Source organism: Hibiscus syriacus, unplaced genomic scaffold (genome assembly GCF_006381635.1).
Source record: "Hibiscus syriacus cultivar Baekdansim isolate YM2019G1 unplaced genomic scaffold, ASM638163v2 tig00110378_pilon, whole genome shotgun sequence".
Lineage (NCBI taxonomy): Eukaryota > Viridiplantae > Streptophyta > Magnoliopsida > Malvales > Malvaceae > Hibiscus > Hibiscus syriacus.
Genome location: NW_024062712.1, coordinates 712,403 through 784,491, shown reverse-complemented (window position 1 = coordinate 784,491; position 72,089 = coordinate 712,403). Strand labels below are relative to the sequence as shown.

The window sequence follows — 72,089 nt, the reverse complement described above, 5'->3', positions numbered from 1 at the left end:
ATGAACTTAGTGGTTTGTGAAATACTTTTAATTACGTTTCATGTTTTGACTTTATGATATGTGTTGTTATGCTTTTAAAGATAGTTGTAGAGATATGACTATTAATTATGTTTAGGGATAATAATCATTAATAGATGTACTACTTTTGTTCAACTTTGGTTTACTGAGAGACAAGTTTGCATGTGAGATATATGTTGCCCAAATATCTAGCATTATTAATAGTTTAATTGATTAAGTCAATGGGAGTTGATTTATATATGTTAGTTATTGTTAATCATTGCTAGATGCATAAACATTTAGTTCATGACATATTCGTAATAGAAGCTGCCAAATATATTCCCAATCAATTCAATCATTGACCTATTGCTCTCACCAATGCTGCAACACTACATAGTATTTTTATATTTGAATTTTATTTTAGCCACTAGCTTGTTTTTAACTCCTTCAAAGTTAAATATATCTTTTCATAAATTTTCTATAGCATAATTCTCTCTGTGATTTCGACGCTCGAAGCTTTCTAAGCTTCTACTTTATTACTTGATTTACGACACGTGCACTTGCATTTATTGTTGTATCAATTTTGTAGCATTAGAATCCTTGAAAAACATCTCATTATATTGTCCCATCAACTACAACATTTAGATCATCACGACCTTTAACTTTAAGTGGGTAGCATGGATAACAAACGTCAGAATGCCAGGATTTAGATCATCCAATGTTGGTTCAACATGTTCTGAGATAATCCTGTTGCAGTCTTCAATATTATATTAATTCGGCTACACCGAAATGTAACACCTCAAATTTTGGGCTAGTAGTTTCGGGTTTACCTGAGAGGCATATGGATGTCGCAAATTTCATTATTTAAGTCATTGGGCTTAATTGGATTGGAATTGGGCCTAATTAGTCTTAAAAAGGGGGGGTTTAGATAGTTGGAGGATGAGGAAGAACCAAAGGAGCGATTATTCCATGTTGAAAATATGAGGACCCTTTATTTCTTTTCATTTTCTTATTTTCTTCATTTTCTTTATTCTCTCATGCTCTTATTCTCTAAGCTTCATAGATCAAAGTGGAAGGTAAAAAACTTCTTTCCTTACTTCTTTAAAGCAGAAATCCATCCTCAATCCATCCTATAATCTCTTTTGTAGTAAAGGATTCTTGAGTTTCTTGTTTGGCTAAAGAAAGAGATAAATCAACTAAGTTCTAGAGGATTTGAGTGTGGCTAAGTAAGGAGCTTCATTTCAGGATTCAAACATCAAGGTAGTGTATTTCTAATCCTTTGTGGTGTTAAGGCTTTCATAATCATGAAGTTTTATTGAGATTTGGGTTTTAAGCATTATAGGGTTTATACTTGATTTCATTATTAAATGACAAAATTGATGTAAAGAATGTGTTATTATGTCACTTTAAGACCCTAAGTAACTTCCTAAAGCTTTAGTACATGATTAAGATGATTTTTGGGTGTTTTTTAAGCTTAAATAAGACATTTCTGGGTTTGAGTATCGATATTGGATGAAGTATCAATAGATGATTTGGGATGAATATCAGAGATTTCCAGCCGGAAGTATCGATATTGCTGGGGATAGTATCGATATTTCCCCTACAGTATCGATACTAAGGGTATATATTATTCAATATTGGGCCACATTTTCAACAACAGAAGTCATCTTTGGTACTGATACTCATAGGGGTATCAATACTTGACCCCGGGGTATCGATACTACAAGTAAGGTATCGATACTACTTAATTTGGATGGTTAGATTTGATCTATTTAAGGCCTTTAAGAGCTAAATATGATATGTAATGGTAGAACTTAGTCTGTGGGGGACATAAATGGCCAAAGGGCCTAGAAACACTCGTAGGGGTGGGTTAAAACCAGATTAACCATAGTAGGTGTAATGCGTCCAAGTATCTTCAGTTGAGCACGTGGCAAATACCTAGGAATGAAGGACTATTAGAATGTACCAGCGAGAGTTATGACAAAAATAATCAGATTACGAAATAACAGAGTTGTATACTACAAGAATGGCAATGAATGGTGAACGTACAGTTGTCCCTCCAATTCGAGGGTAAATTGAGGGAAAACATACTAAGAACGATTAGAGTGTTGCTGCCCAGTATTGAGCCTGATTCAGATAGTGTGACAAACTACGAACAACAAACACAATAATCATCGTAAAATCCTGAAATGCGTAGAGACTTCTCTAGAGATAGAATGACTAAAACCGCCTTAAGTAACGAATGACCAAAATAGAGCAGTTTGATAAATTAACAACAGTAACAAACCAATAATCCCCCACATAATGTTCTAGATGAGAGAATGAGTGAGATAACAACTAGTAAAGGGTTGACCTCATTTGTGACGAGCTACACTAGTGTGTAGTTAGGCTACCTCAATTGACCTAATAGGGTATTACCAGTGTTGTGCGATATTAGGGCCCTCAATTATGCATGTATAGTTACATTAGTCCAGTATAACAATTATTATTATATCTTGGCTTAACGACTATGTGAGACCGAGCCAATCTTCAAATGAGCGGGAATTGTATCGATGCTTTGTGACACCGGGCTCCTCCTCCATGATCTACCTGATGGCCCATGTTTAGAGGGGTGTTTAGCTATTGAAACTTACTCATTGTAGTTATTTGATTTCAACCAATCTGCAACACTAGAAACCCTAAACCAAAGTCTTATACCATAGAGAAACCTTAGCTAGCTTTGTATGTTTTTGGTTGCCAAAATTTTCAACTAATAGTTATTAAAACTGCTTGAATGATATTTTTTGATTTCCTCTTCCTCGTACAGTGTACGAATCTCAGAGTAATCTTGTTTTTGTGTTGCAGAGAAATTATCGATTCTTCTTCATGTTTGTGTCGTCTACGATCCTTCTTTGTATATATGTTTTTTCATTCTGGGTCTACATTAGAAGGATCATGGCATCAGAGGAGACAACAATTTGGAGATCTATGATTAAAACCCCAGCTTTCGTTGTTTTAATAGTTTACACGTTCATTGTATTGTGGTTTGTTGGTGGTTTGATTGTCTTCTATTTGTATCTAATCAGAACAAATTAGGTAAGAGTCTTCTCTTACATAATTACGCCGCAACAAAGAGTGTTAAAATATCATTACATTAGTTTCTTTGTTAGAATTGTGTAACAGTTGTGGTATCTTGCTTCTGCAGATAACACATAGAATTTCAGATACCGATATGATCGTCGTAAAACCCCTATAATAAAGGAGTGGTTGGGAATTTCACAGAAATATTTTGTTCTAGCATTCCCTCATCCAAGAACAACTTCAGGGCAAATGTACCCAGGGAACCTGTGCTACCAACCCAACCAGGTGGTTTTATGAGTCCAAATATGGGGAATGTTATGGATGACATAAAAATGGGTAGGAAAACTGTGTGGGGTGATATGGGGGCTGGCATCGACCAGTGTGAAGGGCAATTCACGAACGACCGTGTAAATGTTAAGGAGGATGTATAAGGAGAATTGATCCCAAAATTAAAAGTCAATAGATGACACAGGTGATCGTGCCAGGCGGTCGAGTTAGGGTAGAAAAAGTGGCAGCTGGGAAATGTCACCGGAAGTTGTTGTTTTAGCAGCTAGAGTTGGAAATTTAAATCGAGCAGTTGGGAGTAGCAGCAGTAACCTGGCATCCTAGAAGACCCAGACATGACCAATGATGTAATACTGAGAATACAAGAATTTGGAAATCATTGCTAAGGTTGCTTAACTTCCTTCTTGGGTCATTCGTTTTTCGGCGAGGTGTTGAAGGTGTGCGTGCATGTGGTTACCTCAAAGGAAGAACTGGTGTGGTGGTTGTGTAATAGTAAGCTTTGATGTTGTATGTGGAATTTAGTTAGTTTCTAAGTTTGTATTGACCCTGTGGATTGGTTTGTCAAATAGGGTAAATTTGCAAAATATGCACAAAAGTAGGATAATTATGGTATCATCTACATTTGTTTCCTTTGAGAGTCTGGATCTCTGGATTTGTGAATACAATAGTTGCTTCTGCATGTGCATGAACATATTCCTAGAGTAAGTTTAGGTGATATGTAATCTCCAATATTGACCTAGGAGTTATAATTGAATTAGGATAGCCACGTTGACATCAGGAATTGTTTAAATTAGGGTAGGCACATTTAGGGATAGGGTTAAATTTTTTAAAGGTGATGTTCGAGTCAGGTTGGATTCGGGTTTAGGGTGAAAAATACCCGATTCGACCCGAAAAAATATAATTTTACCTTATATACTTAGGAATAATTATAATAATACCCCTCTATATATTATTATTTTTAATTAAATCAATGTTTTTATTGAATAAAAATAATATTTTTGTATTATTTCGGGTCGAGTCAGATCGGTTTCAGATTTTATCTCAAAAAATTTGGTCGGGTGGAGGGTATATATTTTTCAGGTCGGGTCGGTCGGGTGAAGGATGTAAAATTTTTGGGTCGGATCGAATTGGTCGAAACTCGACCCATTCTCACGTTGACCTCAGAAATTATTTACGGATGAAAATTTATTTAATAAATCATTTTAAAAATATTTATCAGTATAAAATCAAAAATAAATTCATGCCACAATTTAAAGAGTTTGAAAGTTAAAATTTAATCTCGTATGAAATTAAGATTACTCTTATAGTCAAATCAATTATTCATATGGATAATATAAAAATATAAACAGAAATATATTGAGTAACAAATCTCAGTGTTGTCTAAATACAAATAAAATTTTAAATGTTTCAGACATGATACAATAACAATACAATAATTAGGCAACAATGAGAACAAATATTCATTATCAGAAAATTATATAGTTTTTCACACCCTTATTTTCGTCATAGACGAACAAAATGTGGAACATTACGAGCGAATCTAGAATAAAAATCAGGATGGGAACTTTACCTTCCAAGGATGAGCCCGAGTTAACCTCCAAAGAGTAACTAATTAGAAATCAAAAACGGAATTGGGATGCCCTCCAAAGAGGATCTCAAAGAAACAAGACAGGGATATTGCCCTCCGTAAGAGATCCCATACAGAAACAGGACGAGGATATTTGTTGGGAAATAAACGAGTAATTTCCCTATAACTAGATTAGTGAGAATGTGAAATAAAAGCAGAAAAATAATACCCAAAATTGATAACGGAGTTCAGCCAATTATGCCTACGTCTTCGGACTACTGTAGATCTTTTACTAAAGGGAGAAAATTTACAGGTGTTTACAAAAATACTTGAGAGAGAGTTAGAATGATTTGGGGATGATTTTGAAGCTAAATGTGCTAGGGCATTTATAGTTGAAGCTTAAGGACTAATATTATAAATACCCTAAAGTGTGCAAAGACTAAATATAATTAACCCTATTACATTTTCAACTAAAATGGCTGCCTAATTTGGACCAATTTAGCCGCTCATGTTGATTCAATTTTTCAACAATTTGGTGCTTGAAAATTTTGGTTTAGCCGCCTATAACCAACCGCCCCATTTGGTCTTGCCAGCCGCCCCATTTGGGGAAAAAACTTTGAATTTTCAACAATCTCCCACTTGAAAATGATTTTAATATGTCTTCACACCTTGATCAATGCAGCAGCATTTCTGGTCTTGTTATTCTAAATCTGCGTCAGCCCTTCTTACTCCTTGAAATCTAACACTCCTCACATTGAACCCTTGCCATTGGAGTTCTTTGCGCCATCACGCATCGACACTTTCTCACGGCAAAGTCTTATGCCTCTTCTTGCCTCCTCCCTTCTAACACGAAGGTTGGAGTTCACTTCCCACCATGTAAATGGGCAGTTTCTCCGTGGTTGCCTTGTCCCTCAACGTCTTGGCTCCCTTCGAATCTTGTCCACTAGTCTTTGAAGGATTGTTCTCATTTGAACATCCTCGACAAGCCCTTGTTTCGACCCTTCTCTTATGATGGTCTCTAAAGCCATGTTCTCTACGCGAACATGTTCGACAAACTCATTGGACATGGACAACTCCTCATGCACTTGGCTTCTACTCGCCTTGGTAGAAATGAACCTTATTGAGCCAACTCTCAACACCTCTTCGATCTTGGGTTCGTCCTCTTCTTTGGACAACTCGATCTTAGGCTCATCCATCACCTTGGATGACTCGGCTCCCTCGGGTAATTTTGCAATACTTCCGGCATCTTAAGTCTGCACCCTATCGTTTGCTCAACTCTTACCCTTGGCTTAGCATCTTTGACACTTGAAATTGTGCCAAGAATGCACTCATCTTCTCCAGACTTGTCATCTGGTTCATCATTGAGTGAATTTTCTCTGCCACTCGAGGATAATATTCCTCATCCTCTGACTTGCCTTCATCACGGAATCTTTTGTCGCTATCCTCTGCTTTCGGCTTTGCTTTGGAAGTCTTGTTCTTCTTGACTCCAAATTCTTTGATGGACTCAGCGGTTGTCAAGGCTTTAGACAACTCCTTGACTTTCCTTCGCTCCAACACTTTCTTCGCCCATGGCTTCAATCCGAACATGAAGGTGAAGAACCCATATTCTTCTGTCAAACTTGGGACTTTGAGCATGAGTCTTCTGAATCGGCTCACATACTCCTTAAGTGTCCCTTTATGCCTGAGATGCCTCAACTTGGACCACGCCTCTATCCTAGCATATTGTGAGCGGACTTGCTCACTTTACACCCTCGGCTTGACGACTTTATCTCTTGCTATCACATCGGGTCCTTTCATGTGCTCGAATGCTTTGACACCTACAGTCTCATCACGTCTCGATCTTGGATTGACTACTTGAGAACTTGTAGTCACACCATCCTTGTCCCTTGATTCGGCTACTTTGAAACACGTAGCCTCACCAAGTCTTTCCCCAGACTTGATTGCTTGAACACTCGCAATCGCATCGGGCTTTCTTTTGGGTTGACTGCCTCAACATCAACATCCTTGCCTTGTCTCGATCCTTGCTTGGCCGCATTGATCCCCTCAATCAGACCAAGTATTTTCCCTGGCTTGGCAGTTTTAACACTTGTGCTCGCGCCAATTCCCGCTACTTCTCATTCTTCCATCCTCTTCGTGATGGTTGCAAGGCGACGCTTCTCGGGACATCCTTTAATCAAATGAGGACCATCACAGAAGTAGCACTTTAACTTTTCTTTGCTCACCTTCTTCTTCGTACCGGACTTAGTATTACTATTCTTTCTCGATGACTTTCCTTAGCTACAAACATTCGATGGCTCACCTTGGCCATTCGAAGAGCTTTCTCTACCATCTCCCTGCTATACCTTTTCTCGGTCTCCCCCATTATTGCCACTATCTCTAGGCATGGGTCTGGACGACACATCGTTACTTGGCTTGTCACTTACAAGCTCAATCAGCTTTCTGGCTACAACTATGGCCTCTGAAAGTCTCTAGGCATCACTTTGCTCTCCCCGAGCATTACCCCTGGTCTAAGTCCTTCTAAAAAGGTCTTGAGCGCACCATCCAATTTCTCAATTTTCATATTCCCTTCGTCTGCAGCCATCGCTCCCACTCGAATCTGGCTTCGTTGGATCGTTTATGACAATTCTTGCGAACCACCGTGTATTAGAGCACCTCCGTCGACAAACTCCTATTGCCGACCAAATTTCACTATTCACAAAATTCACTATTCACTTGAATAGTAACCTCGCAGAAAAATTGACAAAATTCACAACCAAAAGCTCATGATACCAGTTGTTAGGAAATAAACGAGTAATTTTCCCATAACCAGATTAGTGAGAATGCGAAATAAAGCGGGAAAAATAATGCCCGAAATTGATAACGGAGTTCAGCCAATTATGCCTACGTCTCCGGACTGCTGCAGATCTTTTACTAAAGGGAGAAAATTTACAGGTGTTTACAAAAATACTTGAGAGAGAGTTAGAATGATTTGGGGATGATTTTGAAGCTAAATGGGCTAGGGCATTTATAGTTGAAGCTTAAGGACTAATATTATAAATACCCTAAAGTGTGCAAGGACTAAAATATAATTAACCCTATTACATTTTCAACTAAAATGGCTGCCTAATTTGGACCAATTTTAGCCGCTCATGTTGATTCAATTTTCAACAATTTGGTGCTTAAAAATTTTGGTTTAGCCGCCTATAATCAACCGCCCCATTTGGTCTTGCCAGTCGCCCCATTTGGGAGAAAAAACTTTGAATTTCAACAATCTCCCACTTGAAAATTGATTTTATGTCTTCACACCTTGATCAATGCAACAACATTTCTGGTCTTGTTATTCTAAATCTGCGTCAGCCCTTCTTACTCCTTGAAATAACACTCCTCACATTTAACCCTTGCCATTGGAGTTCTTTGCGCCATCACGTATTGACACTTTCTCACGGCAAAGTCTTATGCCTCTTCTTGCCTCCTCCCTTCTAACACGAAGGTTGGAGTTCACTTCCCACCATGTAAATGGGCAGTTTCTCCGTGGTTGCCTTGTCCCTCAACGTCTTGGCTCCCTTCGAATCTTGTCTACTAGTCTTTGAAGGATTGTTCCTCATTTGAACATCCTCGACAAGCCCTTGTTTCGACCCTTCTCTTATGATGGTCTCTAAAGATGTTCTCTACGCGAACATGTTCGACAAACTCATTGGACATGGACAACTCCTTATGCACTTGGCTTGTACTCGCCTTGGTAGAAATGAACCTTATTGAGCCAACTCTCAACACCTCTTCGATCTTGGGTTCGTCCTCTTTTGGACAACTCGATCTTAGGCTCATCCATCACCTTGGATGACTCGTCCCTCGGGTAATTTTGCAATACTTCTGGCATCTTAAGTCTGCACCCTATCGTTTGCTCGACTCTTACCCTTGGCTTAGCATCTTTGACACTTGAAATTGTGCCAAGAATGCACTCATCTTCTCCAGACTTGTCATCTGGTTCATCATTGAGTGAATTTCTCTGCCACTCGAGGACAATATTCCTCATCCTCTGACTTGCCTTCATCACGGAATCTTTTGTCACTATCCTCTGCTTTCGGCTTTGTTTTGGAAGTCTTGTTCTTCTTGACTCCAAATTCTTGATGGACTCAGCGGTTGTCAAGGCTTTAGACAACTCCTTGACTTTCCTTCGTTCCAACACTTTCTTCGCCCATGGCTTCAATCCGAACATGAAGGTGAAGAACCCATATTCTTCTGTCAAACTTGGGACTTTGAGCATGAGTCTTCTGAATCGGCTCACATACTCCTTAAGTGTCCCTTTATGCCTGAGATGCCTCAACTTGGACCACGCCTCTATCCTGGCATATTGTGAACGGACTTGCTCACTTTACACCCTCGCTTGACGACTTTATCTCTTTCACATCGGGTCCTTTCATGTGCTCGACTGCTTTGACACCTGCAGTCATCACGTCTCGATCTTGGATTGACTACTTGAGAACTTGTAGTCGCCCCTTGTCCCTTGATTCGGCTACTTTGGAACACGTAGCCTCACCAAGTCTTTCCCCAGACTTGATTGCTTGAACACTCGTAATCGCATCGGGCTTTCTTTTGGGTTTGACTGCCTCAACATCAACATCCTTGCCTTGTCTCGATCCTTGCTTGGCCGCATTGATCCCCTCATCGAACCAAGTATTTCCCTGGCTTGGCAGCTTTAACACTTGTGCTCGCGCCAATTCCCGCTACTTCTCATTCTTCCATCCTCTTCATGATGGTTGCAAGGCGACGCTTCTCGGGACATCCTTTAATCAAATGAGGACCATCACAGAAGTAGCACTTTAACTTTTCTTTGCTCACCTTCTTCTTCGCACCGGACTTAGTATTATTATTCTTTCTCGATGACTTTCCTTAGCTACAAACATTCGATGGCTCACCTTGGCCATTCGAAGAGCTTTCTCTACCATCTCCCTGCTATACCTTTTCTCGGTCTCCTCCATTATTGCCACTATCTCTAGGCATGGGTCTGGACGACACATCGCTACTTGGCTTGTCACTTACAAGCTCAATCAGCTTTCCGGCTACAACTATGGCCTCTGAAAGTCTCTGGGCATCACTTTGCTCTCCCCCGAGCATTACCCCTGGTCTAAGTCCTTCTAAAAAGGTATTGAGCGCACCATCCAATTTCTCAATTTTCATATTCCCTTCGTCTGCAGCCATCGCTCCCACTCGAATCTGGCTTCGTTTGGATCGTTTATGACAATTCTTGCGAACCACCGTATATTAGAGCACCTCCGTCGACAAACTCCTATTGCCGACCAAATTTCACTATTCACAAAATTCACTATTCACTTGAATAGTAACCTCGCAGAAAAATTGACAAAATTCACAACCAAAAGCTCATGATACCAGTTGTTAGGAAATAAACGAGTAATTTCCCCATAACCAGATTAGTGAGAATGTGAAATAAAAGCGGAAAAATAATGCCCGAAATTGATAACGGAGTTCAGCCAATTATGCCTACGTCTCCGGACTGCTGCAGATCTTTTACTAAAGGGAGAAAATTTACAGGTGTTTACAAAAATACTTGAGAGAGAGTTAGAATGATTTGAGGATAATTTTGAAGCTAAATGGGCTAGGATATTTATAGTTGAAGTTTAAGGATTACTCTTGTAAATACCCTAAAGTGTATAGGGACTAAAATGTAATTAACCCTATTACATTTTCAACTAAAATGACTGCCTAATTTGGACCAATTTTAGCCGCCCATGTTGATTCAATTTTTCAACAATTTGGTGCATGAAAATTTTGGTTTAGCCTCCTATAACCAACCGCCCCATTTGGTCTTGCCAGCCGCCCCATTTGGGAGAAAGAACTTTGAATTTTCAACAATATTTCCCTCTAAAGAGAATCTCATGCAGAAATAGGACGGGGATGTTACCCTCCGTAGAGCAATCCATACAGATGACAAAAATACAACAATTCACACGTTAAAAACAATGCAACAACAACTAGGAATCGAACTTATCACAAATAATCATCGCCATAATACAAATATGCTTACAAATAGCATCATACAAAAAAATAACATAAAATTATTAGAAATAGCATACAGATCAAGGGAACACACCTATGTAGGTTGAAGGATTCTAGCTAAGCCATAAGCTTCTTATAATTAGTAGTACTAAGTTCAACGAAAAGGAACATGCATCTCGAGCCGAACGTGCGAAATCAAATTGAGTTCGAAAGGAAGTAATTTGGATCTACTAGCAAGAGTGCAAAGACACATGATCACTTAGTAATGATTATTCAAAGACACCATAGTTCTACCAATTTGAAATATCACCTTGATGTCAATCCGTGCTCGTATCAATATTTTTCGGAATAAATAATACATAAAAAATGTATAAAATTTATCTGGTGTTAGAATTTCATCTTATGAAATCAGCAAAGAAATTAAAATTAATCTGAATATATAAGAATATAGAACGTCCACATTTAATAATTAAAAATTAATCTATATGAGAAATCGAGCAGTTATCAAAGAATCAAAAGAAATTTTCGGTTTCACCTAGCACACTAAGAACGAGGTAGACATTTACAACCCATTCATATCATTACAACGCATATGGGTTCGTGACACAGAAAGGTAGAAAGGATTTTGATTTTGCAAAATTGGGAATCATGTGGTGATTCTGACAAAAATACAAAGTCATATATTTATTCATCACATTATAACATAAACAATGAATTGAATAAGTAATTGAATCTTTTATTTTGTTTTAAGTTAAAACAGAACAAAGTTTATATCTTGAAATCAACATAAAAGTGAGTTAAATTCGGAAACCAATTGGGTTGAACAACTGAAACTTGAAATCCAGAGAGGCTAAAGTGGAAGATGACTTACCGATACTGAACAGAAAGTACAGGAATGGCGTTGGCAGAAGAGTTCGACGATAGAGATGATGTAGGTTACTGGATGACCAAAAAAATGGGGTTTTGGGCGGATAAAACCAAAACTGCATCCAAGCATGAACAAAAACAAGTGTTTTGAAAATCGGACCGGACCGGCCGGTTCAACCGATTCAACCGGAAATCACTGTCTAGTTCGGTTCAATCTACACCGGTTGAACCGTTACTAGTAAACCGATCGGAACCACTGAACCGTTTGAACCGGATCGGCTAAAAACCGGAAAAACAAGAAAAAAAACTATCAATTTTGTTTTTTTTTTAAAATTAAACCAAATGACGTGAAAAAATTAAACCGCCAATATTGAAACTTGAACTCGAAAAGGCTTGAACTAAAAAAAATGAGAAGATCGATTGAAGCCTAAAATTCGAGCTTGATTGAAGTGAAAGAATAGTTCACTCAATGCTCACCAAAAGCTCCATGATTTTGAATGTCAAATTACCTCTATTATTTATAGAAGTTAGTTGGGATGCTCTTCTATGTTTCTTAGCCATGTGAGATTGTTTTATTTTCATATTTTACTCTTTAGACTTGGGATGCTCTTCTATGTTTCTTAGCCAGGTGAGATTGTTTTTTAAAAAAAATTAAACCAAACAATATCATTTTGTTATGATTTTTTAACCCCAAATTTATTTTTAATTATAGTTATATAATTATATTTATTATTTAATATGTTTTACCTTAAATATTATGTTGTAGTTAATTTGAATTATTGTGTTTCACTTGTTTATGGTTTTTAACTTATATATGTTATGACTTGCTTTGAATATGACTTGTGATATAAAAAATTATTTTTATTAAATATTTTTATTATTTTTATTTAATTTTTTAAATAATTATGACGTCCGATTCTTTCGACCGATCGGACCGATTCGACCGATCGGACCAATTCGACCGATTGAACCAGTGAACCGGTAGCATGACCGGTTCGTTAACTGGTCCGGTTCTAAAAACCATGACAAAAACGATCAAAAATATATTTTGAATATCTTATGGCTAGGGTTAACCACTTAATAAGTCCCTCTACTTTTAGGAACATGCAAATGGACACTTATATTTTATGAACTTAACATTTAACCCATAATTTAGGGTGACAGATGAAATCATCTGCTATCTAAGTTTATATTGCAGCTAAAGTTAACATTTTCAATTCGGTTTATCAAAATTTGTGGGTTCAAACTGTTTTAAATAACCAGGAAAGAGGCTACATGAAAGCCTTAACATCTGGAGTTGGTCGATTCATAAGAACAACAGTTCTTGTAATAATGGCGGTGGTACCACAAAGAAATCAATAGGCAGTCATTGCCAGTTGCCTGTCTATACGAACAACAATTTTTATTGGAAGGTCTCATCCCGAAAACTTTGGGTGCTGAATCAGATTGTTCATCATTTATCTCATCCGAAAACTACTTATCCACTTGTAGTGCCCACTGACAACCAGGGAAAGAAAGCAACTTTTATGTATATATGGTGCACCAGTCACTATACATGTATTATTCTCTCTTTGTAGCTATACCACATAGGACATAAATTAGTCGTCGATTCAGAGCCTACCTACAATAATTCCATCTTTTTTTCTCTCTTTCTTATGATTGTTCAGTGTGGAAACCTAACACAGACCAAATTCCATATCTGAAAGGGAAAGGAATTGAAGACAAAAAAAAGTATAAACTCAGATCCTCCTAATCTTAAACGACATACAACACAGTCTCCCGAGGAAACACATCATTGAACCAATTGGGAAAGTGCACCCACGTTTTATCCTATCTATCCAACTACATTTCTTTACAATATTATTTTTTTTGGATAAGTAATTTCCATTCAAAATCCAAAAGTATGCAGCTACAGCTGCAACAGTACAAACATAAACAAAAAACCTACAGCCCCAAACAGAACAACGAAAGAAAACATAGCCAAAGAAAAACCATAAGACAACATCAAAACAAGGCACCCCTAATCAGGGTTCTCACACTAATCCTCAATCTGCACAAAGCTGCAAATTCACATTATAATGCCTATCCATGCAGCAGCCCTGCAATCTAGTGTTGGAAAAATAGCTTACTGCAAAATGAAAGATTAGTACCGACTGGAAAAATAAATAAGGTAAATAAATGAAGACCAATTAATTTTATTGTGCCGTGTAGTCACAGTCTTAGAAGCAATCACTACTAGAAAAAATTAGGATCCTGCTTAATTAAGAAACTTTATTATCCAGAGAAGACAACTTGACCACTCTGCGAAACCCCCTTAACCTTAGTTCAAGTTTAAGAAACAAAATAAAGGATAAAACAATACATGTAGCAGGTATTGATACTACATCTATACTTGATTTGAGCTTAACAATAATCATCCAGGTTTATTTAGTTGAGAATTTTCACAAACTCAAGTCAACCTACCAACTTGGGTGCAGTAACTCTTTAACAACCATTAGGATAGGAAAGCAGACAGATCATTGAGGAACAATATTATACTTAAAACAAAAAAGAGTCTGAAACAAGAAACAAGTTCACAAGTAATACTCTGCTTTCAGTCTTGGCAGGGTTTTCAAGCAGTATGTTTTTGCTGACAGAAGTAACTCATTACACAACACAAACACCATAATAAGGAAAACACTACACCACAAACCAACACAAATTCCAGTCATACCACAGTTAAATACTTACCAAAGACTTGATGCAAAGAAGGCACTTATAGGTATTACACATGTTGCATATCTACAACACCGAGAACATTTGTTTAGGAAAGAGAACATCGATACTGTAGCTAAGCAGTAATTGAGAATAATAATAGCTATTTTAGATAAAGAATAGCACTTACATTTCAAATGTCATTTTAACAGGAGCTACAACATGTATGGCAAGATTGAGGGAGAGGATAATGCATTACAAAACTAGGCAAAACAATGGAAGATAAAGCTTGCATAGAAAATAATATCTATGCTCTCAAATTTATATTTTACCTCTGTAGGTAAAATACAAATGACAAAAAAAAAATACAATGGATCTTTAGTTTCAGGTCATAAAGAGACCATTAAGTTCTGGAAATGGGGACAATGTAACAAAAAAAACACATTTTATTGTGACGAACTTAATTGGCATTCCTACAGCTAGTTGCATTTGCATATATTGTTGAGACAGGGAGTGTATGTAATATGAAAGATGTGTATATGATACAAGAAATGTTTATGTATGATAGTTGTATTCTTTATTCTACAAGAAATATACTAGTCAATATGATAGTTGTATGACTAATGTGTATGTATGATATGACAAATGTGTATCAGAAAAGTTTGCTTACATTCTTATTGACCAGCACTTCAAGTCCGTTCTCGACTATCTCTTTCATGAACTTACAAACATAATCCACACTCGGTACCTCCCGACTGACGGAGACACTACAAACAATTTACAATAAACGATTAGTCAAAATGAAAGCTACAATTTAAACAACGAATTATCGAAGTCCTCACCAAAACATTGATCTAATTGATGCTAACACTTTTGTTAGATCCACTTTGAGCAGTGTACAATATCATTGCCCTATAAAAATTGATGAAATATATCAAAGAATATACTATAATGTTTCGATAATTTATGTTACTTATGCATTAATAATCTGCTTCAACTGCTAATGGACATTGGTGGGCTCCAAGGAATTATGATAATAACTTGTTGCTTCATATCTATCACCGCCAACACCCAATGTCTTCTATAAAAACCAAAAACCAATTTAAGTTACTAAAATTTTTTGATAATCAAACGAAAAACAAACCCTGGATTATATGGCACTAGGTCGATGTCATTGTCCTTTCTTAGAGACAATCGATCTGCAACGCTTCGACTTGCTTCATCGTTATTTTTGAATTTTGCCTTACGTCCTGATAGCGAGGTTGCAGACCTATATAATTTCTTTAAATAAATGAAAATATAAAGAAATCATTTAAATTAGACATATATAATTTCTTTAAATAAATGAAAATATTACCAAATCAGAGCATCGAATGACTAGATGTCTAGGCCACTTCACTAGGTACCCCACTGCATCTTTAACCTTGTAAATGAACTCATGAGATAAATTTTGAGTATATACAGAACAGTGTATCCCAGAGCCATCATTTTCATATCAACAGACACAAATGTGTGGGTATACTTGATGAGGGCTTGGCTCTGGATTTGATTATACATAGTCTCAACATGGTCATGTATATGAATGTCAAGCATCGAGTTGGATTTGAGGTTTCCAAGATACTCCAAGCAGGAAGCATAATGGTTGCAATAAAAATGAAGCCACAAGTTAAAAGTAAGTGTTTCTCATCAATTGCGAACATGTAAGGAGTCTGAAACGCAGAGTCGCATGACAAAAAATTGTATATTATAATATTAACCACAGAAAATTCACTACATATTACTTAAAGATAGATAATACCTTGAATCAAAATCATTAATAAGCTCCCTTACTTAAGGTACCAACTCCAAGAAATCCTTGAAGTTGATACTGTCAATAACTTTGTTCTGCAAAGTAAAATACATTGCATGACTACAAATCTATCAAACAACAATAAGACATTACCAGAAAATAAAGAAAGGGGACTAGAGAGATTCATGCCTTCAGTTCAGTTCGACCAAAGCTTGCAAGTGCACAAAGAACACCAAAGTAGCAACATCTTAAGGAGAAATGACTTCATTGTCTGAATTCCCCAATTCAGGACCCACTTCCAAGAACTGCACGCATAGAAAGACAATCAATCCAACAATGAAATGGTAATTGCTCAAAATAAACTAATCACAAAATCTCGCCTGTTACATTTCATATTAATAACCAATACAGATGACCAACAGACGGATACCTCTGCAACAAAAAGCATGTACGCAAACTAGGAATTGATCAGGCCAACAAACTTTTAAGGATTGCTCCAGATAAAGGAAGAAGAACTAAATCCTTGAGGTACACAATCATCGCACTGCAATAGCATCAGAACGAACACTACATACTAGTTTTCTTTTGAGTCCATCAAATTAACTCTCTTTAAGTTTTCTACCATAATGTCCTCACCAATCCAACACCATAAAGGATTCCAGGCTTCTTTTGAGGAAAGCAATGCTCCGGGAATGCTTAAAATGAAGATTGTTTACACTAAGTTCATTGAACTTATTGAGCTCAATATCAAGTCACATATATTTTGATCTTATAGGACAAGATTTCAAACCAAATTGTGTGGCTTAAATTGCTTCTGAACTCACGTTCTAGAAAATGACTTAGTAAAGGACCATAAGTAAATACTACACACTTCAGCCATATCTCAAATTCAACATATCAGGAATAAAAGATAGTGCATGTAACGATCCTAAATCATTGTAAGCTGAAAAATTGCAACATTTGAATTTTGCAAGATCAAAAAACAATTTATAAGCTGAAAAACCTTCCGAGCAGCAAACTTGTACTTCTTAGACTCAAAATGAGGCAATCTGGCAGCACATCGTAGCTTAGCAGTAGTGGTATGGTTAAGTGCCTTGGGTGTTTGCTCAGCCTTACTAATGTAGCTTCTCACATGAGAAAATTGACCCATCTCAATGCTCACAAGAATAACGCTCAAACACATTTGAATAACATGCTTTGACGTAGTACAGTAATCTCGAGTTCGAACGTAGCTTTTAAAAGCATCCCCCAGTGCACCATGAGCATATTAAAAATCTCCAAAATCATTGTAACCCATTTTTATACTTTCTTTGATTAAATTAGTCTGAAAGTTAGAAACCAAACAAATTAAAAGAACTAAATAGTTTCTAGAAAATAAATTTAGTAAGAAAGATAAAATTACCCTGTAGACATTGAGTTCACTCTCGAGCTTCTCTTTCCTTTGCTCGGCTTTTCGATCAACCATAGCGCAACAGGCGGCATCCATCGAATAGTTCGGACCCAATCGACCGTCGATCTTCTGGACTATTTCACGGAATAGCGATTGTTCTCCCCCTTTTGAGCTCATCGTAAGCCATCCTTAGGGCTTCCAATTGTATTGCGGTATTGTTGCAGTGGTCGGTGATGAATATGAGATGCATGATCTTGGTACGGCCGGAGTAAAGTGCAGCGTAGGCCTCAATTTCTAGGTGTTCGCCACTAATGATGGGCCATAACTTCCGCTCCATTTCGACGTTGAGGATGACGGTGCATCATCTTCATCCCCGATGCCATTCGCACATATCTTTTTCATTAGTGGATTCGAGATATTGTCTTCTCCAACCATTGTTTAATTTTTTTGGAAGAAATATAAATGAAAGGATATCTGAAATTTAGGAATTTTTAGGGATAGGGTTTGTGTATAAATTGTTTTAGCTTATCACAGTCAAACTCGGGCCTAACAAGAAGAGAATTGGGATGAAAATCAGGAGAAAAAAAGAGAATGAAAGAGTGGAAAACATTAGGCGTGAATTGATTATAGAAGGGGAAGAAGCGGGAAAGGATGAAAATAATGGGGAAATTAAAAGATGATTTTTATGGATGATTATAATTAAAAAGTGTATTCTGTATTTTTATAATTTTTTTTGGATTATGACTATTAAATATGAAATATATTATTATAAGTCATAAATTATTTAAATTTTAAAAAATATGATATTTTTTATGACACATATTTTTTGCAAGTTATAAATTAGCGTGTGTCATCATTCGTGTGTCATTAAAGGTATATTTTCTTGTAGTGAATTTCGTCCGGACTGATGTAATCCCTAACAATGGATGTTGTCCCCTAAGGTTAACACAATTTTTCAAATTTCGTACACCCAAAATAAGGAAGTAGAACTCTGAATAGTATTGCTCTTTTCTGGAAGAAAAGAAAATATTTTATCCAGAGTAAATCCCATCGAAAAAATATAAAAAAACCCTCTGGAAAAAGAAAAACTTCACTATTCTTTGTTAAGAGAGAATATATAGAAGAAAAGAGGAGAATGATGAAGAGAGTGAGTTGAAAGTGAAGAGGGATCTTCTTTTATAGCTAAAAATGAGAAATTTAGGTAAAATATCAAGAGAAAAATCAGCAAAAAAAACTTCAAAAGTATCAATTTCTCCAACTTTTTCAACATTTAAAGTTTAATTAATTTAAAATTCAAATAAATATGTTTATTTCTTTGCATTATTATAAAAATAACCAACAATCTCCCACTAATGCAAAGAAGTAAAAATCCATAAAAGAATTAAAAGAAAAGAGCAGCAGCGAAATTAGTCACTTAAGCACTATAATCTATTATATTTGGAATGGGTAATTCTTCTCTTCAACAAGTGAATGAATCTTGAATTTGTTAAGATTAGGATTAACTCATAACACACAACTAACTTCAGATCTACTTGAGTTCCGCGATAGTTCAAACATTTTGCCAAATGATACCTCAGGATGCTCATAAGTGCTCTAGAAAAACGACCCAAAGTCTTTTATAGAATGTGGTTACTCCTTTACATTTACATAAGTGATTCCATCAAGTCTATCTTAATATTGACCACCCAAATTAGGGGTATAAAATCATTAAAAGATTTTACTAAGCTCGACCTCTCATTTATAAATTCGATGAATTCATCAATTCCGTCTCACTAGGATCACCCACAAACTTAGACTATGAATTCATTAAGAGTATAAAATTAAACCTTACAGATCGGTGTATCCATCAAGGCTGTTTCACTAGGACTACCCAAATCTTAGGCTATGAATTCATTAAGAGTATAACACTCAACCTTACAGATTGGTGTACACGATATGTCATAGGAATAGGTAGGAGTGTACGATATGAATTACTCATCCAATAGGCTTAAGTCTCATACCCTCGACGAATCAAAAACCATTCTTCTAAGTAACCCTTGAGTTAAGGAACCAGCAAAGTTCCTTTCAGATTTCATGTACTCTAAAGTGAGTACTCCATTCTTTATAAGATGTCTCATATATTCGTGTCTTGTCATGATGTGTCTCTTCTTACCATTGTAAGATTGATTATTAGCAACGCATATTGTGGATTGTGAATCACATAATAATGACATTGGAGGTGTAGGTCTCCCCTATAAAGAAATCTCTATAAGAAGATTCCTAAGCCACTCGACCTCTTGTCAAGCTAAATCAAGAGAAATAAACTCTGATTCAATGGTGAAGCAAGCAATAAACGTTTGTTTGACATACTTCCAAGAAATAACTACTCCACCTAAAGTTAAAATATACCCACTAGTGGAACTTTAAAATATACCCACTAGTGGAACTTACTTCATCATTGTCAGTTACCTAATTTGTATCACAATATTCTTCAAGGATTGTAGGGTATCCAACAAATTTAAGTTCATAATTTATTGTACCTTTAATGTATCTAAGTAAAAGATTAAGAGTATTTCAATGCTCACCACTAGGATTGTGAGCATATATATACTAAATCTACTAACAACATAGACAATATCATGTCGAGTATAGTTCATTAAGAATATCAGGCTTTCAATAATCTTTGCATATTCAGATTGTGAGACACTGTTGAAACATTTTAATATTTCGATATAACAAATTAAGTTAAATGGATTTTAAGATTTTCCAAATGATTTTCTAAGTATATTCGATATAACTATTCGAATATCAAAACATTACTCCAATATTTCAAAAATCATTTTTGATCCTTACTTAAGTGTAAATTAAGTTTTAATCATAAACAATTTCAAAATAATTTTACAAAGTATTTCGAACCAATTCAAAGCCAAAAATTCCAGATTGATCAGAGGGAACCGATTCCCCCCCCATAGGAGGAACCGATTCCCCCTTGAATGGTTTGGCTCCGAGATTTCCAGAATGCTCGGAGGGAACCGATTCCCCCCAAGGGGGTATCGATTCCCCCTGTTCAACGGTCGAAATATTTGAATTTTACACTTAGGGAACCGATTCCCTATGAGAGGGAACCGATTCCCCCCACGCTCCAAGCTGTTTTATTAAATGTTTTCACACTAAAACGGCTATAATATCTTCTCTAATTATCCCCAACGTTCAGAAGTGATCCAAGGTGTATTTAAGCAAGCTTAGAAGCCATTGATCAACAACAAGAAACATCAAGCAAATAGAATCAAGAGAGAATCAAAGAGAAAGCATCAAACCTCAAGTTTGAGCATTTCAAAGCCCATTTTCATTCAATATTCATTTTGCTTTCAAGAACACTTTTTGTGCTCAATTGTATTCATCTTGGGTGTTCTTTTCTTTGTTCTGAATTGTGCAAACATCTTACCTTGTGAGGTTTCTTGTAAGTTTGCAAATTTGTAATCTTCTCTTTGAGAAAAGAGTGTTCTCAAGAGTAGGGGTATACTCTTGGGGAATTGTAAGGTTATCTCTTTGGCCTCAAAAGAAAGAACAAATTAGTGAATTTGTTGGAAAATCCTTAGTGTGGATAGCTAAGGTAGTGGACGTAGACTTTGTTTGAGAAAGTCGAACCACTGTAAATCGCTGTGCAATTACTTTCAATTTCTGCAAAAGCTTCCACAAAATTTTTATTGCCAATTCACCCCCCTCTTGGCCAATTTCGTCATTCGATTAACTCAACAATTGGCATCAGAGCCTAACTCATTTGAAGGTTTTATCGCCTCTTGAGTCGATTCGGGAAGAGTTACATCGATTACAAAGTCATCAATGGCCTCCACTTCAAACTTCGACTCCGGTCTCGATTCGATGCCCGTCAACAAGCCTCCTTTCTTCAATGGAGCTAACTACGCCTATTGGAAGAATAGAATGATGTACTTCATTCAAGCAAGTGACATGGGAGCATGGAATGCCGTAAGCCTATCACTCATCCAAGGTTGTGGAGTGAAGGAGATACAAAATGTTCCAGCTCAACTCCAAAGCCATCCATATTATCTTTTGTGCTCTTGGACCAGATGAATACGGAAGAGTTTCATCGTGTACAACCACTAAAGAAATATGGGACAAGCTTCAAGTCACACATGAAGGTACCGATGAGGTAAAGAAATCAAAAATTAGTATTCTAACGCATAGCTATGAAAATTTCAGGATGAAACCAAATGAAGACATCAAAGCTATGACGGATAGATTTTCAACGATTGTCAATGGTCTCAATCATATGGAGAGATCATCTCAAATGAAAAGCTTGTGAGGAAGTTAGTCTACTCCCTCCCAAAATCATGGCAATCAAAGAAGACGGCAATCATCGAGTCTAAGGACCTATCGTCCTTAACTCTTGAAGAACTTATCGGTTCACTCCTTACTCATGAGATGATGCTTGAAGATGAGGTGGACCTTGATAAAGAGACACCAAAGGAGAAGGAGAAGAAGAAAAACATTGGAGTTGCTCTCAAATCCACAAAAGATGAGAGTGATTCTAATGATGATGATGATGACGAGGAAATGGCATTGTTTGCCAAACGATTCAAAAATGATGAGACCTTACCAAGGAAGAAAATTCAAACGAAACGAAGGCCTCAAAAATGAACCAAAAGAGAAGGACCCAATCATTTGCTATGAATGCAAAAAGCCGGGGCATGTCAATATGATTGCCCACAATTGAATAAAAAGGGTCAATCAAAGAAAAGCACAAGGCTCATGTGGCTACATGGAGCGATGAAGAAGGTTCCGATGAAGAGGAACAAGAAGTAGCAAACTTGTGCTTGATGGCATTCGGGGAAGATTCTAAGGTAACCTCTAACTCATCCGATTTTGATGATTTATCTTATGATGAGTTATTTGAGGAATATAATGGGTTGGCTTCGGATTATGAGAAATTATTTTTAAAATATAAAATGATGTTTCAAAGTTGAAAAATGAAAATAAACTCATATCCAAACCAACAATGATCTTGAAAGTAAAATCAAAGATTTGCAAATCAAACTAGAAGAGTTTGAAAAGAAAAATTTAGATTTGCAAAATTTACTCTCAAAGGTCATGATGATCATCAAAAGAAAATTGATGATCTTAAAACTTCTTTTGATAAAGTTGGAACAAAGCGTTTTTGAAAAAGGAGAAAATTCAAAATCCAACTTTGTTAGAAAAGATTTAGAAACTACAATCATAGAAATCCTCAACGAACCTTAAATGGTAAAATCTTTAGAAGTATATGGGTTCCTAAAGGACTCATTACTACTAAGATAAAGATATCCTACACAAATGGATACCTAAGGGAACTAGGATTTTGGAAACTAATGAATATGGACCCAAAAGAATTTGGGTACCAAAAATCAAAAATTAATCTATGTTTGTAGGGAAAGGAGCATTGCTACAAGGCACGGGAAACAAATTCAAATTCATGGTACCTTGATAGTGGATGCTCAAGACATATGACCGGAGAAAAGCCGGTTCATTGAGCTTAACGCCAAAAATGGAGGAGAAGTGACTTTTGGTGATAATTCAAAAGGTCACATTGAAGGTATTGGTACAATAGGTAATACCTCTTCCATACAAATTAAAAATGTTTTATATGTGAATGGATTAAAGCATAATCTATTGAGTATTAGTCAATTATGCGATAAAGGATTCAATGTCTTATTTGAAATTAATGGTTGTAAAGTCATTGACATTGCATCTAATCGGATTATGCTTGTTGGTCATAGAATAGGAAACATTTACATGGTGCATTTAGATTCTTGATATGACTAATTTGTGCCTAGTTGCTAAGGATGAACATGATAGTTGGTTATGGCATAGGAGACTAGGACATGCTAGTATGAGTGTTTTGCAACGGCTAATTCAAGGTGATTTAGTTCGAGGGTTGCCTAAGCTTAAATTTGATAATGATAAAATCTGTGATGCTTGTGCTAAAGGAAAACAAAAATGAGTTTCTTTTAAATCTATTAATGATGTATCAACTAGTAGAGTATTACAATTGATCCATTTAGATCTTTTTGGGCCAACTAGAACTACTAGCTTGGGAGGAAAACAATATGCATTTGTCTTGGTAGATGACTATTCTAGATACACTTGGGTTCTATTCTTAAGTACTAAAGATGAAGCATTAGAAAATTTCATCACATTTTCAAAAATAATCCAAATGAAAAAGGTTACTCTATCACTAGTGTTAGAAGTGATCATGGAACTGAATTTGAAAATCTTGGATTTATTGAGTTTTGTAATTCTAATGGTATTAGCCACAATTTTTCAGCACCTAGAACCCCTCAACAAAATGGAGTTGTTGAGAGGAAAAATCGAACTTTAGAAGAAATGGCTAGAACCATGCTTTGTGAAAATAATTTGCCAAAATATTTTTGGGCGGAAGCCACAAATACCGCTTGTTATGTGTAAATCGAGTAATGATTAGGCCAATTTAAAGAAAAATCCATATGAAATTCTCAAAAATAAAAAGCCTAACATTAGTTATTTTCATCCTTTTGGATGTAAATGTTTTGTTTTAAACAACGGTAAAGAAAATCTTGGTAAATTTGATGCTAAAAGTGATGAAGGAATTTTTCTGGGTTATTCCTTAAATCTAAAGCTTATCGTGTATTTAATAAAAGAACTTTAGTTGTAGAAGAGTCTATACATGTTTTCGATGATAATCCCCTTCCGAGGAAGGATTCTTCTGTTAATGATGATGTAGGTATTGTACAAACAAATGACGTTAGACATGACGTTGGAATCATCATCAAAGGAAGAAACAAAAGATGAGGAAACTCATGATCCCCTCGAGAATCCAACCATTGAAGAAAGGGAAGTATCTTTCCAAGAGAGTACAACTATGTCAAGGATGGTGAAATTATAGGTGATCCATCAAAAGGGGTAACTACTCGATCTTCTCTTAGAAATATATGTAATTATGTTGCATTTATTTCATGCATAGAGCCTAAGAACATCAAAGAAGCATTAAAAGATGAACATTGGATTATGGCTATGCAAGAAGAATTAAATCATTTGAGAGAAGTAAAGTATGGACATTAGTTGAAAGGCCTAGTAATAAATCTACTGTAGGTACTAGATGGGTTTTAGAAATAAACTTGATGAAAGTGGTAATATAGTGAGGAACAAGGCTAGACTTGTTGCTCAAGGCTATACTCAAGAAGAAGGCATAGACTATGATGAAACATACGCTCCCGTAGCTAGGATGGAAGCAATTAGAATGTTATTGGCATTTGCATGTTTCAATGAATTTAAATTATATCAAATGGATGTTAAAAGTGCATTTTTAAATGGTTTTATAAAAGAAGAAGTGTACGTGGAACAGCCTCCAGGTTTTGAAGATTTAAATTTTCCGGATCATGTTTTAAAATTGACAAAAGCTCTTTATGGTTTAAAACAAGCTCCTATAGCTTGGTATGAAAGATTGTCAAATTTTTTAATTGAAAAAGGTTTTTTAAAAGGAAAGGTTGACACTACATTGTTTTTAAAAAGAAAAAGGTAAAGATTTATTAGTAGTTCAAATTTATGTTGATGATATAATATTTGGTTCTACTAATGATGTTCTTTGTCAAGAATTTTCTAAGCTAATGCAAAGTGAGTTTGAGATGAGCATGATGGGGGAGCTCTCATTTTTCTTGGGACTCCAAATCAAGCAAAGAAAAGATGGCATCTTCATTAATCAAGCTAAGTACGTCAAAGATATGCTCAAGAAGTTTGGACTGGAAAATGGGAAACCTCATAACACTCCAATGAGCTCTTCAACAAAGCTTGACTTAGATGAAAGAGGTAAATGTGTGGATGTTAAATTATATAGATCCATGATTGGCTCATTGCTTTATCTAACCGCAAGTAGACCGGATATTATGTTTAGTGTTTGCTTGTGTGCTAGGTTTCAATCATGTCCTAAAGAATCACACTTACTAGCTGTTAAGAGAATCTTTAGATACCTTAAGGACACTCCTAGTTTAGGACTTTGGTATCCTAGAGACTCTAGTTTTAGCTTGCATGCTTTTTCTGATGCGGATTATGGAGGATGCAAATTAGATAGGAAAAGCACCTCCGGTACTTGCCAATTCCTTGGAAATATGCTGATTTCTTGGTTTTCAAAGAAACAAAATTGTGTTGCATTATCTACCACTGAAGCCGAATACATTTCAGCTGGTAGTTGTTGTGCACAAGTTTTATGGATGAAACAACAACTTTTTGATTATGGAATTGAAGTAGGTACTATTCCTATCAAGTGTGACAATACTAGTGCTATTTGTCTCACTAAAAATCCCATCCAACACTCTAGAACTAAGCACATTGAAATAAGACATCACTTCATTAGAGACCATGTCAATAAGGAAGATGTAGTTCTAGAATTTGTTGATACTTTACACCAATTAGCGGATATCTTTACAAAACCCTTAGACAAGGAAAGATTTTGGACACTTAGGAGAGAATTAGGTTTGACCAACCTATCTTCACTTAGTGTTTAAAATAATTTTAGCACTTTTAATAAATCTTGAAAAATGCTTATAATAATAATTTTTGATTGCATTCTTGCTATTAGTTAGGGGGAGTTTGTGATTCTTAGTGAAAATTAATTTTATGTTCAAAAATTGATTAAAGATTAATTTAATTGTTTGAACATAATTAATTTTTGATATATGAGTTGCCAATACCACTAGAAAAGATTAATTTAGCATTTTGTGCTTAAAAAAATCGGATTTTAGCATTTTGGGCAGAGGGAATCGATCCCCCCCTGAGGGAACCGATTCCCCCCTTTGAAGGGGAACCGATTCCCCCCACAGGGGAATCGATACCCCCCTGGGGTTCTGTTAAAATCGACAGAACACCCCCAAAATCCCAAACCCTCATTTTCTTCTCTCTTCCGCCGTTCTTCACCTCCTACACCCTCAAATCTCCATTTTTGTCTCAAATCGACGATATTAATCGGAATTTACTTCATATATCATCTTCTAAACCTGTTGAAATCATTAAAGTCGTGCAAACAACATCTAAATCCCCTCAATCTTCATCTTTCAAGGTAATTTTTCTAAACTCTTTATTTCATTATTTTTGAACATAGGATTAGTTTTAATTAGTTCTAGGTTGAAATAGTGATCGGGCATTGATTATTTAGTGATTAGAAACTAGATGTTACAACTAATTTCATCAAAAACACAAGAATTTTTCAAATTTTTTTAATTTTCGAAAAAAAAAATTGTTATTTTTCAAATTATTGTGTTTTGATTAAATTATGTTGTTATTATGAAAACTATACATATTGTTTCTCAAAAACCATATTTTCAAAAGTTTCTCAAAAACTTTGCCCATTAGGATTGATTTAGAGAACCTTGAAATATTGAGGACTCAATTGAGTTTTGGGATTAATTGAGTTGCATACATTTGTTTTAAAATTGCAGGTTATTCTATCTATTCCGATTTCCTTCACCATGTCAAATCCTAAACGTCCTAGGTCTTCATCTAGTCGTTCTAGTCGTCAACCAAATCCACCTCCAAATCCTCCTTCTATTCCAATTTCTAATCCCAATCCCACTGATCCTAACTTGACTATTCAAAATTCGTGTTTTAATCATCCTGGGTCTAGAAATCACCGATTTTGGTATTATCAATATTTCGATTCTTACAAAATCCGGAAGAACGTATTCCTTCTCGTCAAGCTATGTTAGCTATCGATTTTAAATATCTTCCCATTTTACAAGAATGGAAATTTGATAAACTATTTGATCTTGAACCCATCGTTTACCATCAACTTGTTCGTATATTCTACTCTAATGCCGTATGTGTTAAAAACCAAGCTGAAACCGAAACCATAGGAATTTGTTCCTACCTCCTAGGACAATTCTTATATATTGACCCGGCATATATAGCCAATACATTTGGATTAGATAATGATGGTATTTCGAATGAAAAACAAATTTTAGGTTCTCGTTATAAAAGAAGAGATAGTGCGAGTGTCTTAGACCTACATGAGCGTTTTCTTCATCTAATGATTTCTTGGTGGTTTCGACCATCCGGAGGTCGTTATTCTACTCTTAGAGCTTTGGATCTTTGGTGGTTACATTGTTTCGAAAACCGTATTAAAATTAACCTACCTCAAATTATTTTTGCTGAAATTGTTGAAACCGTAAATCTTGTTCCTAACAAGAAACATTGTTCATCTCTAGTTTACGGTTGCTTTTTGAGTAATCTGTTTTCCAAAGCTGGGCTTAGAGTCGGTCTAGATGCCGTTTTTCCTCTTAAGAAACAAATAAATCTTCTTTCCTTAACGAGAGCGGGATGGGTAAAGAACAAAGAAACCGGTGAATGGGTTCGATCTTCTACTCCGGGAGCTAGCTCTTCACAAGCTCCACCCGAAGCTGACGAAGATCCCGAGCTTGAGCAATTAATGCAAGATATCGATGAAGCCGAAGATGAGCCTGATCAGCCCGAAGAGCAGCCCGAGGAGCAAGCACAACAAACGCATCAAATGCCTCCATATTTTCAATCCTTTATGGAGACATTCGATTTCCGATACGCTACCATGGACTCGCGCTTTTCCTCTATAGAGTCTCATTTATCCACAATGGGAGCTCAACAATTAGAGATTCTTCGGGAGATGCGTGCAAATAATGAATCAACCAACGCTCGTATCAATGAACTCACACACGAGATGGCCGCTATGCGAGCCCGTTTTCCTCCTACCGATCCGGATGCTTGATTTTATGTTTAGCTTTAAAACTTTGAACAAAATGAATATTGTTTCAACATTTTGAATTGTTTGATTTTGTGGATTGTTGGATTTTGGAATGGTATGAACTTATATGTTTGGTGTTTTATTAATTTTTGCATCATTTACATTATCATTAGCAATATGACCAATTTTGCCATATCACATTATTTATGAATATTGATTTATGAAACTAATGGCTAACCTCTCTTTTGATTGTGATCTTAGCAGCTTAAGCTTATAATTAATAAATCAATTGGCTAAATGATTTCAAAACCTTGTTTTACAATGTCTTTTTGATTTAACAAAAAGGGGGAGAAGAATAAGTGTTAAATGTTTTACATGATAAATTGAAGAAGTGTTAAAGTAAGGGGGAGTAATTTCAAAACTTGATTTCAAAAATCTTAAAATTACTAAAATGTTTTGTTATATCAAAAAGGGGAGATTGTTGAAACATTTTAATATTTCGATATAACAAATTAAGTTAAATGGATTTTAAGATTTTCCAAATGATTTTCTAAGTATATTCGATATAACTATTCGAATATCAAAACATTACTCCAAATATTTCAAAAATCATTTTTGATCCTTACTTAAGTGTAAAATTAAGTTTTAATCATAAAACAATTTCAAAATAATTTTACAAAGTATTTCGAACCAATTCAAAGCCAAAAATTCCAGATTGCTCAGAGGGAACCGATTCCCCCCCATAGGAGGAACCGATTCCCCCCTGAATGGTTTGGCTCCGAGATTTCCAGAATGCTCGGAGGGAACCGATTCCCCCCAAGGGGGTACCGATTCCCCCCTGTTCAACGGTCGAAATATTTGAATTTTACACTTAGGGAACCGATTCCCTATGAGAGGGAACCGATTCCCCCCACGCTCCAAGCTGTTTTATTAAATGTTTTCACACTAAAACGGCTATAATATCTTCTCTAATTATCCCCAACGTTCAGAAGTGATCCAAGGTGTATTTAAGCAAGCTTAGAAGCCATTTATCAACAACAAGAAACATCAAGCAAATAGAATCAAGAGAGAATCAAAGAGAAAGCATCAAACCTCAAGTTTGAGCATTTCAAAGCCCATTTTCATTCAATATTCATTTTGCTTTCAAGAACACTTTTTGTGCTCAATTGTATTCATCTTTGGGTGTTCTTTTCTTTGTTCTAGAATTGTGCAAACATCTTACCTTGTGAGGTTTTCTTGTAAGTTTGCAAATTTGTAATCTTCTCTTTGAGAAAAGAGTGTGTTCTCAAGAGTAGGGGTATACTCTTGAGGGAATTGTAAGGTTATCTCTTTGGCCTCAAAAGAAAGAACAAATTAGTGAATTTGTTGGAAAATCCTTAGTGTGGATAGCTAAGGTAGTGGACGTAGACTTTGTTTGAGAAAGTCGAACCACTGTAAATCGCTGTGCAATTACTTTCAATTTTCTGCAAAAGCTTCCACAAAATTTTTATTGCCAATTCACCCCCCTCTTGGCCAATTTCGTCATTCGATTAACTCAACAGACACTATTCCATTTATTCTTTTTTGTGTTGAATGCTAGGATCATAAGGGTTAAGGTTACTTACAATGATTACATCAAAATTGTTAAACTTTTTTTAAAACTTTCTCTATGTAATTAGATTGGTTTGCAAGTATCCCTTATTTGATTAAGTCACTTTTACCCCTAAAATTACATCAACTTTACCCAAATCAGTCATTTTAAACTCAGAGGATAAAAAACATTAGTCTCTTAATGGCTTTTAGGTGTGTACTAAAAATTAATAAGTCATATACATATAGACTTATGGTAACATAGTCAAATCCAAGCATTTTAAAGTACACACATACATCTGCATCATTAACTATAAAACCATAACTGATAATAGTTTTATGAATTTTCTCATACCATTATTTTGTGGCTTGTTTGAGACCATATAAAGATTTTCTGAGTACGTGAACTTTATTTTCCTTGTAGGTGTCATAAATCTTGGAGGTTTCTCTATGTAAATCCCCTCATCCAAATCACCATTCAAAAAGGTTGTGTTCACGTCCGTCTGAAGTATCAAAAAGTTGTGAATAGAAGCTAAAGTAAATGAAGCACAAAAAGTAGAGATTTTAGTAACAGGAGAATATGTATCAAAGAAGTCAATCTCAAACTTTTGAGAAAAATCTTTTATGACTAGTCTTTCCTTATATCTTTGTATAGATCCATCAGGTCTAAACGTCTTTCTAAAGACCCATTTGTTACTTATAGGTTCACAACCTTTAGGCAAGTCAACTAACTCCCAAGTATGATTAGATAAAATGGATTATAATTTATCTTTAATAGTATCTCTCCAAAAATTAGCATCGATTGAAGTAATAGCTTCATCATATGTTTTTTGATCTTTATCTATTAAAAATGTATTTGTTATAGAATCATTAATTGAGTCTAAATCATTGATATCAATTATGAAAGAAGTAAGAAAGTCAGGTCTAAAACTATTTGCTACATTTTATCTTTTACTCCTCCTAGGTACATCACCATTTTGATCATCTCTAGGAGTTTTCATAGAATAAGAAATATTCTCATATAATTTCAAGTCATGATTGCTATGCTTTTTAAGAGGAGTTTTCATAGAATAAGAAATATTCTCATCTAATTTCAAGTCATGATTGCTATGCTTTTTAAGAGGAAAAACATTTTCAAAGAATATCGATTCACATATTTCACATTTATTAAAGTTGGTTTCATCTAGATTAGGAAGCATGTTCATTTGTTTTAACCTTTTTAAAGAGTTAAGGTTCAAATGACCTAATCTAGCATGTCACATATCATAAGTCTCAATGGTATAAACATAAGTAGATGTCTTATTCATAACATTAGTCATAGTTTCAATTACAAAGAGCCCCCACATAAATACCCTTTTTCCCACATAATCACCATTACGAGATAATAAAAACTTATCAGATTCAAATACTAATTTAATTTTTTCCTTATTTAAGAGTCCACCACTAATACGATTTCTAAGTAATGCATGAACATACAAAACATTATACAGAGCTAGAGTTTTTTCCAAAAGTAAGTTTAAGTAAGATCTTTCTTTTATCGAGTACTTCTAAACTGTTAGAGTTTCTCATGTAAACTTGTTATCCTTTATCTACTTCTTCAAACTCGGTGAATATTTATCTATTGTAAAAGAAGTGTTTGGAAGTGCCAGTGTCCACTACCCACTCAGAGTGATTTTCCACCAAATGGACTTCAGAAACCACAACATCAATCACCTCATCTGAATTCTCGATCAAGTTTACTTGTGGTTTATTTTCATTTTGATTACGATGTTTATGACAATCAGAGCGTCGAAAGCATTGGTATGTTTTGTGTATTGGCTTTCCATATACGTAGCAACTCATCAGGTTGTTGACTTATGTTTGATTCCTGTCTTTTTGAAGTTGGTTGTTTTCCTTGTTTGGGAGTTGTTTTTCTTCTTTGGGTTGGGAGAATTCTTGAACCTGTTATGATTTGCAGCATAGGAAGATTCCACGAGATTAGCCTTATTTAATAATTCATTTATTGGAATAGAATCCTTATCTTTAAGACGATTTGCTTCCTTAATTTTCATGTGGAAAATAAGCTCTTCCAAGGACATATCTTGCTTCTTTTGCTTCAAAAATATTTTGATAGTCAGACCATGACTTGGGTAGTTTTTCTATCAACACATTCGCCTAGATAATCTCATACATTTTCATCCCTTTAGCTAGGATGTCAGAGACAAGCCTTTCATAGACATGTACTTGACCCATGATGGGTTTATCGTCGGTCATTTGGAACTTTAACCATTCTCCAATGACATACTTCTTGATTCCGACATCATCCTCTCCGTACTTCTTTTGTAGAGTATCTCAGATGAACTTGGCAGATTTATCTTTAACAAACAAGTCAAAGAGTTTGTTATCCATATGATTAAGCATATGACCTCTTACTAATTTGTTATTCTTCTTGTGTTTGGCTTTGGTTGCATCATCTTGGGGAACAACAATAGCTTCTTCATTTTCATCGATTGTGGGGGCATCACATAAGACATAATCAACTTCTAATTGCTCAAAGAAAATCATCATTCTTTGTGACTAGCAACGATTGTGGTTTCGTCTAGCGGTTCAAGTTTGAATATATCAGGGATGAACATGTGTTTGCGAAAATCATGTGTTTGCAGTAAAGTAAAATTGCTTCTAAATTGTTGAAAAAATAGTTTACTGCAAAACGAAAGATTAGAACTAACTAGAAAAATAAATAAGGTAAATAAATGAAGACCAAGTAATTTTACTGTGACCTGTAATCACTGCCTTAGAAGTAATTTCACTCGGACTGGTGTAATCCCACAATGGACATTGCCCTCAAGGTTAACACAATTTTCCAAATTGCATACACCCGAAATAAGGAAGTAGAACTCTAAATAGTGTTGCTCATTTTTGTAAAAAAGGAAAATATTTTATTCAGAGTAAATCCTATCGAAAAAATATCGAAGGCCGTTGGAAAAACCTTCACTATGCTTTGTGAACAGAAAAAATATAGAAGAAAATAGGAGGAGGGTGAAGTGAGTGAGTTGAAAGTGAAAGGGAGTACCTCCTTTTATAGCTAAAAAATTTAGGGCATTTAGGTAAAATTACCAAGAGAAAAATCAGTAAAAACTTCTCCAAAAATCTCATCTTCTCCCACTTTTTAACATTTGAATTTTAATTAATTTAAATTTTAAAATTCAAATAAATATATTTATTTCTTTGTATTATTATAAAAATAACCAATACCTAAAGAACACAATTTCTTTAACTTTCCCATTCACAACCTCTGAAGACCACTCAATTCCCCTAAAGAGTGTGAAATTACACTCCTCCCATGTAATATAGGAAGCTAGTCTAAGCAATCTTCAAAATACACAAAATTAAAGATTTACCTTTTAGATTACAAATCACCCATTCCAACCTCTCATTCCACCCCTCAGCCTACAAGACAACCTGCAAGTCTGCATGACTTTGTCCTAAACACTGCAAGTATAAGGGCACACACCGAAAATATGATTTCAGACTCCTCATCAGAGTCACATAATACACAACCTTTATCCATAATAATACCCATACAAGCAAACCTATCCTTCGTAGGAAGCCTTACACTTCCTTACCTTAGTTATAAGTTGCTAGCTAATTTTAACCATACTATTTATTACCATTATCTTATCGAAACAGTGCCTTCCACGTCTCTTCCACTTGTTAATTTAACAAGTGGATATCCATATCTCCATCGACACTCCCATGCATCCGGGAATAGCAGATAAATTAACCGTTTTTTAAGCTCAAAGTTTCAAATGCAATGAGCCGTGAAATTTATAACGGAGAAAGAGATACAAAATTGGAAGGAATCTATAATATATACTGTTGAATATCCCCTCTCCCCCTTAAATACCACACTTGTTCTCTACATCTTCGCCATCATTCTAAGAATTCCCTTTGTACAGCCTTTTTATTTTTTATTTTAATAAAGCAATGGCTGCTCTTAAAGCTTTTCATGTCTCCGATGTGCCGAACCTTGAAAAAGCTTCCCTTTCTCTCTACTCCACCCGATTTTCCAATGGTACGTTTTAATCTAAAATTCAATCTTTTTATTTATTTCTTGTTTATTGTTATAATCTGGGTTCTCCTTTGTTTTTTATGTTGATGATTATATTGTGAACCTTATGATGGCGGGGCCTTATATTTTTGGGTGTTTTTTTGGTGTAGGGGTGGAATTGAACAGAGCAGCATCGTGTAGGATATCCAACTTTTTGCTTATAGGGCACAGAGGGCATGGCATGAACATTTTACAAAGCTCGGATTCAAGAATGAAAGCCATTAAAGAGAACTCTCTCCTCTCCTTCAACTCTGCTGCTAAATTTCCCCTTGACTTCATTGAATTTGATGTTCAGGTAACCATTCAAATTCTTACGAATTTCCTCTCTTTTTTCTGGGGTACCCCCCAATTTGTTGTAGTCTTTGAAAGAATCGAAATCTTATCATGTCGAACACATGAATCTGAATGGTTCTTCTCCAAGTAAAATATTACTGATTGAGTTTTTTTTTTGTCAAATGAAATAAAGGATTTATGGCAGGAAGAAATAAAGAAAGGCATTGTGGATTTTTGTAGGTTACAAAGGATGACTACCCTGTCATTTTCCATGACGACGTTATCCTCTCTGAAGAGAATGCATGTTTATTTCTCTTACATACTATCTTTGTTCATATATATATTATTCAAAGATTGAACTTTGAAAATTGGTATGAATTTCAGGGAACTATTTTCGAGAAAAGAGTCACAGAATTGTGTTTAGCAGAGTTCCTTTGCTATGGACCCCAGAAAGAAGCAGGGAAAGAAGGGAAGTGTTTATATAGGAAAACAAAGGATGGGAAATTTGAGAAGTGGAATGTTGAAACTGATGATTCACTTTGTACATTGCAAGAAGCTTTTCTCAAAGTGGAGCCTTCTTTAGGTTTCAATATTGAGTTGAAATTTGATGACTACAAGGTTTATCAGCAAGACCATCTCACTCGAATTCTCCAAGTTATCTTACAGGTAAACATACATATTAAAAGGATGAATAAATGATTTTTATTTATAATTGATGTGAAATTTATGGCAGGTGGTGTTTGAGTTTGCCATAGATAGGCCAATAATCTTCTCTACTTTTCAGCCTGATGCAGCTCAACTTGTTAGGAAGTTGCAGAACAACTATCCTGTAAGATATTCAACCTGCAGTCTTAATGCTTGGTTCGGTTGGTTTTAGGATTATTAATGTTTCTATTTTGGGGGAAATCCGACAGGTCTACTTTTTAACAGAAGGCGGGACCGAAACTTACTACGATGTTCGGAGGAATTCGCTGGAGGAGGCCATGAAGGTGTGCTTGGAAGGTGGTTTGCAAGGGATTGTTTCAGAGATCAAAGGAGTGTTTAAAGATCCTGGCGCAGTGCGTAAGATCAAACACTCTAATCTCTCTCCTCACTTATGGCAAACTGAAGTAAGTTGCTAGATTTTGCAACATGCTAAGAACTAAGACCTTTTTTAATGCATGTATCTGACTTTGAGTATTGCCTTTTTAATTGCAGCAATGTGCCCGAGGCAGTTTGCATGCAATATTTAATGGGAATCAATGGAGTGATCGTCGATTTTGTCGCAGAGATCTCACAGACGGTGGTGGATGGCATGATTAAGCCGGACGAAGTGATTATCGGAGAAGAGAGCTTGAGTGAAGGGAATGGGGAGAGTGAGGCAAATTCAAAGCTTGAATTCTCAGAGAAAGAGCTCTCCTTTCTGTTAAAGCTCATCCCAGAGTTGATACAACAGCACTAAGTCTTGCCCTTAACCATATTGTTTATCCCATATCATACCCCATCTTTTGTACCTTTTAAAGATGCAACCCACTATATGTTTGTAGATAAAATTGTTACTTTCTGAAACCATTCCTGATGTTCTTCGGCTTGGCTTTTATTGCACAAATATGATGGACGAGTCATGGACATGTGGAGACAAACTTCATTAAACTAATATATATTTGTTGAGTTGAATATGGGTTTGGGCCTAATTCCATCTTACCCAAATCTCAATTTGACTTTATTCAAAAACAGCAAATGACCAGCACATGTCGAGTTACACATTTAAGGGCGACGCTAAAAAAATTCCCAAGACCATAATTGAGTTACAATTTCCATTTCATCATTTTATTCATTTTTATTTTTATAATTTTATAGGAATTAGATTACCTTTCAATCACAAAATAAAATTTACTCTCGTATGAAATTTACTTGTCTAATACAATATAATTTAAAATAATTATTTTTTATTTAATTAGTATTTTGATACAAGGGTGGGGAGATTAAAGTTTTGGTTCTCATCACCGGTGGTGGAATCAAATTTTTATGAGATAATATGTGTTCACTTTAAATTTTTTTGATTAATTAATTATTTTATTTATTTTGAAATTTTATTTGAATTCATCTCATTTTAAAATTGTGATCTGTCGTAAAAAAATATTTTTTTCTTTTGCAAACAAAAAATACTTTTTAAATCTGCAACGACCTGACACCCACATGCAAGTGAAAACTAAGAGTCTGTTTGTTTTTTTGTAATTGGTTTTTCGAAAAATATTTTTCTCATTTTTCAGTGTTTGATTGGCGGAAAATAGATGGTCAATATAGTTTATTTTCCTGATCAACTGAATTTATGTTGCATTTTCTAGAAATGACTTACGGTCTGATTTTTCGTAAGTCATTTTACGAACTTTTCACTTCAAAGTATAAACAATCAGAACATTATTATTTTATATATTTAATATTAATATATTATTTTAGTATCATTTTGATAAAATATTAATTATTAAATTATATTTATTAATTTCATAAAAATAATATTATTGAATTGTTAAATATTTAAAATATATTTCTTATAATATAATATAATATTATTATTTTAATATTTTAAGTTTTAATAATTTAATAATATTATCATTTTAATAAGTAATTAATATACTTAATAATATATTATTTTTATTTTAATAAATATTTAATATAATTATAATATTTCTATTTTAATAAGATATAATAATTTTTTTTTAATTTTAGATATAATATTTTAATAATAATACTGAAATAAATAATATTAGATAAATTATTCTAATATTTGAAAATTAATATTATTATTTTGTTAATAAATAATATTATTTTATAACATTTGATGTTTAGAGTAAAACAAATTAGAAAATTTATCAACCAATGGAAAATAATCTACACAACATCAACCAAATACTGTAAAATCATTTTCAGAAAATGTTTTCTAGAAAATATAATTCGTTTTACGAAATTTACTCTCTGAAATCTGTTTTCTATGAAACAAACGAACCCTTAAAAGATGTAGTTACTGAGAATATTGTAGGGGAAGTCTTTGAGTTTGATTATCTTGAGGACATTTGACAATTCAAGTTAAAGCATTCTTTCTCCTTGATGATAATTTGTACGGTCCGTCGAAAGGATAACACTAAACTCCAACAACCTGTAAATATAGATGCAAACACGTAATCATGCGTGCTTATTGAAGTGAAGTATATATGGAACATATTAATGAATAACATAGAGATCATGTAGACCTTAATTCTTGTTACATTCGGACAAGACTAATTCGGGACAGCTGCAAAAGGGATTTTAGGTTAACAATTTGAATTTTTATTAAGTTATATTAAATTAATAGAATTCAAAATTTTAAAATTTTATGAAATATAAAATTAAATTACAGATAAAAATATAAGATATATTTAAATTATACAAAAATTTTAATTTTGTTGCTACATGAACATTCTAATACTCCTTCGTTCATGAACATGAACTAAAAGACAATAAGCTAGGTAGAAAAAACAATTTCGGCCAAGTATATATGAAATGACAAATCCATTGAATTAAAGAGGAGGGTGCATAAATCTGAATATTAGGGCAATCAATCATGGAAATGAAAGGATATGTGGGGAAGACACCGCCCTAAAATATCATTTACAAAATTCATGATGAAACAGCTGTAATAATTAAACACATGACAAAATTAAGAAAAATGAATTGTTTCGACTTTTGATTCTTAATATAAATGTATTAATGATAATGTAAACAAAATACATGCACATATGATAATGGCCCCCATCATCCCTTCCACCCATATTGTCATAAAATACAAATAGAATCACGTATGGTTGCTAGATTTGAATTGATAAAATTTTAGAAAATAAAATATTAAAACATCTTTTATATTAATATTTTAATAATAAATCAGATTTTCATAAAGAAAAGATGCAATGAAAGCAACATAATCTTTTAAAACTTTTCCTTATATGCATGCTATATCTTCTAAAAGATGTAGCACGTGTCAACAATCTACTTGTATCTATTTAAATCTAGACACGATATGTAAGCGTGAAAATTGAGAATAAACCTATCAGATTGTTTTCCGAAGATAACTACAACAAAAAAGATTTAACTATGAACGATCTTTCATGATCAGAAGGTGTGATGTGATTAATGTAACACAGAATTTCAAACTGTCGTAATAATAGAGAAAACCATGCCATAAAATCAAAGAAACAAATGTGCGATAAAACCAAACAAAAACAAATACATCAAGAAAATGCAGAAAGAAAGAAATCAAAATATATATTATATTTATTTAAATCTAAATGAAAAGAAAATAAGAAAAAAAATACGACAACACTAGATTGTCGCTTAAGACAATACTAAAGTATATTAAAATTTTGTATTAAGTAACGAAAAAAGAAACATGGGATATCTTAATAATGGGATGTCGTCCATCATCAATATCATGATCATGGTTTACTAGGCTTTCGATTAAGAAATTGGGATAGACTTTTCTTCTCTTCTGTTTTCTTTCTGTGTCTAATGTTTTTTTGTTATTTATGGTGTTCTTCCTGAAGATGACTAGTCTATAGTTATACTGAAACGGGGGCGGTCGTTTTTGGTTGGAATTCTTTAAATCGGACAATGGGGTTGCTTGATCTTCATTCATTTCCAATAAACAAAATATGACCTATGCATTTCGTTGCTGACAGTAAAATATTATAAAAATCTTTTGTAGTGAATGATTTTACGTTCACATTTATCACATGTTCTGAATACTTTGAATTGAATTCCACGTCTTACAATAGGAAAATCAACGCTCAAACACACAAGTGAAAGAACCTTAGATTTGATATTTCATATGAACTTCTTAAAATCAATCTTCTACCGAACTTGCTGTAGAAAACAAAAATTTATTTGTATTATGCAATGAGAAACGGTTAAAATTTAGTGGGAACAGAAGCTGTAAAAAGATAGAAAAAGTCAAAAGATAAATGATAATTAACGTTCCTTAACCAACAAAATTATGAATCAAATCTAGTAGTTGGGGAGTAAAGACTAAAACTTTAAAGCTTTAGGCAAAATCTTCCATCTTAAGCCAGTAAAAACTTACAATTACAACACAGTAACAAGTAACAAGCATATCCCATCTGCATGATTAAGTTGCAGGCTAACCAGAAACAACAAAATCTTCATCTCATGATCAACTTCAAGGCTTAGAATTTAGGAAACAAAAGGATCACACTTCTCACTTTGGGTAAATTCTAAGGTTTTCCCTTTCATCATCCACAAGGAACCTCAGCTAATCCTTATAGTTTTCATTTGACCCTTCTAATGGATGATATCCACGATTATCATTCTCTTTCTTTTAAAAAATCTTTGTTGTGACCCTCTTTTGAATACATAAATCAAAGTTGAGGGAATTAAGGAAGAAATCTGTTAACCACTAAAGATGGAAGCTCATCATTTTTCAAAAGTTGCATCCATCTCTTATGAGGATTTGGTGAACTATTTAAACTAATCATAATGCGGTGAAGTAGATGGTATTTGAGTGGACGATTGGGATGGAATGTAGAAAATATAAAGTATTACAAAAATTATATGAGCCCTTGGATGATGTGTTGGGTGGGACCATGGAAATGGAGGACTTTAGGGCTCCACTTAAAAGAGAAAACTGGCACCAAAGTGGGTTACTTGTTTTATAACAGACAATGAATAAGTTCCGACCTCTCCGAGTCAGAAATAAGAAGAGTTGTTTCCAGTTTAGCCAATACCCTTTTCTCCTATATATAAAAGGAACCTCTCTTGTCTTCCTTCTCCCTACAAGTCTTCCTTTTCGGTTTCTTTTGCCTTTTTTTACTTTTCTTTGTGGGTTTCCTTTTCCTTATCCGTACATGGGTTTCTCTGCTTGATTTCAATCAGCTAAGCTTGCTCGAGTTCGGTTTTCGTTTGGCCTGGCCTGTGGGACTTGAGGGATTCAGATAAGTGAAAACATACTAGCTTAAGCTAGCATGGAAGGTCAAAACTTTGTTGTAAATGGAGGGGTGAAGATGCCCATTGGCTATAGGTTTCATCCCACGGATGAAGAGCTTGTGGTTCATTACTTGAAGAGAAAAGCTTTGAATCTTCCTTTACCAGCTTCTGTCATTCCCGAGTTCGACGTTCTGCAGACAAATCCATGGAGTCTGCCTGGTTAGTCTGCCCATTCGTTTAATTCTCAACGTTAATGCTTTTAGTATCAACCCTATATATATATATATATATCATTGTTAATATTGTGTGGGTTTCAGGTGATGTGAAAGAAAACAAGTATTTCTTTAGCTGGAGGTATGGAAATGACAGTAACAATAAATGCAAGAGAGTAGCTGGTTGTGGTTACTGGAAGCCCATAGGCAAAGAGAAACCAATTTTAGCTTCCGGAACCCATCAAGTAATTGGAATGAGAAAAGCTTTGGTTTTCTTTGAAAAGAAGCGTTCAAATGAGTCCAAGACTCGGTGGCTCTTGCATCAAATTCGCCTTTCAGCCTCAGCAGGAACCCTTTTTCCAACACAGGTAACAAATTTCTGCAAATATAGCAGCCGCCATTAAAGCTTTCATAAGAGCTGTGCTTCTATTGGGTATGGGTTTTCTATATTGCAGATGTTCGAGGGGGAGTGGCTAGTTTTCAAGGTGATTCAAAGGAAGAGAAAAGCTAAAAGACATGGTTGTAGCAAAAGTCAGACAAGTAGTGCAGACAGCATGGCTAGTTGTATTGATTTCACAGTGGAAGACACCTGTCTTTGGTCCTCCTCCTCAACCTACTTCACCAAGTTCAAGTGAAACTACCGAGGTGTTTCCCGGTGGGTTATTAGATGAGGACACTAGTTCTTTTTCACAATGTTGTACGAGAAAGCAGTGAAAAAAACGTCATTTGAGAAATTGTGTTGTGGAAGCAAAACCCAGAACTTTGGTTACCCAACTTTATTTAGTTTTTTTCTTCAAATACGATACAATGATTGTGAGAGGGAAAGTGGTGCCACAAATTATTGCATAGATTCTAAACTTCAATTTTATCATCAAAAGGCAAATGATTTTCCTGAAGATGACCAAAAGTATATACAAATATGAAAAGAAACAGAAGGCATCCAAGTGTATATTATCTAATAATAACATCTGCACATGGGGGCTCGATACCCTTTGTAAAATATGCTTCCATTGATCGAATCTATGAGAGACTTTTCTAGGGCTTGTGTTATTTGACATTATTTTTAAGGGGGTTTGGGTTCGAGCCACATTTAAGAGTGAATCGATTCTCCCTCGTTGTCTGAATAATTAATGCGTTGTTCTGATAAAAAAGAATGGCTTTGGTTGCGTAGGGAAAGGGAACAAAGACAGACAAAAGTGGATTTTCAAAATATTTTTCAAGGCTTTAATCATAGCGCAACTTCTAAATTCTAATGGCATGATCATCAGAATAGGATTCTTATAGTCAGCCAATGAACCCAAAGAAGAAGAAGATGAAAAACATTTTTTTAAAAGAAAAATGTTATTTATTTTGCCTGACCTCTCTCGCCTACCCATCTACAGAACATCCAGATTTCAATCAAATTACAAATTTAGTGTCGCTGTTTTATTTAAATTTAAAATTTAATGTCAGTAATTAGTCCAAATATTAGTTATTCCCATGAAAATCCTAACGTGATTTTCTGTTAAGAATAGTATTTACATCATAAAAAGTTTTGTATTAATATGAACGGTTAGAAAAACTGCACATGTCTCGTAGACATAAATACTTGAATCTAATATCTTTAGAAAGGATATCACTCCTTTATACTATTGTGATCGCTTCATAGGTTCAATGTTACTTATCTAAATTGACTAATGACATACTAAAACTATACGATTGAATCCAGAAGTTAAGTGCATTAGATGGACCGAAACCATAATTTAACCTCCAAATAACCAATATATATATGAAGGAAACTCATACAAGTCACCGAAACAATGCAGTTGGTCAAGATATGGTTAGTCATACATTTTCGTAAATTTAAGCTTCAATCCTTGTATTTAAAGAGTTTGTTTGTTTTTTTTTTAAATAAGCCAGTATACTTATTGAGTTTATAATATTTATTTAACTGCATGGGTGGATTTTTTAATACAATTTAATAATAATATTAGCTATGTAAATTAAATGAAGATTTTTAGATTAAAAAATAATAGAATTTAATTTTGAACTTTCTGTGTACATAAATTAGATCCAAACTTCATTAAATATAAAATTTGTTTTTAGAATATTTTAATATAATTACAATCTACAATGTAATACTTGTGTTCAATTTTAAATAATAATAAGTTCATTTATATATATAGATTAAACTGTTTGAACCCAAGAAGAATACATTACCATATATCATTAGAAAATAAATTTGTAAGATGAGTACATTTGATATAAGTGATGAAAAAAAACAAAATAGGAGTATCAAAAAGGGATTGGCTTGTTGGAGATGTGATGAATTAAATGAAAGGTGCTTCATCAGAAGCGTGCAATCCCTTGATTCCTGCAACACCATCAACTGTTGTCGTAATCTTAAAAGTCGAAAAGATCTGAATTGACATAAATTAAAAGAATGAGTTAAAAAATTCGAGTGTGACCTCTACAGTAAAATAGATATATATATATATATATATATATATATATATATATATATATAACAACACAAATAATTCGTAAATAGTAACAATAGAATTTATTCGTCACAGTGTAACATCATTAATATGCAATTATACCTTTCGTTGTGAATAAATAGGATAGAGACGTTATCCTCCGAAAATGTACCCAAGTTAGAATATAGTAATTAGGTGGGATCTAGCCCCCAAAGAAGATCCTAATTAGAAACAAGACAAGGATATAATATATGCAAAAACAAGACGGGATCAAGTCTCATAAAGAATCAGGACGGGATCAAATCCCATGTAGAATTAAGACGGAATCAAATCTCATGCAAAATCAAGATGAAAATCAAATCTCATTCAGAATTTGGACTGGGATTTAGTCTCATACAAAATCAAAAATGCATCCGTATACAAATTAAATGTGATTCAACATTATTCATGAATCAAATGTGTCATATATATATATATATATTCAATTTGCAAGCATGCTTACATATAACAACAACACACAACACAATATCATAGCATATAAAATGTATAGAAAAGGCCAAGGGGACACCCATAATAGCTATTCAACACCGGTTAAGTCTTACGCTTTCCACGACGGGTGGTTCTAGGTTTTGCAAAGTGGGGACCTAAAAATAATATCACTCTATGAATACGAAAACCATATATCAAAACAAAAATATACTATAAAGTCACTAAATAATACTTACGCGTATCTCAAGATGAGCAAGTGGAATCGAACTGAACGAAACATAGGTGATCAGGATCTACTGGAGAATAGTCTAAAGACACCAGAGTACATTCGGAAATAACACTAAAAAGAGAATTTTAAAACTCACGATTTACTTAATATAATTATGAATTTAAACAGTAAATGACACAAAACAGTCTTTCGCGTCAAAATTTGATAAAACATATTGCGAAAATAGATTTAGAATGTAAAAAATATAAAGATAGGGGTCTACAAAAATTCAACATGTTAATGGGTCAGGTTAGGTCAATGGGTCAAATTCACTTTGGTCAGATTGATCTAGAATTAGGGTCAGACCGGTTCATTCGGTTCAATTGAAGGTCAAATTGGTTCGGTCGATTCAGAAGCTTATGCCACCTGAAGTAGTCTCACACGTGCACGGGGGTGCGTGAGGACACCTTTCGTGGCCGATTTACGATGGGAAATTTCACAAAAAAAAAATTAATGCATGGAAAACAACTTACTAGGGTCGGTTTGCGGTGGAGCAAGGCGGAAATATGATTTTTAGAAAATACTGAACGGTTTTACTCTTCTCTATTCGAAACGACGACAATAAAAGTATTGGGTAAAAAGGTTTGTCACGACAGACAATATGGTGTCGGTAGTGAGAGTCATGGCAGCATGAGCGTTTACGGAATAAAGAAAAACAAAATCAAATGACAATGGAGGTGAGAGAGCATGGTAGCAGTTTGTGAATGAGAACTTCCAAATAGATATCAGAATTTCAAAAAAATTAATAAAGTTACCGAAAAATTTAGAATGCGACACTTCCACAAAACACTTCTAAATCATCTCAGCCATCTCCCCTCAATTATAAAAGCCGATTGTGACCTCCCCGACGACCACCACATCACCACCGCTCTGGCCACCACCCACGATGGCCGAAAAACCCTAATCTACCTTAGAATGCTCCTCTCAACACCTTGAACTTAACCTCAAGAACCATACACCCAAAAACCACTCGGACCGACACATATCTTAGGGAGAAGGCTCACCGTTTACCTTCATTTTTTATGACCTTTCGAGTTCCCGAATGCTTTTTGGCTTCCTGACGATCACTCTTCCTCCAACAACGATCAAAACACAAATTAAGTGACACTCACTCTCTCTCATGTTTTTTGTGTGTGTTTTTATGCTCAAAACTGGTTAATTGCTTATGCCTCTCTTCAGTTGGTGCAGGGTTTACATAGACGAAAAACTTTCCCCATTCGATGTCCTCTTTGCATAAAAAGGGGATTTGATTTTGGGGATTCCCTTTCTCTTTTTGTTCTGATTTAGTTTCAGACGGGTTCACTGTTGCCTTTTTCTCAATGTTGTTGACATTGTATGTTTGTTTTTCTCTTGATTTTGGGTTTTATTCGGTTGATTGTGTTGCCTTTGGAAAGATTTCTTGCTTATTTGGGTTTCATTTATTCTGTTTCTTCGTTTGAAAATACTTCTGAAGAAAATCGACTGAAATGGCTCGGACATAGTTTCTGTTCGGCGCGTGGTGCGTGGCTTACCGGCGCGAGGTCTTCACTCATATTTGATCGATCTGATGATGGCTCTTGGGCTCTTTGAATTTATTTCCGTTGGATCGAAGAGCCTGATCCAACGGCTCTCATGCGACTGCACTTTGGTGTGAACTTTTAGGGTTTAAAACCCTTAATTTGCTTCGATCTAAGCCCTTGATCTGCATTCCAGAAATGGGATGATGCGACGCTGAGGGTTAAGAATAAAACTCTGTTGCTAGAACGGGCCTTCCCACTTGCTTGCTAGTTTAGGTAAGTTGTTGGGCCTTTGTTGGACCTTAACTCGGATTTGGTTATGGACTTTGTCCCTGACAAATTTGCATGTTGGGTTAGGTGGGTCCTTCTGTTGGGTTTAAACCCTTTCTTTCTGGATTCTTCCTCTGGACCTTGAACGAATTGGACCCCAAAACTTGAACTATAAACTGGATTTGGACTTCCGAATTGAATTATACCCTGAAATAAAGATGACAATAAAACAAATAAGTTAATATTATTAATAATAACATACTAATTATATATAATATATTCTATATACATTTGCCTAAAAACTATAATATATATTATACTACTATTTAATATTATATATATATATATATATATATATTCTAAAAAATATATTAAAAATATATATTATATATACTATGTATAATATATATTTTTAATATATATATATATATATATATATTTAAATATAATATACACATACAATATACTATATATATTTTTGAAAACTGTATAATATATACTATAATATATACACTATATATATTTTCAATAACTATTAAAGACTATATAGATATTTTTAAATATACTATATACTATTAAAACAAATTTTCGGATAAAAATAGGCGTCTACTGTACTAATATAGTTAAATAATTAAGTTTAATAAAAATGCTAGATAATTTGTGACTTAAATATCACAAATCAACAATGCAGTGAAATATGTAACTTTAGGTGAAATAATGAATCACAATATCATACTTCTTAGATATGATAATAAGTACAAAATTCTATTCTTAATTATCAATACGTTATCTTCTTTTAATAATGTTTTAGTACAGAAATATTAAATAGGCTTAATTAGGAAATAAGTGTTTAAACTAAATTGTTTTTTTCTAAAACAAGTGTCCAAATTTTTTTATTCATCTTGACGTCTAACGTTACAAATGTTATCACTTTAGGTGTTTCAGCTGTAACGACCATTAAATTCTATCATTAAAGGACATAGTCATGTTCTGATAATTTTAAAATTTTAATTTAAAATTTAAAATATTATTATACTTAAAAAATCCCACAAATTTTGAAAAACTTAAAAAAACTCTAAAACTTTAAAAATTCTAATTTAAACTCCTAAACCCACACCATCCGACCATACTTTGATGTCGATGAACCTCCACCGGATCTCACCTCTATATGATGAACGATAACCCCATGAAAAGCCACTGAAACAAAAACCAATCAACGACCAATCAATGTGTACCCGACAAACCCTCGATGCTCCAAATTACGACTCCACACGATCATGATTACTAATCGACATTAAAGATGATGACGCCTGACTAGGAAGATGGCAAGGATGACATCAACGCTGACAATCATAATCGACAAGGACAATGTCGATGGGTTAGGGCTAGGCATCTAGGAATTTTAAGGATTTGAGATTTTTTTTTTGTAATTTAAGAGAAATTTGGTTTATTTTTTTAAAAATAATAATTTTTTAAATAAAATTCTCAGAATTACTGGAATGTGACATGTGTCACTTAAACAGAATTTTTTAACGGACATTACGGTTGGGGCACCTAAAGTAATAACGCTTATAACGTTAAACACATAGATGAATAGAAGAAAAAATATACATATATTTGAGAAAAATGGTATAATTTTTACACTTAATTTCTAATTAAGCCTATTAGAAAATACTCAATATCCTTCTTTTATGATTATCGATGTTAAGTTCATTTTCCGATATACTAATTTTTTGTATAATCACTAGGTACTAAGCATGCGAGAATGCCTAAAAAGCAAACAAAGCAAAAATTGCATTTTTTAATTAGTTTGATAATATAGGGAAGAGAAGTTGGATTTAAGGAAAGACAAATTAATATAAAGTTAAAAATTTGTACAACCGAAAATTTGAAAAAAAAATCTTATCAAAATTGGTTTTACGCGATTGAAAATGTTGACTTATATGTAATATATTATGTTGTAACTATTTTATAATAACTTAAAATGGTGTAACCAGAAAACTTATCTTATAGGTTAAAAGCGGAACATAAAATGTTATAATATGGAACTGAAAAAGTTATCAATCGTTATAACATAACATGTTGAACCTAAAATATTATAAATGGTAAGAAAATAAATTATAAATGGTAAATTTGATAAATACTATTAACATTTTAGTTGCGTCTAAAATGTTACAAGAGTTTAAACTTATATGGCCTTAGACATTGACACGATAAGAAAATAAGTCAAAAGCTAAAAATATTATGAATATCTATAATAAATTTGGTTTCCTCCAATAATGTTATGATTCACTAAGAAAGTGGGTTGTGACCTAGAATGTTAATTTTCTTTGTAATAAAATCGATTGCGCTTAAAATGTTACTTGTTTAAGCCAATGGGGGTCTTAAACATTCTCACGATAACAAAATAACTTAGAAGCTCAAAATATTATGAATATCTAAGCTCAAAATGTTATCAATATCTATAAAAAAATTCAGTTGCATCCAAGAATGATACTGTTCACTAAGAAAGTAGGTTGCAATATGGAAAGTAGGTTGCAATATGGAATGTTAATTTTCTTTGTAATAAAACTGGTTCGGCCTAAAATGTTACCATAGTTTAAGTTTATGGTACTTTAGATATTCCCACAATAACAAAATAAGTTAAAAATTAAAATGTCATAAATATATATATATATATAAATCAGGTTGCACACAAGAATATTAGCAGCCACTAAGAAAATAGATTGAAATCTAGAATGTTAATATTTTGTGTAATAAATTTGGTTGCGTCTAAAATGTTACTTTAGTTTTGAACAAAATATGTTAAAAAGTTAAAAATGTTATGAATATTTATAATAAATCCAGATTCGCCCAAGAATGTTATTAATAAAGAAGTATTGATATCTATTCATAGTGAACCAAGATAAAAGAAAATTAGAAAAAAATCAAAAATTTAAATATCGATACTTAATATTTGGCGATCGATACTTTTAAATATCGGAAAAAATTGAAGATAAGATCGAAATTTAAAATATAGATACTTATACGGTAATAATTGATACTTTTAAATATTAAAAAAGTTTATGAAAAGATCGAAATTTAAAAATATTGATAATTATGTGATGATGATCGATACTTTTATATATTGAAAAAGTTAATGAAGATGATCGATAGTTAAAATATCGATACCTATATTATGATGTTCGATAATTTTTCATTTATATCTATACTTACGCTCTAATATTTGTGGAAAAGTTTGATACTTTACAAGATTCTCATTTTTCATTTTTTTAATTCTAAAGTATTGATAGTTTTCCACAAATATCGATACTTTTAAATTGAAAAAAAAAATGAAAATGAGAAGACTACAATGTATTGATACTTTTCCCCAAATATTAATACTTTCGAATTTTTAAAAAATATGAAAATGAGAAGGTTGCAAAGTACTGATATTTGTCCATAAATATCAATACTTTTTAATTTTTATAGATATTCATAGCATTTTCAGCTTTTTAACTTATTTAGTTATCGTGAGAATGTATAATGTCCCATTAGCTTAAACTCTGCAACCGGTTTTTTTACAAAGAAAATTAATATTTTAGATAACAACCTACTTTCTTAGTGAATCATGACATTCTTAGGCGTAACCGTATTTATTATAGATATTCATAATATTTTCAACTATTAACTTATTTTATTATTATAGGAATGTCAAAGGTCTCGACAACTTAAACTCTGGTAACATTTTAAGAGTAACATAGTTTATTAATAAAAATATTAACATTACAAACTACAACCTACTTTTTTAGCTGTTAACCTATTTTGTTATCACGTGAATGCATAAGATCTCATTAGCTTAAAATTTCGTAATATTTTATGTGCAATTTGTTTTATTAATAAAGATATTAACATTATCGTTTAATTATCGTTTCTTTTGATTTTAGTTATTGTTTTTTGAATTCAAAATGTAATAAGAAAAAATTTACAGTTTGTAATAAAAATCACAATGATTTTTATTTATCTTTATTGAACGTTAAGCTAATTTTTGGCTATTACCGTTTAATACAAATTTAATTACTACTCATAAACATAATTTATATAATCCATATGTAGATCTTTCATATATGCATAATTTTTATTGACGTATAAATGGATATCTTTTTAAGGATTAAGTGCACAAATGGTCCATCGATTTTAGGGTATTATTTTATTAAGTCTTTCGACTATTGAAAGTTATAAAATGATCATTCGATTATAGAGTGTTGCTTTGTTGAGTCCCTCGACTATTAAAAGTTACCAAATGGTCACATGACTATTCATTATGTTCCAAATTCGTCATTTTCTATAAAAGTTGTTGGTATTCTTAATTGAACGTTAACTACTGACTGTGATATGATAAAATATGATCACAAAATCTCAATTGACTGTCATATCTAAGTGATCATGTTAACGTCCAACTTAGGCAACATCAAATTTTTAACGAAAAATAATGAGTTTTAAACATAATGAATAGTTGAGTGATCATTTTATAACTTTTAATAGTAGAGAGACTCAACAAAGCAACACTCTATAGTCAAATGACTATTTTGTATTTAATAGTCGATGAACTTGATAAAGTAGTACTTTATAGTCGGAGACTATTTGTGTACTTTACTCTTTTTTTATTAACATAATTTTTAGCTATTACTTTTTAATTGGACATTATTTTTCATTAACATAAATGGACATTAAACTATATTAAAATGATATTTTTAGACACCAAACTTTCAAAACTTATATAACAGACATTAAGTTTTAAATTTTATTATAAAGTGGAAACAATACTATTATCTATCATTAAATACGTGATGTGACATACTGAATTAATAAGAAAATATCTCGACTCTTTAATTGTAACTAAAATTTCATTTTTTACTGTTATTAATTAAAATAATTTTTATTATATTTGTTGAAACGAAAACAAAATAGATATAAATAAATTAAGTATTATTTTTAGTGTCATTTTATAAATATGGATTTGTACCATAAAAATATTTGATATATTACTAAAAGTTAAGGATTGTTTTGATTGTTTTTATTTAAGTTTGGTTGCATTTTTCTTATTAATGTAATACTATAATTTTATGAATGTAATTTTTAAAAGAGAAAATAACCTCAGTGACCAAAAATCTCATATAATATACGATTTTAACCAACTTTTTCCGCATTTTCCAAAATGACCAACAAAATCGCAATGCGATCGCTAATTCGCAACGCGATCTCCATTATCGCAAATTCGCGTTGCATTTCGCGTTGCGATAGTTGGAAATCGCGTTGCGATGGTATACAATGTCGTTGCGATTTTCCCAATTCGCAATGCGAATAAGTAAATCGCAACGCGAATTGGGAAAATCGCAATGCGATACTGACTATCGCAATGCGATACTTACTATCGCAATGCGATAATACAAAATCGCAACGAGATACTGACTTTCGCAACTCGATTCTGACTTTCGCAACGCGATTTACATAGCGCCATTCGTATTAACGCGTATTTTTTTTTTCAAATTCCAAACACGAATTTTTTCTTAATAAATCGGAAACTGAACCGTCCACAGTAATCGCAACTCATAACCTCAAACCCAAAAACACAACACTCAGTCTCATCTCCATCTCTCACTCTCTACGGCGAAATCCGTCCCTATCTCCGAAGATTTCCGTCCCCATCGCCGGCGAAATCCCTCACAACCATTCACAGTCAAAAATCCCTCACAATCATTCAGAAATGGAAAATCAACCTCCGAGGGTTAGTTTTTTTTTATTTTTATTTTGAAATTTTTGCATTATTTTAGGTTTTTCATATTGAGATTGATGATAAGTTTACTGGTAATTTCAATAATAGATTAACCATTTCACTTAGATTTCTTATTAAATTCATTCGATTGCTGCCAATACTGCTAAACTGTTTAGCCTGTGAAGTTAGTATTTGTCTTTGCTTTGTCTTTTGGTTGAAGTAATACAGAAGAAGAATAGTTTCGAGAATGAAAATCGCAACGCGGAAATAACGATCGCAACGAGATAATCGCAACGCGAAATAAAAATCGCAACGCGAAACCAAAATCGCATTGCGATTTTCATTTCGCGTTGCGATTTTCATTTCGCGTTGCGATTTTCATTTCGCGTTGCGATTTTTATTTCGCGGTTGCGATTTTCATTTCGCGTTGCGATTGTCTGGTCGCGATAGTCATTTCGCGTTGCGATTCTCTCGTTGCGATAGTCATTTCCGCGTTGCGATTCTCATTATCTCGTTGCGATTTTCATTTCAACCAAAAGACAAAAACAGTGTTGCAAATTTTAGTTTCAAGAATAAACTACTATTTATGTTTATTGTTTTGTTTTTGGTATATCTTGACAGTGTAATTTTGGTATATCTAACTTGGTATGTTTATTGTTTTTTTGTAGAAATTTTTTTCGGCTTCATTGACATTAAGGAATAAAGTTAGCCTAGCCACTACAATTGCTTCGAAGCTTTCACCTGCACAAAGAAAATTGTTTGAAGAAACCTGCTTCGGGCCATGGCTGAGAGTACAGCATCCGGGTGGAGATGCTAGTTTGACCCATTTTTGGCTTCAGACCATGACTAGCGATCTACCCGACAGTATACAACGTGGTGAGGAAGAGATATGGTTTCATTTTCCACCGGCGTATACTTGTTTTGGGCGGAAGGAGTTCTGCTTAATCACTGGTCTACGATTCGGACATGATGATGTAGGTCGGTACACTCGTCATATCACCCGCCCATCATGGTTATCCAGGGTTTTTCCTGATGAGTCAATAGAGAAGCCGAACTTACACGTCGACGACATGAAGAAATTGTTTAATAAGAAAGATGGTTTTACTCGGATGAATGACGTCGATGTTGTCCGAGTATGCCTTCTACTACTTTTGTATGCCGGCTTTTTAGGCAGAGAGGCCAGACAACCTATTCCTCAGGAGCTAATATTATTGGTAGAGGACCTAAATGCATGGAATCTGTTTCCGTGGGGTTCGTATATATGGAAAGCTACCTGGACTAAGTTGTCGTCTGCCTTTGATGACCGCAAAAGTTTGCGGGGCAATGGGTCGAAATACACTTTGTCAGGCTTTGTTTGGGCCTTTAAGGTAAGAATTTCTATATAATGTTTTCAAAATTATAATTAATTATTTAACAATTACTAATGTTTGTTATTATATTGTTTGTAGATTTGGATATTCGAGGCTTTCCCCAGCATGCGGACATATGCATTAAAATCCTCAGATGATATTCCTAGGGCTATTTCCTGGAAGAGGAAGCGTATGTTGGATTGGGAAGACTTAATACCATATGCGACAATAAATAATGTAAGTTAACACAAATACTATCATATATAAACAAGTTATTAATAGTATACGTTTAACTTTGTTTTAGTTTTTATATTTTTAGGAGGCCAACACTCCATTAATGAGACTGACACCCACGGAGGCTGAGCTTGCCACTGATTGGTGGCAAGCTAGTAAGCATTTTTTTGATGGCACGAATGATGAGCAGCCTCCACTTCCTCCACTTCGAGAGCCATCACCTCACCCAGAGCCATCACCTGATCGACCCGACTATACACCTCTACAACGAGAGCCATCACCTATCCCGTCACATCATCGAGTCTCTTCTCCACCATCACCTCATGATAGGCGACCGACAAAGATGCCACGACTTCTATCTCCCTGTTCTCCACCTCCACGGGATGAGTCAAGGGAGCTACGTGATGAGGTCAATGCCTTGCGTGAGGAGATCGGTACTCTACGCGATAACGATGGTGCATGGCGTGTGGAGGTGTCTACTTTACGTGGTGAGGTTGCCGCTCTACGTGAGATGGTAGTATCGTTGCAGAATGAGGTTCATACTCTACGCAACGAGGTAAGTTTAAGATTTTCCATATTTAACTTGATGATAAATTTACTCGTAATTTCACTTAAATTAACCATTTCACTTAGATTGCTTAGTAAATTTATTCGGTTGATGCCAAAACTGCTAAACGTTTTACTTTAACACTGTGAAGTTAGTATTTGTCTTTGTTTTTTCTTTTGGTTGAAAGTTTGAAATATATTTATCTTTGTTTTCACTGTTTAAATATCATGTCTGTTTATTTACTGATATTTGTATTTTTATTTAGCGGACCGATAAGGTGGATGCTTTACGTCGGGTTTTTCTTGCACGATAGAGTTCATGCATCAGACGGCGTGCACGTGCTATTAAGTCTCCGTATACCCCAATAGTGCAAAGACACCGCAAGAAGAAGCCTGACTCGCCTATCATCCCTCAATAGTCCACTCCTATCGTTGAAGAGGCCCCTATCATTCCTCGAGAGTCCCCTCCCACCGTTCAAGAGGCCACTGTCATCGTTGAAGAGGTCCCTCCCACCATTCAAGAGCCCGATTCACATGGCGTCATATGTAGGATTCTTGAGAAACCCTCTGACGTGCCGGACATGATGGATTCAAGTTGGCTCTCGTATGAGTTACCGGCCAGTACCATACCGGTATCTGAAGAGAAGAGGAAACAACTACCGGACACAATTCTGGATAACACCCTTTGGGCTAAGACCGCAGTTGATTTTTATCTACATGAGCGAAGCCAGGGGTGTTTCACTGACATATACAAGCTCAATGATGATATCTATTTGTTGCTTGATCGGTCTTGGTGGGGCGTATTATTAGGGGTCGAAGACAATGGCTATTTCGATGGAGGGGTAAGTCTTATATTTTTCTTATATTTTCATTTGATTATTTTTTTTGTAAATTTATGTAAGTTACTAATATATGTCTTTTTTTTGTAAAACAGCATATCGATGCGTGGGTGTCACGTTTTCTAATAATTAGGAAACTTAAGGAAAAATAAAAGAAATACACGGTATACAATTATGCCGACGTCTTTTAACTCCGTTCACTTGAAGAATCAACGAGATGAATCATTTACGTTGGGAAATGGACAAGCTAAACTTTATCCTGCATGGTGGGAGGTCGATAAGGTTAGTGTTTATTTTAGATTGAGTTTAAAGGTATTCATAAATAAGTGCGCAAATGAATGAATTATTACTTATGATTGCAGATGTTTATCCCTGTTTTGGAACGTAACCATTGGCTTCTCGTCGAGCTTCAGATCCCATCCCTTAAGGCAATAGTATATGACAGCATGATAAATTACATATCATTGGCTGATTTAAGAGATATTATTAAGGGATGGAGCTCTTATTTGGCTAAATACTTGGATGCGATAAATTATTGGACTCGTTCTGGAAACAATAAGCCAAAGAAGCTCAATATTACAGTTAGCAGAGACGAGACCGCACCACAACAAACGAAAGGACCCAGAGGGGATTGTGGTCCTCTCGTATGCTTGGCGTTGGACCGTTTGATCACAGGAAGTATAAAGTATCTACCTCCCACCGATATAGATAGAGCTGCAGTAGGCTTGTGGTTTCGATATTATATGGCTAGATCGATATATACGAGACGCTGCCTACCTGCATCCGCGTTATAAAAATGTCCATAAACAATTGGTATGTTTATAGGCTTGTGGTTTGAAAATGTTTGGTTAAGTACCTAGAATTCAATAATTTGCTATTTGTAGGTTTTAGATGTGTAGAAAGTGTTGTTTGAGCAAATGTTTGGTTTATGCAGGTTAATCTCAGAAGTGAGCTGCGTGAAAATGATGTATGGCTGCAAAAGTTGATTCAATAGTAGAAGTGTTATTTTCTCTAATAATTATTGCTTATTTTTTTATTGTTTAATTGATTTGTAAAAGGTGATTTGTAAAAGTTGATTTGTTTAATTGATGTTAACATAATTCTTATTTGTGCTTGTTTAATTGATTGAAATGTAATGGTTGATTTTGTTGATTTCAATCTGCATTATGTTGAAGGCAAAAAGTACTATCGCAATGCGAAATGAAAATCGCAACGAGAGAATCGCAACGCGAAAATGAAAATCGCAACGTGAAATTAAATTCGCGTTGCGATTTTCATTTCGCATTGCGATTCCCTCGTTGCGATTTTCATTTCGCATTGCGAAATTAGCGTTGCGATTTTCATTTCGCATTGCGATTCTCTCGTTGCGATTTTCATTTCGCATTGCGATAGTAATTTCCGCGTTGCGATGGACATTAAGATGATTGCCTATTAAGTGATAACAACTGGAACAGATCATAGCAATTTTCAAACTCAAGTTACTAATACATGCCTAACTGAAAATGTTAAAAGTTCACACATAAAATCTACATAATACAACGTTTGCATTTAAAAATCACCTAAGTTAACAGTCCCAAAAGGTGAAGCCAGTTGTGATTGGATTTTAAAGATGATTGCGATTTTGATTGCCTTTTTCTTGACACCATATGAGCTTTGGATTTTGATGATGATCCATATTTTGGTAGAGGAAAAGATGATTGTGATGGCACTGGTGATCCACATGTCAACCTTGTATGACCACTTTCCTTGCACCGACTACATGTCTATCTCTTCTTCTCTTCACCCTTAGACGGTATACGATCGTGACTTTTTGGTCGGCCAGGTAGCCTTCTGTCCATGGCTGGTGGCAAAACTATTTGTAAGTCATCTGGTATGTCCCACTCAGAAGGATGTGAAATAGGGTAGACAATCTCGGCATAAGTCTGTCGATATACTTCTGTAGTGTAGCAATCCATAGCGTATGTGCTTGAATCATCTTGGTTTAGATGAAGAGCAACTTTTATAACATGGCCACATAGATAACCAGATGTTTGCCATTTCATACAACTACACGTCCTTGCATTTAGATCGACAAGCCCATTTAAGTTATTATCCAGTACTTCAAACAAAGTGTTTGAACATGGTTCAACTCTCCATGACGTTGAATTCACAACACGTTTCGTTATCTTTTTTTCAGTCCATGGTGTAACACGATGTTCCAATGTTCCTGTAAATTTAAATAAATAATACTTAGTAAAATATATGATAAGTTACGAATTCAAAGAAATAATACCTGCATGGTTTCTTTTCTTGTAGTACCACTGTTGAATAGAGGCTCGAAAAAACTCCATTAACATAGTAATGGGTAATTTCCGGGAATGACGACTTAGAGCGTTAATTGATTCTGCACTATTAGACGTCATGAAACCATATCTTGCTCCAAGTTAATGTACTCTTGACCATCTTTCAAACCCGACATCTTCTAGTGTTTGAGCACACTGAGGCAAAACACGTCTTAAACAGTTTATATGCTTATTGAAATCCACTTCCCGATAAGCCTTTACAGCCTTCCAGTATGTCCATTTGTGCTTTTTTATACCAACAGACCTTGATTTTAGATTTCTATACAAATGAACACCACAAAGTCCATGAAAAGCATCTGGGAAACACCTTCTAACAGCGTTGTCAATTGAGTTTGCCCTATCAGATATGATTGTCAGATTGCTAATAGGACCTATGTAATCCCTAAGATGCCCCATAAACCATGTCCATGAATCAGAGGTTTCAGATTTGCCAACCCCGTAAGCTATTGGCAATATCCCATTGTTAGCATCCATGGCTACTGCTAATAAGTTTACTCCAAGGTATCGACCTTTCAAATGTGCTCCGTCAACTATAATAACTGGGCGCATGCAAGTAATAAACGAACGAATCTACAAAATAATATATACAAGAAATATAATCATTTAAATGTGAAATGCATGTAACTAACAGAAATGAGTCAACAGAATTATATTGATTTACTAACCGCAGCACCAATGGCGATAAACAGCAACTCAAAGCATCCATCTCTATCTGTTTTGATATGAGTTACCGACCCAGGATTTTTCAGCTTTAAATTGTGACAATAAGCCGGCAGTTGGGCAAACGATGCTTCTGGAGACCCCCTCAACAATTCCAAGGCATAACATTTGGCTCTCCAAGCTTGAGAATATGATATACTAATCTTGAACCGAGCATTCATGTCAGTCATAATTTCATGTCCCCGATATACCCTGCCATTCAAAAACTTTAACTCAGCCAGAAAACCACCCAACACCTTTTTGTTTGCCTGTCTATGGTAATGAAAAACTTGGGTTCTTGAACATGTATGTTTATCAATAAAAGTCCTAACTTGAAACATTGCGTAATCTTTTATCCTCTTTGCAATCATACGCCACGTACAGTTTTTGTCAATCGTACACCTTGTTTCGAAATGATCTTTGCTTGATTTGTTAACTTTTAGTTGATAGCCATCTTCCACACATTTCGTATGCAAAGCTATCTTCAAGTCTTCCTTTGTATCAAAACAATCATCTTTCTTGATACGAATAACTTTTGTGTAACAATCAACTGCTTTCTTTGCCAACTCTTCTTCCGGTAACTGAAGTAATTCTGGCATATTCCAGTTATACTACCGTGGCATTTTCTTTTCTCCGAGGACTTTTTCTTCTTCTTTTTCTTCTTCAGGATTATATGAATTACAGAATGGATGTTCAACATGTTCATTCACAGACGTAACTTCCTCCTCATTATCATCAACAACATCTTCCTCGACAACGGGTGTTTCATCATCAAAATTCGGGTATTGACCAATATCAAAATCATTACACGCAGGGTCTGTTTCTTCTTCTGAAACATCATCAAAATCCGTGTATTGACCAATATCAAAGTCCGGGTATTGACCAAGATCAAATTTCGAATACTGACTAGTACTCACAATTTTTTCTCTTGGCTCATCATCGTCTAATTGGTCAATACGAAAACCGGAATTTGGTGCTGAAAGTTGATTTGGATTTGGATTAGAGAAAGGCTGTGGGTTTTGAGATCCACTTAGTTGATTACTACCCGCTACTGACCCAACAATACTACTTCCAGGTTCAACAACATACAATGTAACATCATCACTTGAAACATTAATGTAAGCAATGAATCGTTCAACATCTTCATTGTCGGTTAACAAATAAACTTTACCATTTCTCTGATAAGATAGCCTAAATCCACTTAGGGGCTCTAAATTTAATTTCTTTAAAACACGTAACATTAGGGTTTCATAAGTTAACTTCTTTAATGACAGTTTTAGTTGAAGATTCATGGGTAAAGGCATATATTGTAAAACACCATGAACATTCTCCCATGACCCTCCAAAACACAAATCTATCCAAACATGATCAACATTAGATGATTGCATGGTTGTAACTAAACAAACGAGATGCGAAACTAAGACCTATTGCCGGATGGGGAAGGATGTCGTTGGATATTGGAACGGATGTCGCCGGAGAGAGTGATAGATGGAGATGGAATGAGTTGCGATTTAGGGATTTAGGTTATGAGTTGTTGCTGCTGCGTATATATATACACACAAAATTTGGCTTGCGAAACTAAAACCTGTTACGAACTTTGAAACTCGCATTGCGATTCTGTATTATCTCGTTGCGAAAGTCAGAATCGCATTGCGAAAGGCAATCATTTGACCATCGCAATGCGAAATGCAAATCACAACGATAGAATCGCAATGCGAAATGAAAAAGGCAACGAGGATTAACATGCATAAACTTTTAACAATTATTATTGAATTCTAGGTACTTAACCAAACATTTTCAAACCAAAAGGAGTATATATGTTAACAAAACTTGCATTATGTGTATTTTATGTGTGCACTTTTAACATTTTCAGTTAGGCATGTATTAGTAACTTGAGTTTGAACATTGCTATGATCTGTTCAGTTGTCATCACTTATTAGACATTCATTTGACTATCGCAACGCGAAAATGGCTATCGCAACGCGAAAATGGTTATCGCAATGCGAAATGAAAATCGCATTGCGATTTTCTCGTTGCGATTTTCATTTCGCATTGCGATTTTCATTTCGCATTGCGATTTTCATTTCGCATTGCGATTTTCATTTCGCATTGCGATTTTCTCGTTGCGATAGCCATTTCGCGTTGCGATAGTCTGTTTTGCCTTCAACATAAAGCAGATTGAAAATCAACAAATCAACTATTACATTTCAACACAAATTATGTACACATCAATTAAACAAATCAACATTTACAAATCATCTTTTACAAATCAATTAAACAATCAAAAAATAATAATAATTCTTATTTCTTCATCAATTATTGAATCAATGAATCAACAACTTTGTGACCCCGTACATCCATTTCACGCAGCTCACTTAAGGATTAACCTGCAGAAACCAAACATTTGCTCAAACAAGACTTCCTACACATCTAAAACCTACAAACAGCAAATTATTGAATTCTAGGTACTTAACCAAACATTTTCAAACCAAAAGGAGTATATATGTTAACAAAACTTGCATTTGACTTACCAATTAACAATGAACACTTTCATAATACGGATGCAGGTAGGCAGCGTCTCGAATATATTGCTCTAGCCATATAATGCCGAAACCACAAGCCTAATGCAACTCTATCTCTATCGGTGGGAGGTAAAAACTCTGTGCTTCCCGTCGTCAAACGCGCCAAGCAAAGGCATACGAGAGGACCACAATCCCCTCTTGCTCCCGGCGATTGCTGTGGCGCGGTCTCGTCTCTGACAACTGTGACATTGAACTTCTTTGGCTTATTGTGTCCAGAATGACTCCAATACTTAATCCCATCCAAGAATTTAGCCAAATGAGAGCTCCATCCCTTGAAAATATCTCTCAAATCAGACAGTGATATGTAATTGATCATGTTGTCATACACTATTATCTTCAGGGATGGGAGCTGAAGTTGGACGAGAAGCCAGTGACGACGTTCCAAAACAGGGATAAACACCTGCGATCATAAGTAATAATTCATTTAGGATAAAGTTTATGAACACCTTTAAAAAATTTAAAAAATAAACACTAACCTTATCGACCTCCCACCATGCAGGATAAAGTTTAGCTTGTCCATTGCCCAACAAAAATGATTCATCTCGTTGATTCTTCAAGTGAACTGCGTGAAAAGCCGTCGGCATTATTGTATATAGCGAATTTTTTTTATTTTTTCCTAAGCTTCCTTATTATTAGTAGACGTGACACCCACGCATCGATATGCTGTTTTACAAAAAAATACATATATTAGTGAATTACATTAATTTTTAAACAAATTAATCAAAATCATATATAAGACAAATATAAGACTTACCTCCCCATCCAAATAGCCACTGTCTTCAACCCCTAATAGCACACCCCACCAAGACCGATCAAGCAACAAAAACATTTCATCGTTGAGTTTGCTGATGTCAGTGTAACACCCTTGGCTCCGCTCATGTAGATAAAAATCAACTGCGGTCTTAGCCCAAAGGGTATTATCCACAATTGTTTCTGGTAGTTGTCTCCTCTCCACTTCAGATACCGGAAGGGTACTAGCTGGTAACTCATACGAGAGCCAACTCTCATCCATCATGTCCGGAACCGGTGGGGGTTTCTCAATACTTCGATATATTTCCCCATGTGAATCGGGCTCTGGAATGGTGGGAGGGACCTCTTCAACGATGACAGTGGCCTCTTGAACGGTGGGGGGGAATCTTGAGGGAGAATAGGGGCCTCTTGAACGATTAGAGGGGACTCTTGAGGGATGACCGGTGAGTCGGGCTTCTTCTTGCGGAGTCTTCGCACCATTGGGGTAAACGGAGATGTAATAGCACATCCACGCCGTTTGATGCGTGAACTCCGTCGTGCAAGGAAAACCCGACGTAAAGCATCCACCTTATCGGGCCGCTAAAAAAAATTAATACATAAATCAGTAAATAAACAGACATGATATTAAACAAAGACAAATATGTTTCAAACTAGCATTGTATTCACCCAAATCATTATTCTATCATAGTTCACAAAATGCTCAGATAACATTCCAGAAGTAAGCACTTATATAAACATTTAAAAGGACAACATATATAAACATTCCAGAAGAAGAATAGTTTACTTTCGCAACACGTCGCAACGCGGAAATGGCTATCGCAATGCGAAATGAAAATCGCAACGACAAAATCGCAATGTGAAATGAAATCGCAACGACAAAATCGCAATGCGATTTGTGTTTCGCGTTGCGATTTTGTCGTTGTGATTTCATTTTGCGTTACGATTTTGTCGTTGCGATTTTCATTTCGCATTGCGATAGCCATTTCCGCGTTGCGATAGTCATTTTCGTGTTGCGAAAGTAAACTATTCTTCTTCTGCAAATTGAAACTTGAATGGATTGCATTACTTCAACCAAAAGACAAAAACAAAACCAAAAACAAATACTAACAAAAACAGTTTAACAGTATTGGCAGCAACCGAATAAATTACGAGTATGAAAAATCTTAAACTTACCTCGTTGCGTAGAGTATGAACCTCATTCTGCAATGATGCTACCATCTCACGTAGAGCGGCTACCTCACCGCGTAATGTAGACACCTCAACACGCCATGCACCATCGTCTTTGCGTAAAGTACCGACCTCCTCACGCAAGGCATTGACCTCATCACGTAACTCCCCTAACTCATCCCGTTGAGGTGGAGGTGGAGGTGGAGAACAGGGAGATAAACGTCGTGGCATCTTTGCCAGTCGCCTATCTTGCGGTGATGGTGGAGAAGAGGCTCGATGATGTGACAGAATATGTGATGGCTGTCGTTGTGGAGGTGTATAGCCGGGTCGATCAGATGATGGCTCTGGGTGAGGTGATAGCTCTGGGTGAGGTGATGGCTCCCGAAGTGGAGGCTGCTCATCAACCGTTCCATCAAAAAAACGCTTACTAGCTTGCCACCAATCAGTGGCAAGCTCAGCTTTCGTGGGTGTCAGCCTCTGTAGAGGAGTGTTGGCCTCCTAACAATATAAAAGCTCAAACAAAGTTAAACGTGTACTAGTAATAACTTGTTTATAAACATATGGTAGTATTTATGTTAACTTACATTATTTATTGTCGTATACCGTAGTAAATCTTCCCATTGCAAGGTCCGTTTCCTCTTCCAGGAAATAGCCCTGGGAATATCATTTGAAGTTTTATTGCATATGTCTTCATGGCGGGAAAGACCTCAAATATCCAAATCTACAAACAATATAATAACAAACATTAGTAATTGTTAAATAATTACTTATAATTTTGGAAACATCATATAAAAATTCTTACCTTAAAGGCCCAAATAAAGCCTGTCAAAGTGTATTTGGAACCATCGCCATGCAAACTTTTTCGATCATCCAAGGCAGACGATAACTTATTCCATATAGCTTTCCATAAATACGAGCCCCACGGAAACAGGTTCCACGCATTTAGGTCTTCCACCAATTTGATTAGATCATTTGGAATAGGTTGTCTGGCCTCTCTGCCTAAAAAGCCGGCATGCAAAAGAATTAGAAGGCATACTCGGACAACGTCGACGTCATCCATCCGAGTAAAACCATCTTTATTATTCAAAAATCTTGTCAGGTCTTCTACGTGTAGACTCGGCCTCTCCAGCTCAGGAAAAACCCGGGATAGCCATGATGGGCAGGTAATGTGTCTAGTGTACCGACCTACATCATCGTGTCCGAAGCGTAGACCGGTGATTAAGCAAAACTCCTCCCGCCCAAAACACGTATACGCCGGTGGAAAATCAAACCATATCTCTTCAACACGACGTTGTATAGTCTCTGGTAGATCGCTAGTCATGGTTTGAAGAAACAGGTGTGTCAACATCGCATCTCCACCGGGATGTTGTACTTTCAGCCATGGCCCGAAGCATATATCCTCAAACATTTTTCTTTGTGCAGGTGAAAGCTTCGACGCAATTGTTTTGGCCAGGCTGACTTTATTTCTCAAGGTCAATTGAGCCGAATAAAAGTTCTACAAAAACAATAAACATACTAAATTAGATATACCAAAAACTACACTGTGAAGATATACCAAAAACAATAATAAACATAAATAGTAGTAGTTTATTCTTCAAACTTAAATATGCAACACTGTGAATTTCGTATTTGTCTTTGTTTTTTGGTTGAAGTAATGCAATTCATTCAAGTTTCAATTTGCAGAAGAAGAATAGTTTCTGAAAATGAAAATCGCAACACGAAAATGACTATCGCAACGAGAGAATCGTAACGCGAAACTAAAATCGCGTTGCGATTTGCATTTCGCGTTGCGATTCTTGGTTGATTTAATAAGCAATCTAAGTGAAATGGTTAATCTATTATTGAAATTACCAGTAAACTTATCATCAATTTCAATATGAAAAACCTAATAATAATGCAAAAATTTCAAAAAGAAAATAATTAAAAAAACTAACCCTCGTTGGTTGATTTGGTTGATTTTCCATTTCTGATTGTGAGGGTGGCTCTGAGAGATGGAGATAGACGGATTTCACCGGAGATGGGGACGGATTTCGTCGGAGATGGGTGAGAGAGTGAGAGATGGAGATGGGACTGAGTTGTGATTTTAGGTTTTAGGTTATGAGTTGCGATTACGGGATATACTGTGGACAGTTCAGTGTTCCAATATATTAATATTCATGTTTGGAATTTAAAAATAAAATACTTGGCCAGGATACTAATGGCGCTTTGAAAATCGCATTGCGATTATGTATTATCGCGTTGCGAAAGTCAGTATCGCGTTGCGAAAGTAAGTATCTCGTTGCGATTTTTTATTATCGCATTGCGATAGTCAGTATCGCATTGCGATTTTCCCAATTCGCGTTGCGATTCACTTATTCGCATTGCGATTTTCCCAATTCGCGTTGCGATTTACTTATTCGCATTGCGAATTGGGAAAATCGCAACGATACTGTAGACCATCGCAACGCGATTTTCAACTATCGCATTACGAAAATGCAACGCGAATTTGCGATAATGGAGATCGCGTTGCGAATTAGCGATCGCATTGCGATTTTGTTGGTCATTTTGGCAAATCCGGAAAAAGTTGGTTAAAATCGTATATTATATGGGATTTTTGGTCACTGAGGTTATTTTCTCTTTTTAAAATCGTGTTTAAACATTTTAAACAAAAGTCTAATGCTTGAATCAAATCTTTTAATAAAAAATAATTTCATTCTTTGATAATTTAATTATTCTAATAGTGTAAGTTGTAAATTTAATTTTACGAATACAATTACGATTAATAAATAATTAGTTATAAAAAATTAATAAATAAATAAAAAATAAAAAATTATAATTCTTAGTTTTAAAATTAAATTGTTTTCATATAATTTTTTAAAATTAAAATTTCTAATTTATTTTTCAAATTATTACATAAAAATATTTAAAAAACAAAAATAAAATTTTAGTTATAATTGAAGAGTTAAATAAGGTATTTTCTATTAATTTAACATGTTATGTTATCTCTTTAACAATATTTTACTATTGTTACATGTTGTTAATAAAATCAAAAATTTAATATTTATTTTATAATTTTTAAAAAAAATAATAAAAAAATAAAACACTTTAATAAATTAAATGATCGTATACGAATTTTATCATATTAGTGTATATTGGTGCACATACTCTAGACTCATCCCATAAAAACATCAAACCTTGGGTAATCGATACCGAATTCGCTTGTTAGACAAGATAAGCCTAACCTATTCCGGGTATTAAAAAAATATTATTTACGAGACCTTGCGGCCAAATTGGGCAAATAGTCCTCCCGGGTGGATTATTTGGCTCAATAGTAATCCAAACATTTAATTTGAGATTTACGACAATTGCAATAGTCCCTATAAAATTCGTTACGTCAACGTGACGAGTTTCATAGGATATAATTTTTTAATGCCGTGTCAAGTGGACCACATAGCCAGAATAAAATCTAATATATCTTGAGGGACTCGTTACTCCGGCGTGACGAGTCTCAATAAAAAAATATTTTTTTATTTCAAAATTTTTTAAAAGAAAAGTTAAAAAATAATATTTTAATGCCTATGAAATTCGTCACGCCGGTGTGACGAGTTCTTACAGAAAAAAACATGTCTTCCCTTTAAGTTGTGCACATCATCTTCAATATCTTACATAACACACTCCATTCATCTTCAATATCTTACACAACAAAATCCTTTTATCTAACCAAAAACATTTCAAACAATGAGCAACTAATTCTTCACAGTTGTTCATTATAATGGAGAAATTCAACAAACTAATATTGGTGTTGTGTTTAAGTGACAGACCGATCAATTTAGGAATGGCAACGGGACGGGTTTTGCTTGTCCTGTCCCCGTCCCCGAAATGAATCTCCATCCCCGACCCGATCCCCGTCGGGTTTTTTATCGAGGCGCCCCGTCGGAGATTTTTTTTACCCTGTCCCCGAACCCAACCCAAAATATTATACCCAAACCCGAATCCGAAAATATTATATATATAATTAATATAAAAAAATAAATATATATATATATATATATATATATATATATATAATCGAGGAGGGGCGGGGCGGGGATACCTTGCCCCGAACCTGAACCCGAAAAAATCCCCGATACCCGACCCGACCCGATATCATTCAAACCCGACCCGAACTTGATCGGGTTTCGGGTTTCCCCATCGGGTTCGGGTTATTCTGCCATCCCTAGATCAATCAGATATTCCCTATAGATGTATCTCATCGCCAAATGAAGCAAAAAATTAAGAGAAAACTTGGAGCCTATATTTCATGTATAAGTTATCGGCACCTGATCTCCTTAAATCCAATGACATATGGAAAAGTTCAGCTTGATAATGGTGACGATGTTGTTGTTATGGCTGGACTTCATCAATCATCAAATAATAATATGGTAGAGATGTACGTCGAAATTACGAATGCAATTGGTATTCTGACGTCATCAGTACCAGCTCGAAGAACAGAAGAAGCATGTCCCTCTCGACCACATGCAAGTTATGGTGATGATAACCTTGTTGGACGGTTCGGTGAAAGCCTTTCTGAATTTAGCGAGGATGATGAAGATATTGTTCCATTGGTAGACGATGACGACACATCATTAGTTGATTTGGTCGATGTCGAGGCGTGGTAGAATGGTAATGACGTGGTGCTCGTTGATTTCGTCGTGGTTGTCCACCTTCTTCATTTTCCTCTTCTTCCGATTTTGGTGTTTCGAACACTACTCCACCACTTTGATATACATCTTCGGGTGAAAACGATGGAGTACTCAAGGTATTTGACGCCATCATTGGCGTTATCACCTCAAATTGAGATTGTCTGTGATGAAGAAGATGATCACATGGACCTCTTTCTTTCGGTTTTGAGGAAAATTGTTGTGAATGTGACACTTGATCCCACCCACTTCCTTCCCAAGCCGCTCGACTCTTCATTGATAGTTGATATGCACCATATCCAACATAACTTTCTTGTGATGGATAATAATTGGTGGAAGCATAAGATGAAAATATTGATGAAGATGATGATTTTTTTTCATATTTTGCCTTCATTATTTCCCACTCGGACCGTTCCTCCGCCATTGTCAAGTATGGTTTCTCATTTGCTTCATAATTTTAGAGGTAGGGAGAAACATTGAAATCAAAATCTTCGGGTTGTACATCGGAACGATTAGGTAATCGTAAATGTCTATTTTTCCATTGATGTATGTATGTAGCATGCTTCATCGGCCAATCTTCAACATACTTCCCACGTGCATCTACTTTATGCAAATCGTCAATGTCATATATTGACATTTCTATCAGTTGGTGAAACTCAAATTGTCGTAAAACTCTATACGCAGTCAACAATTGTGAAATGGAGCAATGGTGTTATGGCACACATGTCTCCGCTCCTTCAAAAAAACTTTGGCGGTAGACACCGTTGGATATCCGACTCATAATAAGGCATCCAATTAAACTGTCAAAAGTATTATGTTAGTATAACTAAACAATTAATATTACAAATTGAAAGTTAATGCAAAAAATATGAAAATTTACCGCATGTCTACCAATGATATCAATCCTCATCCGAATATCTACTTTGGTTGCACCCAACAACTTTGTATCGATTATTCGGTGTCACCATCTAAAAAAAATACGTTATTTATTTTCATTTTCAAAATATTTAAATAAATATTATAAAAGATCAAAACTTTAAATATATGAATTTACCTTGCGGCGAGAGAAAACTCAATAGGAGCGGATGTAATAGACGTCATAAACGGGAGACGATACCCCGCTCATGATTGGAGCAAAACTAAACTACAGTCTTTTTTTGTCAACTAGTCCCATTGAAATTTAAAAAAAAAATCAACCGTTGAACAAAAGCCAATCCCACGGTCAAAAAAGTCAAAATTATACCCGTTGGAGCTCGTCACACCGGCGTGACGAACTCCATGGGTATTAAAATATTATTTTTTTAATTTTCTTTTAAAAAATTTTGAAATAAAAATATTTTTTATTGGGACTCTTAGATTTATTTCGGTTATGGGGTCCACTTGACATGACCTATTAAAAAATTATATCTTACGACGTGACGAGTTTCATGGAGACTGTTACAATTATCGTAGATCTCAAATTAAATATTTGGATGCCAAATTAGGCCAATAATCCAGCCACAAACTTTTTTTTAATAAAAATATATTTAAAGAGAAAACCAATTTTTTTCCTTTTTAAAAAAAGAATAAAAAAAGAAAACGGAAAGTAAAAAATGGCGGATTATTAAATAAGCCGATAAATTCAGTTTCATTTTACTTCATGTTCTTATTAAAAATATTTAATTTTCATATATGGGGAGTATAAACAGAGAAAGATGAGTGCTATCCTTCCTTTGCACTCACATTCTCTGTCTTCTTCTCCACCTTCCTTTCTCCTGAAAGACGCCAAACAATGAAAACTTTTGTTTCATCTTTAATTTAAATTTTATCTTTCGTTTTTCCAATTCAATCTTCTTATTTAGCCCTCCATTTTAATTTGGTGGAGAAATCAATGTTTTTATATATGGGCAGATCATTCAGATGATTTATCCAGCAGGAGTTCTTGATCGCAACCTTCTTTATTGGTGCGCAAATCATTTATTTTAATCTGTTTTCTTTTTGTCCTTTTCATTTTATATGTTGCTGACCAAGCTTGGATAGTTAGATTTGCTTTAAACTTAACTGGGTTCTTTTTTAGCTGGCTGAATTTATTTGTTTAGATATGCTGATGTTTATAACTTATTAAGCTTTGTTTCTGGTTGATGCTGGTGAAAGCAACCCCTATTAGTGGTTTTGGCGTGTTTTCTGGACTTCGTATTGGCGTCTTTTTGTTGTTGTCTCAAGGAAACAATTCAGCCCTCTCAGGTCTTTGTGATTGTCATTTGCTAGTTGTTGTTACTTTGGTTGGAAATAAATAATGGGTTATCTTGTTCATGTTTGTTCTTCCTTCGGATCCATGGTTGATTGGACTGTATTGATTTTTGGGTAGTTTAGTTCCTATCTCGCTCTTGTTATGGTTTTAAAGTATAACTCTGTGCTCATTTATGTTGATGGAAGGAGCTGTTTACACAGCATTGAATTTGTTTCATCCCATAGTATTCATCGTCTTGTTGTCTTTTGATGGAATTCTGTTGTTCAATAGAAGAATTTAAGCCTGTGGTGGATTAACTTTTGAATTTTATGGAGTATAGATTGGCAATACGTTCACGAATACACATGAGCTGAGTTCTGATTGTTTTGATTTTTTTTTCTTGTTCAGCTTATCTTTTCATGGGCACTTTACAACAGGGGATCCCGGTCATTTTTCTTGTTAGCCATATGAATTCTATGTGCTTCGTTGGTTCCTGGTTTGGAGGCCAGAAGATTTGTGCTACTCATTATTGTTGGATTGTTAGTTTGTGTTATTCAATGGAGGCTCGTAGTAGAACTGCAGCTGAGATGTGGATGCCATTGGTTGATACATAGTACAATAGTCTTCGTGCTATTAGTGAACTAGTTTTGTAGGAATCGTTTCATTACCCTTCAATGAATTTGCTAGAACTAGGAGACTTGAATTCTCTTATTTGTTATATTCTAGATGAATTTGAATAATTAGAATTGATTAGGAAATACAATATTGTAGAAAAGTAATAGAGGCTAGAAAGTGTGAGCGAGGAAGAGGAGGAATAACTTATTTAGCTCCACTTACGTTGCTTGGTTCACCATTCTCTACAAATTTAACAATGGGGTTGCCGCAAATTCCCTCGGATGATATTTCTGAGGAAGGTCAAGCTGCATCTGTAGATGCATTTTCTCAAAGCCCACCACAGTTTTCAGGTGTCAGCACCTGTGGATTAGATTGTATGCTCGGAGGAAGTTTTAACCAGACCATTGGGGGTTCCGTGTGTTCTTCACTTGGAGATTTTCAAAGGAAAACTTCTCTGGAGCTTTCAGAGGATTCTTTCAAACTTGGAGGGAAAACGAATGCTTCACCCAATGCTCATGGGCTGAAAATAGGCTATGCCAGTGATGTTGGATCATTTGCTCCTCCTAGAAGTGAATTGAAAGTCCAAAACCCTGCTTCTAGGATTGTGGGTTTTGAATCACATGGAACTAGTAAGGTACTGGAGGGAGCTCCTACTGATGTTCACTCTTCTCCTATTGGTGTCAGAGCTAATGAAACAGAGTCTAGTGTGCCTTTAGTCAGGAAGCGACTGTTGTCTCCATTAAATAGCATGCTTTTCTCGGATCAATTTCATGGGGACCCTCTTGACATTAGCTACAGAAGCACCCAAATAAACTCCTCTTCCTTAGCTGATAAGCACAGGGTTTCTGATCCACAAGACAATAAGAAAGCAAATGTTGGCAGCAAAATTAATTTAACGACACCATCCTGGTCTTTGTCAAGCTGCATTGAACATGGAAACAATCTATGTAACAAAGGGGGAACTGCTTCAGTTATTTTTACAGATGGTCCTTTGCTCGAAAACAAGGAATCACATCTTTCTCGTCATTTTTCATATTCATCTGGTACTGATCAGTCCCATGAATCAAGTAAGTTAAGGTCCCGAAGTGGAGCAATATCTATATCTCCCCATGTTGCAACTTCACCTGTTTCTTTATCACCGCTTGGTCCAAAGTTCAGTGAAATGATAAGTGCTGCAGGAGGATGCAGGAATCTTAAAAAGGATATCGATGGTTCTCGTTCAACTCTAAAGAATTTAGAAAATTCAGTTGAAAGTTTTAATTCTGGTATTATATTTACTGAAGAAGAGGAGTTTGAGATTTCTAGCAGATCACTTGAAGATATTGCTTATTTGCACAAAGAATTTTGTCGTCCTCTGGAAAATACTGCTGGGTTGAACTGGGCTTCCTGTCACGAACCAGCTCCCACGTCTCCATGTATGAGATCTATAAAAGGCTTGGGTGGACTTCCTGTTAGGAGGTCCTTGGTTGGTTCATTTGAAGAGTCGTTATTGTCTGGAAGGTTCTTTTCTGGAAAGCACAGTCAGGTTAGCTGTAAATTCATGTCGGTTATTTGTTCTATTCTGAGTCTGAACAGGAAAATTTTCATTCACGGATTACTGCTTTCTCATATGTTTACTACTTATGTCTTGTATGCTTAGAAGATTGATGGTTTCTTAGCTGTTCTAAGCATAACTGGAGGGAGCTTCTCACCAAAATCACAGAAACTTCCGTTTTCTGTAACCAGTGTGGATGGAGATTGTTCTCTCCTGTATTACACATCCATAGATCTTTCAAGCAATTCATCTTCAAATAAATGTCAAGATCAGAAGCTGAAAAGAGGCCTTAGCAATGATGAACCGCAACCTGTTAGAAGCCGGTTGCATATTCCTATGAAAGGGCGCATACAATTGGTAAGGCCTGCCACTAATTGCTAGTCAGTGTCTTGATGTTGTCAAGTAACCAGTTAGAATCTGGGGTCTTGATGTTATGAAATAAGCTTTACTCTAGTTATACAACATTATATCTTCTGCTGAAATTCAAATGTTACCATTAAAATTAACAAAAAAAAAGCCTTTCACTAATTGCTAGTATGTTTTTGAGCATTCATAGCATTCTTCTTTAGCCTTCTACATCATGCTTTTCTTTAACTTTAGTTGGATTTGCATGTGGAAACTTGGTTGACATCCTACTAGAATTTGACTATTTCTGGTGGTTAGTTCTTCGTTTTCCTATCATATTCGTTCTTGAATTTCGTAAATTGCATCAAACTATAGACATTTTTATCATGTCCTTATCCTGCTTAGAGTATTATGTCAGAAATTGGTTATATTTCTTCTTGGTGGGTTCCTATGCAGGTTCTTAGCAATCCAGAGAAAACACCTCTTCATACGTTCCTTTGCAACTATGATCTGAGTGACATGCCAGCTGGGACCAAGGTAATATAAATTTTAATCTGCATTGTCCTTTTTCTTTAGCCATTGGAGACTGAATGTAACAAAAGTGATAAAAAATATACCTTAATAATCCTTTGCTCTTCAAGATCAACAGTATTCTATAAAAAGGATCGACTTAGATGCAATGAGAGGATTTAGTTTTGGAATCAAGTTGCTATGATGTATGCTTACTTTTTCTGAATGTTTGTACTTCCCCATAATTGTATGCAATCCGAATGAAAGTAACAAACGATAAAGTTGCTAATTTTAAGATCTTTCACTTTTTTGTAGACGTTCGTGCGCCAGAAGATTACAGTAGCATCTTGTAGTCCCAACTCTACTGAGCTGAACAGCGAAGTTAAAGGCAGTGAAGGCTTGGATTCAATACACATGACTGGCGGCGACAATGATCGGTGCAAGGAGTACACCTCCAACGATGCATGTCAGAAAACTGACCGGAAAGTTCCCCATGGAGGTGTTAAGATCAACAAAA

At 34.9% G+C, this 72,089-nt stretch overlaps 2 protein-coding genes and 3 pseudogenes across 3 annotated transcripts in view; 4 read left to right on the top strand and 1 right to left on the bottom strand.

The window, feature by feature from the left end:
* Positions 1–3,666, top strand: part of LOC120121737 — a 4,444-nt pseudogene extending 778 nt beyond the window's left edge.
* A 13,304-nt stretch (positions 3,667–16,970) lies between these two features.
* LOC120121710 lies at positions 16,971–18,188 on the bottom strand (annotated as a pseudogene).
* A 15,616-nt stretch (positions 18,189–33,804) lies between these two features.
* Positions 33,805–57,863, top strand: LOC120121699 (annotated as a pseudogene).
* On the top strand, positions 39,971–41,168 carry LOC120121700 (NAC domain-containing protein 83-like). The gene is made up of 3 exons (XM_039141013.1): positions 39,971–40,463; positions 40,562–40,824; positions 40,912–41,168. Exons 1-3 carry the CDS (start codon positions 40,283–40,285, stop codon positions 41,089–41,091), a joined length of 624 nt encoding a protein of 207 aa, XP_038996944.1. The 5' UTR covers positions 39,971–40,282; the 3' UTR covers positions 41,092–41,168.
* A 10,201-nt stretch (positions 57,864–68,064) lies between the features above and the next one.
* The window catches only part of LOC120121698, a 4,620-nt gene continuing 595 nt past the window's right edge, over positions 68,065–72,089 (top strand). The window contains exons 1-5 of one of the 2 annotated variants that reach the window (XM_039141012.1): positions 68,065–68,302; positions 69,006–70,708; positions 70,823–71,074; positions 71,519–71,599; positions 71,888–72,089. The exon at positions 71,888–72,089 is cut by the window's right edge and continues 218 nt beyond it. In XM_039141012.1, coding sequence (XP_038996943.1) covers positions 69,440–70,708; positions 70,823–71,074; positions 71,519–71,599; positions 71,888–72,089 — 1,804 coding nt within the window. In that variant the 5' untranslated portion in view covers positions 68,065–68,302; positions 69,006–69,439. Of the gene's footprint in view, positions 68,303–68,976; positions 70,709–70,822; positions 71,075–71,518; positions 71,600–71,887 lie in introns of both variants that reach the window. The other variant, XM_039141011.1, reaches the window with a different exon arrangement.

Coding starts and splice junctions, on each gene's coding strand:
- LOC120121700 (XM_039141013.1), top strand. CDS start 40,283: ATGGAAGGTCAAAACTTTGTTGTAAATGGAGGGGTGAAGATGCCCATT. Junction 40,464..40,561: donor AAATCCATGGAGTCTGCCTG/GTTAGTCTGCCC, acceptor TGTGGGTTTCAG/GTGATGTGAAAGAAAACAAG. Junction 40,825..40,911: donor GAACCCTTTTTCCAACACAG/GTAACAAATTTC, acceptor TCTATATTGCAG/ATGTTCGAGGGGGAGTGGCT.